The sequence below is a fragment of the Zea mays genome, chromosome 2 (assembly GCF_902167145.1).
Source record: "Zea mays cultivar B73 chromosome 2, Zm-B73-REFERENCE-NAM-5.0, whole genome shotgun sequence".
Taxonomy (NCBI): Eukaryota; Viridiplantae; Streptophyta; class Magnoliopsida; order Poales; family Poaceae; genus Zea; species Zea mays.
In genome coordinates this window covers 59014965-59085949 of record NC_050097.1, presented here as the reverse complement: position 1 = coordinate 59085949, position 70985 = coordinate 59014965, and the positions used below count along the sequence as shown (strand labels likewise).

The 70985-nt window shown below is 47.2% G+C and overlaps 2 protein-coding genes and 2 long non-coding RNA genes across 10 annotated transcripts; 2 read left to right on the top strand and 2 right to left on the bottom strand.

Annotated features, from left to right (window-relative positions):
• Nucleotides 1-3639: 3639 nt before the first annotated feature.
• Nucleotides 3640-8244, top strand: LOC100384311 (uncharacterized). 4 transcript variants are annotated; one of them, NM_001353416.1, is made up of 4 exons: nucleotides 4799-5163; nucleotides 6482-7524; nucleotides 7621-7770; nucleotides 7918-8229. In NM_001353416.1, exons 1-3 carry the CDS (start codon nucleotides 5085-5087, stop codon nucleotides 7684-7686), a joined length of 1188 nt encoding a protein of 395 aa, NP_001340345.1. In that variant the 5' UTR covers nucleotides 4799-5084; the 3' UTR covers nucleotides 7687-7770; nucleotides 7918-8229. The 4 variants fall into 4 exon arrangements, with proteins under 4 accessions (XP_023157315.1, NP_001340345.1, XP_035820858.1 ...); XM_035964965.1 differs by lacking the exon at nucleotides 4799-5163 and adding an exon at nucleotides 5170-6272 and having other exon boundaries at nucleotides 7918-8244; XM_023301547.2 differs by having other exon boundaries at nucleotides 3640-5163; nucleotides 6482-7770; nucleotides 7918-8244.
• Nucleotides 8245-25980: 17736 nt separating this feature from the next.
• LOC109939204 (uncharacterized) lies at nucleotides 25981-28626 on the bottom strand. Of its 2 annotated transcripts, XR_562225.3 has the most exons (4): nucleotides 27494-28626; nucleotides 27100-27193; nucleotides 26447-26557; nucleotides 25981-26168 (listed from the first exon to the last, which is right to left on the bottom strand). It is a non-coding gene; the product is annotated as an uncharacterized lncRNA (long non-coding RNA). The 2 variants fall into 2 exon arrangements; XR_562224.3 differs by having other exon boundaries at nucleotides 25981-26557; nucleotides 27494-28624.
• A 21065-nt stretch (nucleotides 28627-49691) lies between these two features.
• LOC103646498 (uncharacterized) lies at nucleotides 49692-52473 on the bottom strand. Of its 2 annotated transcripts, none has more exons than XR_002269020.2 (4): nucleotides 51323-52473; nucleotides 50929-51022; nucleotides 50278-50388; nucleotides 49692-49999 (listed from the first exon to the last, which is right to left on the bottom strand). It is a non-coding gene; the product is annotated as an uncharacterized lncRNA (long non-coding RNA). The 2 variants fall into 2 exon arrangements; XR_002269021.3 differs by having other exon boundaries at nucleotides 51791-52447.
• Nucleotides 52474-53427: 954 nt separating this feature from the next.
• On the top strand, nucleotides 53428-55824 carry LOC100274185 (Alpha carbonic anhydrase 1 chloroplastic). Of its 2 annotated transcripts, none has more exons than NM_001148559.2 (7): nucleotides 53428-53677; nucleotides 53790-53845; nucleotides 54044-54168; nucleotides 54285-54493; nucleotides 54641-54856; nucleotides 54989-55171; nucleotides 55286-55824. In NM_001148559.2, exons 1-7 carry the CDS (start codon nucleotides 53519-53521, stop codon nucleotides 55433-55435), a joined length of 1098 nt encoding a protein of 365 aa, NP_001142031.1. In that variant the 5' UTR covers nucleotides 53428-53518; the 3' UTR covers nucleotides 55436-55824. The 2 variants fall into 2 exon arrangements, with proteins under 2 accessions (NP_001142031.1, XP_008667592.1); XM_008669370.3 differs by having other exon boundaries at nucleotides 53536-53687; nucleotides 55286-55799.
• Nucleotides 55825-70985: the final 15161 nt, after the last annotated feature.

Below are 70985 nucleotides of genomic sequence, written 5' to 3'. Positions count from 1 at the left end.
ACAGAAATCTCCTTGCTGTCAGGGAGACAATACAAAAAGTCTTCTTCTCCACTGCCGTTGAATAACGGTAGTCGGGGTAGACAAACCCAATTGCATCAACTACTCGGTTGAGTCTCTTCTTCTTTCGGCCTCCGAAGGCCGCTGATAGTGCAGTGTCTTCGGCCTTCGTCACTTATGGCTTCAATACTTTTTAGCCAGTCATCATCTGGCTCGACGAAGTTATCTGCGTATTTGAATGTGTATTTTAGTCTAACTAGTCCACCTTCGTCAGGCTCCCTGACGGTTTCCTTCGGCATTTCCCACTTTTTTGCAAGTGGCCATACTCTGAAGGCAATGTGTTCTTGGACCAAATCCCTCGTCCCAATAAAAGAGCAAACCACGTCGAAGGATCTCTGGCATTCTTCGGCTGCTTCATCCATTTCCACCTTCGGCCTCCGGAGGCCGAAGCGTTGCCAGATAGGGCGCATAATGATATCTTTAACATCTTCCCGAGTTTTTAAATCATTCTTCACATAAAACCATTCCGTCATCCAGTCGCCGGGCCACCTCTTTCGAAAGGTTGGCACGGGACAGCTTGACCCAGACCGGGCACCGAAGCTGTAGCAGCCAAAATTGTTGTGATACTGCTATTTACCCCAGGGTTTTGTCTCATACAATAACTCATGTATATTGCAGAAACTTTTTGCATTTGGTTTTAAACCTTGGCTCTTCACGGCCCAGACGAAGATGCCCATCCTTATGATGGCTTCGGGAGTAAGTTGATGAAGGCAGATTTCAAATATCTTCAGTACTTCCACGACAAAACTGCTCAAGGGAAATCGCAGTCCAGCCTTTAAGAAGCTTCGGAATATCACGACTTCATTCTCCTCGGGGGTCGGGCAGGTTTTCTCTCCTTCGTCAGCCCTCACAATAGACAAGTCTCGAAAATATCTACCCCTCAAATTGACAAGGTGGCTTTGTTTAATACTTGATTTACCAAAAACCGCATGGCTTGGTCGCCAAGGTCGATCTTCGGAATCTTCACCACCACTATCCACATCATAACTGTCACTATCACCAGTGTCTTCAGATAAACCCTCCAAAATCTCCCTAGTAATCTTCTCTGTATTGGTCTTTGCTATTGATTGAAGAAAGCCGAGATCCATCTCCTCAGAAAGGCTCAGCTTCGATTCAGCAACAACCTTCTTATCTTCAGACATCTTCGCAAATGCTGAAAAAGTGCTCTCGAATCCGAAGCTTAAAAATTTAAAAAGCCAAGCAAGTGTTGCTGCGCACAGGCTAAAAGTCGAGTGAGCAAGAGCAAATGGCAAGAAAGCGTGCCAAATAAACTCGTGGTGAGCTCTTATTTATACACCTAGTGCGTTGAAAACTGGAGGGTCCCGCTTGTCAATGACTGTTGCTATTCTAGCAAAGGGGAGGTGTTTTTTCGGACCTTCGGCTTAAGGCCTTCGTCCATGTCGCAATATGAATTTATCATTCTAGCAAATTAATATTGCGAGGGGCTACTGTTGGGGGCCTTCGGCTTCCGAAGGTCCTCAAAAACATGATTTGACAATGTTTTCCAAGTGAAATATGTGAACAGGTATCTTCGGAATCGGGTCATGAGTATACAAGAGTATGGTCAGGACGAAGCCTGAGTGAGACGAAAGGCGATTATGACGAAGGATAAGGTGATCACGAAGCTGTGCGCAGAAAAGCTTCGGCATGATAACAGAGAAGGGGAGCCGACTTAAAGATGAAAAGGCAAATTAGACCCCGAAGAATTACTATAGAGTTATTGATAAATGTAAAGGGCATGAATGTAGTTCTACACGGGCTGCGTCCCTTGCCTATAAATAGATGAACAGTACTCCCGTACTGTTTACGCTGACTTGGCATTCGCTTTTTGCATCACGCCTGTACCTTTACTTTCCGTCAAACCGAAGGTATATTTATAATTTGTTATTCTGGATACGATAATGAAAATAAAAATAGATTGATGATAATATTCATATTGTTCTTCGTATTTCGTATATGAGTTCTTCCTTATCATCTATTGTGTTTATGAAGGCTTTTTCCTTCATAACCTTCGTCCGCAATTTATTATATCCGAAGGGACATAATGTCTTGAAGGACGAAGGACTTTAATATTTAACATTTTTTATGTTGTCTTGTTCTTAACTCGAAGTATTTGAGAATAAATCCCCAACATTAGATACGTGACCGACCGTCTGAAACTCTGAACGGGGGCACACAAAATGCGATGAAACAGAAGATGATGAACCGGGTGAAAGGCGATTTGTTGTAGCGTAAATGGTGCCAAATACAAGAAAGGGATATGATTCAGGTGCGGTCCGTCCACTTGTAGCGGCTTGCGTGGTCCCACACACTCCCTGAGTCACATAACTCGTAAAATGTACTGATTGCTCGTTTGTATACTTTGGAGTATGAGCACTCCAGCCAGATTTGGGCTAGTTACAATTTGGAGTACTTCCTCGCTCAAACTTTTGTTAACCGCATTACTAGTTCCTAACGAGTCCATATAAATACTCTTTGGACTAGTTCTTCGCTCAAACTTTCCTTGACCGTATTAGACTATCTCCAACAGCTTGTTTATTCTCATCTCTTATTTTAAATTTTACTCTACAGACAGTGTAGCTTGTAGGGTAAAATATTGTTTCACACATAGACATAACTGTTTATGGATTAAAGTTTAAAATAGTGAGTGACATAGAGAGGATGCTAGAGACAACCTTATGAGGTGGTAGAGGCGGATCTAGAGGATATTCTAGGTCGGCGTCCGACTACTCTAAAATTTACTCAAAGACAAACTAATTATCGTTTAGGTCTAAAGAAATAAATATATGCATCTTGCAACCCAATTTAATAAATTAAATACATTAAAATATATTTTTGCCTAATTTCTGCTTATTTATTAAATTAATGGAATATATATATATATACAGTATTATATGTTATTTTTTGCTCGACTATCTTAAATTTAAATACTAGATTCAGCACTGGCGGTGAAAGGTGAAGCAGAGGGACCAGTGTTGTCAAATGTGAGTCTAAGACTGCCTAGAATGGATTCCACGAGTCCCTCTATTACTATACACCGAATAGAGGCTACGATTGCCCTTCAAAGCGCACAACGTCACCCCCTTCCTTCAACCCTATCCAGTGGGAATCTTCTCTCTCACCCGAGATGTGGTGGCCCTCTACAAGGCGCCTGGCGGTCTCTAGTTGTCCACGCGAGAGCTCGTCAACCTGTTCGTTTTGGCTTTAATCTGTATCGTCATCTACTACTTCTACAATGTTTTTTGTCTCTATGGATTACAGCTGCAGCAGTCTAAATAGTCAGCTTTAATCCAAAGCGAACAATCCCGGTAAGGTTCCGTTCAGGATCTAAGTTTTCGAAGGTGAAAGACGACTTTTCGGACTTTGTCGGGACTCAAGAGCGGAGCCCCACGGCCATGACGAGCCATCGAGTTGCGCTCCTAGAAGAGGTAGTCGTTCATGAAGCAACAAGTCGCAGGATCTCCGTCGTCGACTACCGTCACCGGTGGAAGGTCACTCCGCCTTACAGTCGCCTACAAACCATGGCCGCCGCACTCGTCGAGCCCATCTCTTGGCTCCGCTACCATAGCTGGTGGAATGGTGTTCGATGAAACGCGTGTGAAAGTTTGTGTGAAGAGAGGTGATACAGACGAGAGAGATTGCTGACGTTGTACAATAGTGTGGATATAGGGGGTGAAATATACAGAACGCGGAAGACAATCTATAACGCACAAACGCAGCGGTTAGGGGTGGACCCAGTCCACGTGCCGCCTCGTCGGCGCGGCGTCACGAGCGCGTGTCGCTCGCAGCAGCTAGCAGACACCCACCTGACCTGAGTCGCGCCGGTCGCCACCGCCCCATCACCCCGCACCGACCCAGGCGCCTGCTTGTCTGCCCGTTGCCCTGCCTTGACGTGCCGTGGTCCATCCTCCTCGACGGGCGGAGCCCAGATTCCGGCAGCAGGGCGGTGGCACACCCCTCACGGCCGCCGCCAGGACGCTTGGGGAGAAAGACCAAACCATACGGGGACCGACCCGATCGGACGACCATCGCGGTACGCCTCGACTTTGCGTAGACGCCGTAAACGCCTGCGCAGTGTCGTCACGCGTCACTCACTCACTCGTAGGCGGTCCGCCGCCGCCCCTGTTTCGCCGCACCCCTGGAATTAGGGGCAGCAAGTCTCACGCTGCTGCGCTGCGCCCCGCTTTGAGAGACGAAACACCGGTCTCAACAACCACCCATGGATCCTAGTACACGCCGGAAAGGGCACGGGATGACGAGGAGACACGAGCACGAACACACAGCACGCGCGACGGGTGCAGCACCGGACAGGACGCGGATGGCATGGTCGGTGCGGATCCGAGAGCAGACACGCCACGCCACGCGTCGAGCTATCCATCGTTCACGAACGGGAGCGCCGAGGGCCCACCGCCCACGCACATGGACAACGCGCGCACTGGGTAGGAGCCCGGGCCGGCACGATTCTGTTTCATAAGCCACAAGCTTCTCCCCGCCGGGGCGCCCCCTCCTCGCGGTTTCCCTTCTCGTTCCCGCGCGCACGCGGGCGGGACGGCGGGAGAGACGGACGCGAGTACGCGGCAGGCACGGCGCAGCGACACAGCTGTGGGCGGCTTAGCGCAGGCAGGGGCAGGCAGGCACACGGCTTGTCAGTTGTCGCCTGCTCGTGCTCCGCCACTGCCATCCCAGCCACTGCCACTGCTCTTACTTAAATAGAGCCAACCCGAGGCCGCCCGCGCGCTCCAGAGTGCGGTGCGGACACAACACAAGCAAAGCGAGCACAGACAGACACCGTTACGCGAGCACGCAACGCGACGAGGAGAGGAGACGCTTACCGAGCGAAGAGCACTAGGCTCCGCCATCGACGCACGCACGCAAGCGTGAAGCGTCCTCGACTCGCCTTTCGGTTCGGTTCGGTTCCTCGCCGTCGCGGGCGGCCTCGTCGGGCGACCGCTCTCTCGGCATTTCTTTCTATCTGGTTGCTGTGTGTGGATTGGAGGCCTTGTGAGCTCGCGGAGGCGGCGCGGTTCATGGCCGTGGCGGAGCGGTTCGGAACTCGGTGGCCGCCGTCTCGCTTCTTCGTTGCAGTGCTCCTCGTCCTGCTCACAGGTGACCCTTGCAACCTGTTGTTGTGTGTTTCTTTACTTACGATTCCTCCACCACCCCCATCGCCGGTGTGTGTTGTCCCCTACGAAATCTAAGGTCTTAACCGAGGGATCGAAGTATCTTACAATTGGTTCGAGAAGTTTGAATATGCTTCTATAGAATTTGAAGAGGATTAAAGGGGGGGGGGCATTGCCCCCTTTCTTCCTCGAGTGTTTGTTATCTTACTTACTCCATTAGTCCATTGCATTGTCAACCTAGTGCTAGTGTATATTATTATGTCAATAATCTTGAGGTCTTGTTTGGATAATATCGTGTTCACCAAAATTCAGAGTACGGTGAGCGTGGAGCCAGTTTTGACTGCTACAGATCTAATCCATAGAGACAAAATCACTGTAAAAACAATAAAACCAAGCAAACATGCTATAATCAGTTTAAGTTACACTTCAATCCACCTAGTAAACAAACAAGGCCTGAAATGTTTAGTTTAATGATGATATTTTCTCTGATTTATTTTTTTATTCTATTTAAATGTATATGTAAGTAAGTATTTTGGTATTTCACAAGTATCGGTCTGTTCCTATACTTGGCCTCAACCGGGCCGGGGAATAGTTAATGACGCAGGAAGCAAATATACTTCTTTTTGTTAGTGTTGCAGTACTACGGCATTGCGAAAATGGTGGTTAATTAATAGGCGTACTTGCTGAGATTATCTTATCTGAGCTCAACTGACATCTGGTGAGATCACATGGTCCCCAAGTGCTTCTAATCGGAGTTCCTTTGGATTCCTCAAAACAAAAACAAAAAAAAAAGAAAAGAAAATCGGATCTCCTTTTTTCACGTTGTTTATTACCTAAAGAAATGGACCAGTTTGCTGTCTTTTCGGCCCAGTTTGACGTGCGTCTGATCTGGCTCTACGCTGTCATGGCTTTTGGCTTAAAGTTTTTGTCTGGAAGGATGGTTTGCTTCGTACGTGTTCGTCCGTCCCCTAGTGGCCAGCGAAATGTGACGGGCTTTTCGATCACCTGTGGCCATTCGAGACGAGTACGGATATTAAAAATAATTAAGGAGGTGTTTGACGAGACGTTGATGGTATTTTATCGCGCTGATTCTCGGTAGGATGCCCCAATCACATGACGCGCAACCCTCATTGGATCCTCTGCATGCATATATTGTACTATAGTTAATTAATTGTGTCAGGTTTTGTTAGCCTAGATTTATTTGATTGTTTTCTGAGCCACGCACTGAGAGGATCGATCGGAGCTAGCGAGAACGATCGATCGATGGATCGCTAGATTAAGTTTGTACTATGCGTTAATTGCAGATGGCGGAGCGGCGTGGAAGAGAGCAGAAGGCCTGTCGATGGGCATCAACTACGGGCAGATCGCGGACAACCTGCCGTCGCCGGCGAGGGTGTCGTACCTGGTCCGGTCGATGCAGGTGAGCAAGGTGAAGCTGTACGACGCGGACCCGTACGTGCTGAGCGCGTTCGTCGACACGGATGTGGAGTTCGTGGTGGGCATCGGCAACGAGAACGTGTCGGCGATGGTGGAGCCGGCGGCGGCGCGGGCGTGGGTGGAGCGGCACGTGCAGCCGTACCTCCCGGGCACGCGCATCACCTGCATCACCGTCGGCAACGAGGTGCTCAAGGGCAACGACAGCGCGCTCAAGGCGAGCCTCCTGCCGGCCATGCAGTCCGTGTACCAGGCGCTGACCGCGGTGGGCCTGCAGGGCCGGGTGAACGTCACCACGGCGCACTCGCTGGACATCATGGGCAGCACCTACCCGCCCTCCGCCGGCGCGTTCGGCCCCGACGCCGTGCCCTACCTCCAGCCGCTCCTGGCCTTCCTGTCCGCGGCGCGGTCCCCGTTCCTCATCAACTGCTACCCCTACTTCGCGTACAAGGCCGACCCGGGCAACGTGCCGCTGGAGTACGTCCTGTTCCAGCCCGACGCCGCCGGGGTCACCGACGCCAGCACGGGGCTCAGGTACGACAACATGCTGTACGCCCAGGTCGACTCGGTGTACGCCGCCATCCAGAAGCTGGGCCACACCGACGTCGACGTCAAGGTCTCCGAGACCGGGTGGCCGTCCAGGGGGGACCCCGACGAGGCCGGCGCCACGCCGGAGTACGCCAGGACGTACATCGGCAACCTGCTGCAGAGGATCGAGATGGGGCAGGGCACGCCGATGAGGCCGTCGGCGCCCGTCGACGTCTACGTGTTCGCGCTCTTCAACGAGAACCTCAAGCCCGGCCCGGCCTCCGAACGGAACTACGGCTTGCTCTACCCCGACGGCACGCCCGTGTACGATGTCGGCCTGCGGGGATACCTTCCACCCATGGACTATTCACAAGGCACCAGAGAGGTAGATCTAGTTCTTGGTCTTTGCACTTGCACACCTCCCTGCCTGCCCATTCCCATCAGGCTATCACATTGCTCTCGTACTTTTGGTCTTCTGCAGGGGGTCCGTTTCTTCGTCTTCATCAGCCTCGTTGCCATTGTATCGATCACTCTCAGCTTATCCTGAGAGCATGAGCATTGCCGTAAAGTTGATGAAGAAAGCGCGGAGACTGAGGACTTCTTGCTGCTAGGATAGCAGATCGATTACAAGGTAAGACCCTTATCCCTGGACCAAGATCTTGGGTACTTTAGCTTCTATGTTGGACAAAACTGGCGATTCAGTTAAGCTTGAACCACCATTGTTCGCTAGGAGCATAAGCTTGCAGAAATCTTACTGGTTCTTTTCTCCTACATGCAGCCCTCGGAGAAGCAACTAAAGTCGGCATGTTCCATCAGGCAAGCTTTAGAAGCAGAAATTTGTCTCTGACTTACTACACGGCCAGCCAAAACGGTCGAAGTGGTTTTTGATGACATCCAGCAGCCAAAACTGGCTCCGCGCTGACAGTAAAGTAGAACTGACTGAAGATTGCGGGCGACACGCGCCCAATGCACGCATAGTCCATTTAATTTGTTCTGGAGATGTCTTCTTTATCCAACTCAGCAACTGTATATTTGTATATCGGCCAAAAAGAAAGGAAATAAATTCAGGTCAAGGCTGGCCATTTATACTAGTTTTTTTTTTAAATCTGTGAGCTCTGATTGTTTTGTGTTTCTTTTTTTAAAGTAAAGTGCATTTCCGGTCCTTAATTTATGTAGGTGTGTTAACCTGTCCATAAATTTTTAAAGTGTTCTAAACAACCTTATGCATACAAACTATTCGAGAGTGGGCTTTATGCCTTTTCATTCTTCATAAGACATTTTATCGCCCTTGATGGAATTCTGTCTAGAACAAAGCATGCGACTAAGATAGCTTGGCTCCCCACCATGCCTTAGGTAAACCCAAACTATCTAACATGACATTAACCAAGTTTGTCAAAGTTCGCTTTTCCGTTCAGCGACTCTATTTGATTAAGGCTAGTAGGGACATGTTGTGTAACGCCCAAAAAATCATTTTGGGTAATTTCAGAAAAAGTTTACTCCGAGATTTAAATAATTATGTTTTGAAACAAGAGATTAAATAAAAGATCCAAATATGAATGAAGTACCATTAGCGAATTATATAGAATTAGGTAAGTGATCTCTTAATAAAGATTATACAACAAAATGTTTTCTATAAAAACAAATGAATATGAACTTTTGAATATACTTTTAATTTGACTACACATCCAAAACAATATTTTCTTGAAATAAACAATGTGTGTATGTTACATATTGGAGACAATTTTTAAATGAATATAGTAGTTAATATAAAATTATAGTTGCATCTCATACTGAGTTTTCGATATGTGCATTTGAACTTAAGTTTGAAAATCTAAATCATATTTGAAATTGTGATTTGGATTTGGAAATAGAAAACAGAAAAAAAGAAAAGAGAGAGAATCCGCGCTGGGCCGAATTCCACGCCGACCGCCCCACTCTTTCTTCCACACGGCCCAGCACCCTTACTCCGGTCACGGTCACTGCGAACCGGGGCCAACTCACCAGCCTTTTCTAGCCGATCGATGCCCTATTTTGCGTGGACCACCTCATCATCTTCGCCACCAACAGAATCAACCGCGAGCAGAACACCTCGTCCTCAGCCGCGCCGTGTTCCGCTCAGCCCGTCCTATGGTTTTGTGGGCCCGAGGTAAATTGATTGTGATGGACCTCCTAGACAATATAAAAAATTCTATAACATACAACGGAGCAGATTAACACTTTGTATATAAATAATAATATTTATTAAAATTAGTTTTAAAAATACCTAAGACACTAAATAATATACATCGGTACAGATTAGCACTTCACATATTGAGAAATAAGAACGATGGTCGCAGAATAACCTAAATCTTGATTGCTCGACTGTGCGTGTCTAGAGATGGGCACAGTGTCGCCCAGCGCCCTAGAAACCTGGAGAGCTGGATCGGCAAGATGGCGAACGACGATCACATGGAGGGTATGGTCGCACAGACGCACGACAACTAGGGGTGACAATGGGCTCCAAATTTTACACTATAAAATATAAGGATCGGATTGAGTTAGGATCGGAGTCTATTTCTATACATTTTTTAACTAAAATAATTTGGAGCCATAGCAATTGTGAAGAAACATTTGGATGCGTGGGTTATTTGGTTAGATGGGTTTTATAAAATTTAAACTGGTATATTATGGGGTGTTTGAATGCACTATAGCTAATAGTTAGTGGCTAAAGTTAGTTGAGACATCTAGACACCCTAACTAATAATTCAGCTATTAGCAATTTTTGGTAAATTAGTTAATAGTTAGGTAGTTATTTTTTAATTAGCTAATTCCACTAACAATTTTTAGCCAACTAACTATTAGTTCTAGTGCATTTAAACACATTCTATATAGTGTTATACATACTAAATATTAGACCCCTATTAATTTTGGGCCTCTGGCCGTCGCCTCCGGCGCATGGGCTTAGGGCCGGCCCTGGTTCTTCCACTACAACTCTCGCTTAGCCATATAAATATGGACCCCAGACTCATCCAATCGTGGCCATGAATGCATCTAGATTTATCCTTGAAAGGGAAATGTGCCCTTGGGCCATTTCTAAGTATTTTGGTGATTGAGTGTCAACACAAGTGCTTAAATGTGAATCAATGCCCATGGATGAACAAAGTGCAAATCTTCAACAAAGGTATGTTTCTAAGTCTTAGTACATTGGTTTTGTGTACTAATATATTTGTCTAAGTGTTAGAAACAGAAAGAAGAAGAGAAGAGAAGGCTTGGCTGTGTACAGCCAAGGGGCTGTTTCGGTCTGGGGCACCGGACTGTCCGGTGGTGCACCGGACAGTGTCCGGTGCGCCAGGCTCCCTCGGCCGAAGAGGCCGCTCTCGGGAAATTGCTGACGGCGTACGGCTAAAATTCACCGGACTGTCCGGTGTGCACCGGACTGTCCGGTGAGCCAACGGTCGGCCGGGCCAACGGTCGGCCGCGCGATCAGCGCGGGACACGTGGCCGAGTCAACGGTCGGAAGGGGGCACCGGACTGTCCGGTGTGCACCGGACATGTCCGGTGCGCCAACGGCTCTCGCATCTGCAACGGTCGGTTTCGACATTTAAGGAAAGGAATCGGGCACCGGACACTGTCCGGTGTGCACCGGACTGTCCGGTGCGCCCGACGACAGAAGGCAAAGATGGCCTTCCAGATTTGTTCTCAACGGCTCCTAGCTGCCTTGGGGCTATAAAAGGGACCCCTAGGCGCATGGAGGAGAAAACCAAGCAACTCTTGAGCATTCTTGATCATCCACACTAAGTCTTTGCGCATCCGTTTGTGATTCTAAGTGATTCGAGCTCCGTTCTTGTGAGAAACTGTGAGATAGTCTTTGAGCTTGATTCTTGGCCGTGTGTGTGCGCATTTCGCTGTGGATTTGTGTGTGTTGCTTCCCTCCCTTACTCCGTGTTTCTTTGTGAATCTTAAGTGTAAGGGCGAGAGACTCCAATTTATGGAGATTCCTCGCAAGTGGGATAAAGACAAGCAAGGCATAACACCGTGGTATTCAAGTGGGTCTTTGGACCACTTGAGAGGGGTTGATTGCAACCCTCGTCCGTTGGGACGCCACAACGTGGAGTAGGCAAGTTTTGTACTTGGCCGAACCACGGGATAAATCACCGTGTCTCCTCTGTGTTGAATTCTCTGTGATAGTTGTATTGTGCAAGATCTCCTCTTTAGCCACTTGGCAATTATTGTGCTAACCCTTAACAAGTTTTTGTGGCTATAAGTTAAGTTTTTACAGGATCACCTATTCACCCCCCCTCTAGGTGCTCTCAATTGGTATCAGAGCCATTCTCTTCACAAAGGGACTTACCGCCCGAAGAGATGGATCCTAAGGGGAAGGGAATCGTGATCAACGACAAAGAAAAGGAATCCTTCGTCAACGAGCCGAAGGACGACAAGCCTACCGACTCCGACTCAGGACATAGACGGAAGGAAGGAAAGAAGAAGAAGACAAGGCGCATCAAGGAGATCATCTACTACGACGATAGTGATGAGTCTACTTCTTCCCAAAAGGATGATGACAACGACTACAAAAAGACGGTCAATTCGAACTTTTCATTTGATTATTCTCGTATTCAACATAGTTCGAATTCGCATTTGCTTTCCATTCCTCTTGGCAAACCTCCACACTTCGATGGGGAGGACTACGGATTTTGGAGTCACAAAATGCGTAGTCACTTATTCTCTCTCCATCCAAGCATATGAGAGATTGTGGAGAATGGAATGAAATTTGATAGCTCGGATAGTCCTATGCTTATAAATGAACAAATTCATAGAAATGTACAAGCTACTACTGTTCTCTTAGCATCTTTGTGCAGGGAAGAGTACAATAAGGTGAGCGGCTTGGACAATGCCAAGCAGATATGGGATACCCTCAAGATCTCTCACGAGGGGAACGACATCACCATGCTCACCAAGATGGAGTTGGTGGAGGGCGAGCTTGGACGATTCGCCATGATAAGGGGAGAGGAGCCAACTCAAACTTACAACCGGCTCAAGACCTTATCAACAAAATAAGGAGCTACGGAAGCACGCGTTGGACGGACCACGACGTCGTCCGCCTAATGCTCAGGTCCTTTACCGTTCTTGATCCTCATCTCGTGAACAATATTCGTGAGAATCCCAGGTACACGATGATGACGCCCGAGGAAGTACTTGGAAAATTCGTGAGCGGGCGGATGATGATCAAGGAGGCAAGGTACGTCGATGACGCGTTGAACGGTCCACTCCACGAGCCTCAACCCATTGCTCTAAAGGCAACAAGGAGCAAGGAGTCGCTACCTAGCAAGGTGGCGCAAGTTGAGGCGGCCGGGCTCAATGATGAAGAGATGGCTCTCATCATCAAGAGATTCAAGACGGCGCTAAAAGGTCAAAAGGGACAGCCAAGCAAGGCCAAGACCAAGGGAAAGCGATCATGCTTCAAATGCGGTAAGCTTGGTCATTTTATTGCTAACTGGCCCGAAAATGATAGTGACCAGGAGCAAGGGAAAAATGGGAAGAGAGAGAACAAGAAGGTTTACAAGAAGGCCAAAGGCGAAGCACACCTTGGAAAGGAGTGGGATTCGGATTGCTCTTCGTCCGACTCCGACGACGAAGGACTCGCCGCCACTACCTTCAACAAATCGGCTCTCTTCCCCAACGAGCATCACACTTGCCTCATGGCAAGGGAAAAGAAGGTAATCACTCGTAATGCTAATACTTATGATTCTTCTAGTGATGATGAATCTAGTGAGGATGAAATTGATTACTCTAGTTTATTCAAGGGATTGGATAGAACTAAGATAGCTAAGATTAATGAGTTGATTGATGCCTTAAATGAAAAGGATAGAATCTTAGAGAAACAAGAAGACCTTTTATATGAAGAACATGATAAATTTGTTAGTGCACAAAATTCACTTGCTCTAGAAGTTAAAAGAAATGGAATACTTTCTTGTGAACTTTCTACTTGTAATGAAACCATTTCTTCTTTAAAAGGTGAAATTAATGTTTTAACTGCTAAACTAGAAGTAGCAAGTAACTCGTGTGTTGAAAATATTACAATTTGCACTAGGTGTAAGGATTTTGATGTTAATGCTTGTAGTGAACACTTAGTTTCAATTTCAAAGCTAAATGATGAGGTGGCTAGTCTTAATGCTCAACTTAAGACTAGCAAGAGTGAAGTTGATAAAATAAAATTTGCAAGGGATGCCTACACGGTTGGTAGACACCCCTCAATTAAGGATGGTCTTGGCTTCAAGAGAGAGGCCAAGAACTTAACAAGCCATAAGGCTCCCATCTTCGTCAAGGAGAAAGGGAAGGCCCCTATGGCTAGTAGTGCTAAACGGAACCATGCTTTCTTGTACCATGATAGGAGACATGCTAGAAATGCTTATAATGATTTTGATTCACATGTTTATGAGTCTCATGCCATGTTTGCTTCTAGTTCTTCCTATATGCATGGTAGAAGTATGACTAAGAGAAATGCTATTCATCACGTGCCTAGAAAGAATACTATTCATGCTCCTAGGAAAGTAGTAAATGAACCTTCTACAATTTATTGTGCTTTAAATGCTTCCTTTGCTATTTGTAGAAAGGATAGGAAGATAGTTGCTAGGAAGTTAGGGGCAAAATGCAAGGGAGACAAAACTTGCATTTGGGTCCCTAAGGATATTTGCACTAACCTTGTAGGACCCAACAAGAGTTGGGTACCTAAGTCCCAAGCCTAAATTTGCCTTGCAGGTTTATGCATCCGGGGGTTCAAGCTGGATTATCGACAGCGGATGCACAAACCATATGACGGGGGAGAAGAAAATGTTCACTTCCTACGTCAAGAATAAGGATTCCCAGGATTCAATTATATTCGGTGATGGGAATCAAGGCAAGATAAAAGGGTTAGGTAAAATTGCAATTTCTAATGAGCATTCTATCTCTAATGTATTTTTAGTAGAGAGTCTTGGATATAATTTGCTATCTGTTAGTCAATTATGTCATATGGGGTATAACTGTCTATTTACAAATGTAGATGTGTCTGTCTTTAGAAGAAGTGATGGTTCACTAGCTTTTAAGGGTGTATTAGACGACAAACTTTATTTAGTTGATTTTGCAAAAGAGGAGGCCGGTCTAGATGCATGCTTAATAGCTAAGACTAGCATGGGCTGGCTGTGGCATCGCCGCTTAGCACATGTGGGGATGAAGAACCTTCACAAGCTTCTAAAGGGAGAACACGTGATAGGGTTGACTAACGTACAATTCGAAAAAGATAGACCTTGTGCAGCTTGTCAAGCAGGTAAACAAGTGGGAGGAGCACATCACAGCAAGAATGTGATGACCACTTCAAGATGTCTGGAGCTGCTGCATATGGACCTCTTCGGACCTGTCGCCTATCTGAGCATAGGAGGGAGTAAGTATGGTTTAGTTATTGTTGATGACTTTTCCCGCTTCACTTGGGTGTTCTTTTTGCAGGATAAGTCTGAAACCCAAGGGACCCTCAAGCGCTTCCTCAGGAGAGCTCAAAATGAGTTTGAACTCAAGGTGAAGAAGATAAGGAGCGACAACGGGTCAGAATTCAAGAACCTTCAAGTGGAGGAATTTCTTGAGGAGGAAGGGATCAAGCACGAGTTCTCCGCTCCCTACACACCACAGCAAAATGGTGTGGTAGAGAGGAAGAACAGGACGCTAATCGATATGGCGAGGACAATGCTTGGAGAATTCAAGACCCCCGAGTGTTTCTGGTCGGAAGCCGTGAACACGGCTTGCCACGCCATCAACAGGGTCTACCTTCATCGCCTCCTCAAGAAGACTTCATATGAGCTACTAACCGGTAACAAACCCAATGTATCTTACTTTCGTGTATTTGGGAGCAAGTGCTACATTCTAGTAAAGAAAGGTAGAAATTCTAAGTTTGCTCCCAAAGCTGTAGAAGGGTTTTTGTTAGGTTATGACTCAAATACAAAGGCATATAGAGTCTTCAACAAATCATCGGGTTTGGTTGAAGTCTCTAGCGACGTTGTATTTGATGAGACTAATGGCTCTCCAAGAGAGCAAGTTGTTGATTGTGATGATGTAGATGAAGAAGATGTTCCGACGGCCGCTATACGAACCATGGCGATTGGAGAAGTACGGCCACAGGAACAAGATGAACGAGATCAACCTTCTTCCTCGACCATGGTGCATCCCCCAACCGAAGATGACGAACAGGTACCTCAAGTGGAGGCGCTTGATCAAGGGGGAGCACAAGATGATCAAGTGATGGAGGAAGATGCGCAACCGGCACCTCCAACCCAAGTTCGAGCGATGATTCAAAGGGATCATCCTGTCGACCAAATTCTGGGTGACATTAGCAAGGGAGTAACTACTCGTTCTCGATTAGTTAATTTTTGTGAGCATTACTCCTTTGTCTCTTCTATTGAGCCTTTCAGGGTAGAGGAGGCCTTGCTAGATCCGGACTGGGTGCTGGCCATGCAGGAGGAGCTCAACAACTTCAAGAGAAATGAAGTTTGGACGCTGGTGCCTCGTCCGAAGCAAAATGTTGTGGGAACCAAGTGGGTGTTCCGCAACAAACAGGACGAGCACGGGGTGGTGACGAGAAACAAGGCTCGACTTGTGGCAAAAGGTTATGCCCAAGTCGCAGGTTTGGATTTCGAGGAGACTTTTGCTCCTGTGGCTAGGCTAGAGTCAATTCGAATCTTGCTAGCATATGCCGCTCACCATTCTTTCAGGTTGTACCAAATGGATGTGAAGAGCGCTTCCCTCAACGGGCCAATCAAGGAGGAGGTGTACGTGGAGCAACCCCCTGGCTTCGAGGATGAACGGTACCCCAACCACGTGTGTAAGCTCTCTAAGGCGCTCTATGGACTTAAGCAAGCCCCAAGAGCATGGTATGAATGCCTTAGAGACTTTCTAATTGATAATGCTTTCAAGGTTGGGAAAGCCGATCCAACTCTTTTTACAAAGACATGTGATGGTGATTTGTTTGTGTGCCAAATTTATGTCGATGACATAATATTTGGATCTACTAACCAAAAGTCTTGTGAAGAGTTTAGCAGGGTGATGACGCAGAAATTCGAGATGTCGATGATGGGCGAGTTGAACTACTTCCTTGGGTTCCAAGTGAAGCAACTCAAGGACGGCACCTTCATCTCCCAAACGAAGTACACACAAGATCTGCTAAAGCGGTTTGGGATGAAGGACGCCAAGCCCGCAAAGACTCCGATGGGGACCGACGGACACACCGACCTCAACAAAGGAGGTAAGTCCGTTGATCAAAAAGCATACCGGTCAATGATAGGTTCTTTGCTTTACTTATGTGCTAGTAGACCGGATATTATGCTTAGCGTATGCATGTGTGCTAGATTTCAATCCGATCCTAAGGAATGTCACTTAGTGGCGGTGAAGCGAATTCTTAGATATTTAGTTGCTACGCCTTGCTTCGGGCTCTGGTATCCAAAGGGGTCTACCTTTGACTTGGTTGGATACTCAGATTCCGACTATGCTGGATGTAAGGTCGATAGGAAGAGTACATCAGGGACGTGCCAATTCTTAGGAAGGTCCCTGGTGTCGTGGAATTCTAAGAAATAAACCTCCGTTGCCCTATCCACCGCTGAGGCCGAGTACGTTGCCGCAGGTCAGTGTTGCGCGCAACTACTTTGGATGAGGCAAACCCTCCGGGACTTTGGCTACAATCTGAGCAAAGTCCCACTCCTATGTGACAATGAGAGTGCTATCCGCATGGCGGAGAATCCTGTTGAACACAGCCGCACAAAGCACATAGACATCCGGCATCACTTTTTGAGAGACCACCAGCAAAAGGGAGATATCGAAGTGTTTCATGTTAGCACCGAGAACCAGCTAGCCGATATCTTTACCAAGCCTCTAGATGAGAAGACCTTTTGCAGGCTGCGTAGTGAGCTAAATGTCTTAGATTCGCGGAACTTGGATTGAATTGTAGCATACATGTGTTTATGCTTTTGATCAGGTTCATTCTGCATTTTGTTGCTTATTGTGGTGCTCAAGTTGTACAATCACTCCTTGGACCTCACAAGTCCGTTGCAAAGTGATGCACATGTTTAGGGGGAGATGTGTTACAACTTGACCCTTTGAGACTAACCATGTGCTTGAGTTTGATGATTTAGTCTCGAAGGAGGATTGAAAGGGAAAAGGTGGCCTTGGACCATGAAAGACTTCCACTGCACTCCGATGAGAGGGTAACTAATTCCAAGTTCATCTCGTGAAATCTTATTGCCATTTGCTCTTAATTGAAGACTTTGGTGAGGCAATGGGGTTAAAAAGGGCCAAGATTGATTCCGTTTTGGTGCTTGATGCCAAAGGGGGAGAAAATAAAGGCCAAAGCAATAAATGGATCAGCTACCACTTGAGAGATTTTGAAAATAGTAGAATAGAGTTTTTGTTTTGTTAAACTCTTTTATTGTCTCTCTTGTCAAAAGTTGGCTTCGTATGGGGAGAAATGTTGATTATGGGAAATAGGGGGAGTTTTTGAAATCTTTGATCAATCTCTTTCGGAATGACTCTCTTTATGCCTCAATATGTGTGTTTGACATAGAGATAGAGATTTGAGTTTGATTTCCAAAAACAAACCAAGTGGTGGCAAAGGATGATCCATATATGCCAAAATTGAGTCAAAATCAATTTGAATTTTATTTGAAGTGATTTTGCACCTGTTCTATCTGCTTTATGTTGTGTTGGCATAAATCACCAAAAAGGGGGAGATTGAAAGGGAAATGTGCCCTTGGGTCATTTCTAAGTATTTTGGTGATTGAGTGTCAACACAAGTGCTTAAATGTGAATCAATGCCCATGGATGAACAAAGTGCAAATCTTCAACAAAGGTATGTTTCTAAGTCTTAGTACATTGGTTTTGTGTACTAATATATTTGTCTAAGTGTTAGAAACAGAAAGAAGAAGAGAAGAGAAGGCTTGGCTGTGTACAGCCAAGGGGCTGTTTCGGTCTGGGGCACCGGACTGTCCGGTGGTGCACCGGACAGTGTCCGGTGCGCCAGGCTCCCTCGGCCGAAGAGGCCGCTCTCAGGAAATTGCTGACGGCGTACGGCTAAAATTCACCGGACTGTCCGGTGTGCACCGGACTGTCCGGTGAGCCAACGGTCGGCCGGGCCAACGGTCGGCCGCGCGATCAGCGCGGGACACGTGGCCGAGTCAACGGTCGGAAGGGGGCACCGGACTGTCCGGTGTGCACCGGACATGTCCGGTGCGCCAACGGCTCTCGCATCTGCAACGGTCGGTTTCGACATTTAAGGAAAGGAATCGGGCACCGGACACTGTCCGGTGTGCACCGGACTGTCCGGTGCGCCCGACGACAGAAGGCAAAGATGGCCTTCCAGATTTGTTCTCAACGGCTCCTAGCTGCCTTGGGGCTATAAAAGGGACCCCTAGGCGCATGGAGGAGAAAACCAAGCAACTCTTGAGCATTCTTGATCATCCACACTAAGTCTTTGCGCATCCGTTTGTGATTCTAAGTGATTCGAGCTCCGTTCTTGTGAGAAACTGTGAGATAGTCTTTGAGCTTGATTCTTGGCCGTGTGTGTGCGCATTTCGCTGTGGATTTGTGTGTGTTGCTTCCCTCCCTTACTCCGTGTTTCTTTGTGAATCTTAAGTGTAAGGGCGAGAGACTCCAATTTGTGGAGATTCCTCGCAAGTGGGATAAAGACAAGCAAGGCATAACACCGTGGTATTCAAGTGGGTCTTTGGACCACTTGAGAGGGGTTGATTGCAACCCTCGTCCGTTGGGACGCCACAACGTGGAGTAGGCAAGTTTTGTACTTGGCCGAACCACGGGATAAATCACCGTGTCTCCTCTGTGTTGAATTCTCTGTGATAGTTGTATTGTGCAAGATCTCCTCTTTAGCCACTTGGCAATTATTGTGCTAACCCTTAACAAGTTTTTGTGGCTATAAGTTAAGTTTTTACAGGATCACCTATTCACCCCCCCTCTAGGTGCTCTCAATCCTTAAATCCGTGTGTAACATGTTATCTCATGTATGATTCCATGTTGCGCACAATATTCACCAAAATCGTTAGAAGGGTACTCTCCTCCATCAGACCTATCTCGTTTAATTTTCTTTTCTAATTGACTTTTTACCTCTAGAAAAAAACTCGTCCGCTAGAAGAAAGACCACCACTACTGTATTACATTAAGAAGAAGCTCAATCGAAGTCTCAACCGAGAAAGGTCACGATTAAAGCAATCAAGTGTCTCATCTTTCGTTTTAACAAGATAGTTATGGCATTATCTAGTAGCATCATCAATAAATGTGATGGTATATTTTTTTGCCGCTCTAGTCAAAATTGCATTCATTTAACACTGATCCAAGCGAATGAGGATCTAGAGGTGCCAGCCTCTTCTTTTCACGCTCTTAAAAAAGTTTACACGGTTGTTTAACTTGCGCATAAGCATGCCACTTTGGTTTCCTAATAATAGGAACTTTGGGAATCAAACTAAGCTTGGACAAACGAATAATACGATCAAAATTAATAAGGCAAAGTTGAGAGTGCCAAGCTGTACTCTTTCCTCTATTTAATTCAGAATATATTCCTCTATTTAATTCAGAATATAAAATCGAGTTTACCGTACTATTGTGACCATCAATCACTTAAAAGATGAAACAAACCACCATATTATAACAGTTACCAATAAACAAACCGGATTTCGAAATAATAAACGTATTCAAACACTAACTTAAAACTGTTCTGGACTGAGCTACACCTTGCATTACATGATTTGTCTCCTCGTAACCTTTGCAGTGGACAAAGCCATTACAAAGTAGAGACGGCCGCGAGAACCACCTCCCTGAAGTAATTTTTTTTTTCAGACGTATCTATTATATAAAAAGAAAAAAGAATGTAGCATTGAATCCCCATCACCACGTTCGACAGAGTATACTCCACCAGTTTTGCTAACTTGTTGCTGGAGACCGTGGACGGCATGTGCTCGATCGGGCTCTGCAGGTACTACCACATTGCCGATCATCGTGGAGCAGCCAGCATAGCCTGAAATTTCCTTTGTTAACAATCGAAGTGGGCATGCCACAGATCTCGCCTGCCATGGGTGACATTCTCAAGGCTGAAGAGACAATTAGCCTTGACACTGTTGTGCGTCAGCTTTTTCACTTGCCGTTGGCCTCTTGAAGTGGCAGGATCGGCGACGGAGAGAAAACAAGTGGACGGAGATGAAGGCCGGCGAGCCTGCCAATCTCAACTTCTCAAGACCAATAACATTGTAGTATTTTTTTTTTGCGTCCACGATTCCTTTCACTTCTAGAGTGTGCTATGGACACTGCAGTTCTTGCAGGGGGGGGGGGGGGGGGGGGGGGGGGGGGGGCGCATGCCACAGTGTGGTCCTGCACCGGGTCACCCCCACAGTGCGTCGCTGCCATAGTGGAACTTTTATTCCATCGTTCCTCCGGCAGAGTGGTGCGCGTGTGCCTGCCTCGCCATTTCCAGGCCATTCGTTTGTAGGGCATTCGGGATGGTGGATCCGCTGCAGGCTGCCAAAAGCAACGGCGATGCGTTTGGCTGTATTTTTCCAACAAGTTTGGCTAAAAATAAGGCTAGGGGTATGCCAGATTGACTATTTTGCCGTTCTAATCGTATGTCTGCTAAAATCAGTTTAGGAAGGTAAATATTAAAGTTATAGCTCTCGACAGAATCTATACTTTAATAACTGCAACATTTTTTTTTTAAATTATCAATCAATCTCAGATCACTAGCGGAGAAAGAGGTTTTCGGACCCTTAGCATTAGTACCCACTTGAGCATCCACACTGGTTCTAACTACATAGGTATAAGAAGAGTATTAGTATCGGTTGGTGCCACTCTTTAGTATCGGTTGGAGCTACCAACTGGTACTAATTTCTTGAGCATAGATTAGTAACAATCGGTGACTTCAACGGGTACTAAAGAGACCATTTTAGTAACAGTTGGTAATACCAGTTGGTACTAAAGTTGGATGCGCATTTAGGGCCTGTGTTGGATCCATACTGTTAAAGTTTAGCACTTATAGATCCAAACATAAGTGCTAAAAGGTGTTAAAAATAAAGTGTTAAATTTTAGTATCTAATAATGGTAGTTTAGCTTCTTAAGATGTGCTAAACCATGCTAAAATTTATCATGTGACCTGTGGCTGGTGACATGCATGTGTGTTTGTATAATAACGAGACTCTAGAATGAGATTCTAAGAATGAGGCATGAACGAAACACCGCCAAAAGCTGAGAAAGATTCGCTATGCAAGCCTGGCTAACAGATCTATACGTTTCTGCTAAGTCTAGCTTGTCGAGATAGCCTGGGCAAGCCAACTAAACCTGGCTCCCCCGGTGCATTAAGCATATATATATATATATATATATATATATATATATATATATATATATATATATATATATATATATATATATATATATATATATATATATATACACAATCGGTAATGGAAGCCCTGGGCTTCCATTAGTACCAGGAAGCCCCAGTCAGGTATAGCCACGTCCCGTACCAGCGTGCGTTCCATCGGGCACAGGTTCTTACTCTGACATATTTTAGCGTAAAATGTGAACAAAAATAGCGTAAATGGTTATGAATTGTAGCGTAAATCGTAGATCTGTTTTTGAAACGGCGAATGCGGCCCGAAATTTACGGCGTAAAAATCTCGTGCGTCCCATTGTGGTCGGGTTCTGACTCGGACAGATTTTAGCGTAAAACATGAACTAAAACAGCGTAAATGAGTACGAAACTTAGCGTAAATCGTATATCTGTTTCGTAACAGTAAATGGGTCCCGAAATTACGGCGTAATAATCGCATGCGTCCGATCGTGCGTGGGTTCTGGCTCGAATAGATTTTAGCGTAAAACGTGAGCTAAAACAACGTAAATGAGTACACAATTTAGCGTAAATCGTAAAAGGTGAACCGAAACATTGTAAATTAGTATAGATTTTACCATAAATTGTATATTTGTTTTGTAATGGCGAATGGAGCCCAAATTTACGGCACGAAAATCACGCGCCACCGATCGTGCACGGGTTTTGGCTCGGACGGATTTAAGCGTAAATCGTGAACCAAAACAACGTAAATGATTACAAATTTTAGCGTAAATCGTCCATCTGTTTCATAATAACGAATGTAGACCGAATGTATCTCTCAGCGCACGAGGTTGTCATAAAACGCATCAAGAAATTTCGTAAATTGGTGTAAGATACAAGAAGAAGTGATCTGAAGTAATTGTAAAATGCAAACTAACCATGTACATGAGAATTGTTTCAGATTTTATAATAAGATATAAGAGATAATTATTCATGTACTCAACTATGATAATGTCGTGTTTACATTTTAGCTGTTGGTACATACACACAAAACTCTGTTTCACCATAACACCACTGGTAGCAAAAAAAACTGAGTTCAAAAGGCTCTTCCAGCTTTCCTAATGTGGAGAAAACCACCGAGGTCCATATCTGCAAACGTAACATGAACTGCTAATATGATCTTTCTTTGTTAATATGTCTTTTCAAGCTTGTTATGACTAACATAACCTAAAGTCTAAACTGAATGCAAACTTAAGTTAGCTGGTAGACATAACAGTCAAGGTAGACAAAAAAGTTGGCACATTGTCAAGTAAAAAATAGATATCAGTTTTGCTTAGAAGAGAGTACATAGGCAACTGTCAATAATATAATATTAGAGCCTATATCCATACCAATATCAATGCAAACATTTTTTTCAATGTTAGTAGGGATAATGATTTAGTAGCTCCATACAATAATAAAGGCATATATAACAGACAGGGAGGATAAAAGACTAATCCATCAATGCATCAGAACATGCAGTTAGCATCTCCATTACTTTTCCTCGCATGCCTAAAAATATGCAGGATTAGTTGAACATCTAGGCACAATTGAATACTAGGAAATATATTCTAAACTCTCCCTATAATTCCCAAAAAATTCTGTTATGCCTCCACATATATACTGCATAGGTGCCAACCTGATCGTGCAGATAAAGGTGATATAAACATTTTCATGACCAGTTGTTTCAGGCAATTTATATTTTCATTAGGACAAGCACAAGACTATTTTTTGATAAAATATAAATGTTCATACATAAGAAACAAAAAGTCTGAAATGCTACCTGAAAAAACCGACGACATCAGCAACCTGATCTACAAGGTCAATAACAGCTGGCACATGCACATCAGCTAAAATCGGAGCTGCTCCAAATTGCAATACTTAACATATACACAATGATCTATGGAAAAGAATAAAATCTACATGCTGTAGGAGCAAGATGAGAATAAGGTATGCAATCATTTGTTTACCCTTGGATCTAATAAGCATTTCATCCAACAATAGAGCTGCAAGCAAAAAGAGAGGCCTGCACCTATCTAGATGTCAAATAACCATGCACTTGCAAGGCGGGACCAGTATGATGACTATGTCGCTGGTTAACTAGATCCAAGAGTTGCAGGACATATTCATCTCCACAACAATTTTATTGGACTCAAACACCTATAGGTCTGTAAAAACAGAGAAAATTACAAAGGAAATAAGAAAAAAAGCATATATAGAGCGCCCCGTTGCCGCATCCTCATATAATGAATTCATCAAATATTCATTGAATTTCGATCTACATAATTTGTATTGAAATACTACATAAATGACTACCAAATTATATTAGATTGATACAAATTTGTGAATTGAAGCATAGGAGCCAGATTTGGATAGAGGTATTGGTATTTTAATAGAATACATGGTCGACAATTCCATTTAGTGGTTCATAAATGTATCAATCACTTATTTGTACAATGATTTAATAATATATTAGTGGTTTATTTGTAGATATGTTATTTTCGGATGACAAATATTAGCTAGACCGAAACCATAAATAATGGTGCATTTAAAAAATGTTGCCAGTCAAAATAAACGTCCGTCCTCCAAGTAGCATATTCCCTGTTTATCTTCTCTAGATCCCACTGCTACTTGTCCATGCGCTACAAGCAGAGATATATGATCTCACGCCACTAGAACATGGATGCGGCAAATTTTAAGATAATTTGGCAACAAATTCACCCATCCATTTGGGTACACATAAACTTGTTTTGCGTCTAAGTGCATCAAAAATTGCATAAAAATGCAGATCCGATGGAAACAAAAGACGGGGAGAGCAATATACATACACTCTCAATCCATCAGCTTGGGGGAGTGCAGGGCCCTCACCATCGGCTTGAGGGAGCACCTAGCCAGGATGTAGGTCGCCGCCGTCAGATGCTGGGTCCAGTGGAATCCGGCTGGGCGGTGTTCCTCGTGGGGGAAGCAGCGCCCTTGGCCTAGCATTGATGGTATGAAAGCCATGGCGAGCATAATACCCATTTTTTAACCTACCTTCGATCTTGGAAACCTGTAAAATGGAACCGCGGCCGAGGACAGCCCATGGGAAGAGACCGCATGGCCAAATCCCGGTGGAGGAGGTAACCCCGCCACACGACCAGATCCACCGGATCTACAAGACTGAGAGGATCCACAGGATGGAGATGGAGATGGAGATGGAATCGAATGTACCTTGACGACAGAGGCGGAGCACCTGCCGAGCATGGGGATGGCACACGCGACGTTGGTGGGCGTGTCGCCAGGGGCCTTGACGAAGGCGCCCGACTCGGCCAGCGATAGCCCGGCCACGTCGGGAGAGGAGGGATCCGAGGGGGCGGGGAGGGGGACGGTAGAGACAGCGGCGCAGTTGGTTGTGCGAGAGGCAGATCCAGGTGAGGCGACGGCGGCGGGTATGTCTAGGGTTCCACCGCCGCGTGCGTTGCGAGTGAGGTGAACTGGATAAATGCGAGCGAGTGGGTGGCATCGTGCGTCCGATGCACGTAATATGCATAAACTGATACACACATCATCATAACTCGTATTATAATTTGGCGTAAGCACTTAGGTACAATAAGCCAAAAAGGGGTCTGGTGCGGTCTGCGCACCTGATCGGTAGGTGGTCGGGGCTTCCTTTACTTAAAAAGAGCCCAGGGCTCTAAATACATACATACATATATATATATGTATAGGGCGATGGTAATGGAAGCCCTGGGCTTCCATTAGTACCAGGAAGCCCCAGCCAGGTATACCCACGTTCCGTACCAGCGTGCGTTCCATCGGGCACGGGTTCTGACTTGGACAGATTTTAGCGTAAAACGTGAACAAGAACAGCGTAAATGATTACGAATTTTAGCGTAAATCGTAGATCGGTTTTGAAACGGCGAATGCGGCCCGAAAATTATGGCGTAAAAATCTCGCGCGTCCCATCGTGATCGGTTCTGACTCGGACAGATTTTAGCGTAAAACATGAACCAAAATAGCGTAAATGAGTACGAAATTTAGCGTAAATCGTATATCTGTTTCGTAACCGTAAATGGGCCCCGAAATTACGGCGTAATAATCGCGTGCGTCTGATCGTGCGCGGGTTTTGGCTCAAATAGATTTTAGCATAAAACGTGAGCTAAAACAGCGTAAATGAGTACATAATTTAGCGTAAATCGTATACATGTTTCGTAACAGCAAATGAGGCCTGAATTACAGCGTGAAAATCGCGTGCGATCGATTGAGCGCGGGTTCTGGCTCGAATGGATTTCAGCGTAAATTGTGAACCAAAACAACGTAAATGAGTATAAATTTTAACGTAAATCGTCCAACTGTTTCATAATAACGAATGTAAACCGAATGTATCTCTCAGCGCATGAGGTTGTCATAAAACGCATCAAAAAAATTTGTAAATTGGTGTAAGATACAACAAGTGATCTGAGGTAATTGTAGCGTAAAATGCAAGCTAACCATCTACAGTCAGATTTTGCAATAAGATATAAGAGATAATTATTCCTATACTCAACTATGATAATGTCGTGTTTACATTTTAGCTGTTGGTACATACACACAAAACTCTGTTTCACCATAACACCACTGTTAGCAAAAAAACTGAGTTGAAAAGGCTCTTCCAGCTTTCCTAATGTGGAGAAAACCACCGAGGTCCATATCTGCAAATGTAACATGAACTGTTAAGATGATCTTTCCTTGTTAATATGTCTTTTCAAGTTTGTTATGACTAACATAACCTAAAGTCTAAACTGAATGCAAACTTGAGTTAGAAGATCAGATTGGTGGTCTACGTGTTTACAAAGCGGAGCATACGCGCGATCTAGTAATTGGGCGTAATAGCGTATTCAAATTAGCATAAAAACACATATTTAGGAAATAAAAATTACAGAGGTGGATCATGCATGCTGGTTACAGTAAGTAGGGCTAGATGGCTGACTTATTGATGCATGTTCATGTAAGGAAGCAGAAGCATCAGATGTCGCGCTATGGCTGGCTCGCCAGCATCGACTCATGATGGGTCGCGCCCACACTGGTGGCACCTGGATTGCTGTAAAACACATTAAAAAGTGTCATAAATTTAGCGTAAAACGCAGTAAGACTGTTTTTAATGTCAGATCACAGATGAAAAAATCTGTTCACCCTTTGTTCCACGCATATGGATGCTTATTCATGTTTTATCTCAAAGTGGTGACAACTAGTATGAAGTGATAGTTTTGTCCTCATTTTTAATAGCATCGTCTCTACACCTAGTAAGAAGTATCGAGGCTGCATTATTGTTTACTTAAACCTTGAGAAGTAGACTCAACAATTTAGTACGTAAGATAACCTTGCTTAAATACTACTTTTAAAAATATGTCACCTGTAAGGGTAATTTGCCGTGAAGTGCATAAAAAATAACCTTTGTTAAAGACCACTTTTAAAGACTACAGCTAAGTGCATATGGCTCCTATTGCAAATTCTTGGTGAGGTTCCAATGAAGCATACAATCCGTAAAGGGATTACAACATTGAATCTCTGTTACTACGATTGACCGTTTTCCAATTGAACATTAGATTGGAGTGTAAAATTAAGAAAAAAAAATGCTCAAACCTGAAGCCCTGAACACGTAAAGCAACACAGGCAGCGTTGTCAAGGATGAATGGAGGGGCGACGCGGTTCTGGATAACTGCAATATAGGAGATAACTGCAACAGGAATATGGGATGTAAGTCAACCAACATGTTTCACAATGTAAATAAAAAATTTAGTAATTTGTTACATTCAGATTCAGATACAAGTTGTTCATAATTAAATAATATAGATACAATCATAAAAACAGTGAAGAACTGAAACTAGCACAAGCATTTTTTTCATGAAGTTTAATTATATGCATTTTTTCTTAATATAGAAATAGGATGTGTTAGTATGTAGTCTACCAAAATTGAGTCATGACAATATTTGACATTATCTCAGAACAGTTTGGAAAGTACAAGTTAGATCCACACCTTTAGATTATCATAGCCACATCTCAGAACATGTTTACAACACCCTTTCGAGCACTCCGTACGTCTTTAGGTTCATCAACACAATGTGTTAACGCCACCTGACGGGCAAGATATTACCAATGCCCATGATTGACATGATAATTCACAAAGAGTAGGCCATGAAAAAAAGTACAATGCACTTAAAAAATGTCTGAAGCCCTTAATTCCAATTTCCCTGACACAGTCAAAAGGGGAAAAGAAAATGAACAAATCCTTGGTTGCAACTATACTGATACGTCCAATGGAACATGCATCATCTGAAGATGAAAAACAAGAACATTCACCTATTGCAGACCCTATTCATCCACCAAGGGTCGCAATGCTGACAAGCTTGGCTATGTAGCAGCAGCATTCAGAGCCTATTGGCAACATTCAGAGCCTGCCTGCAAGTAACAGCAGCACAAGCAGCCAGGAGTCGTCGATGCCTACCTCCCGGAGCAGTTGAGACAGGTGCGATGAGGACGACCCCGCCTTGTACCCATCAGTTTCGGCGGTGGCAACATCCGCTTCCTTGTCGCCGGCCTTGTGATGGGGTTGGGGCTGGTCACCGGCGACGGCGGGGTCGCTGGGTGGGGGTGCTGGCGCTGGCTGGGAAGGCGGCGAGGGGTTCCAATATGATGAATCACGAAGCCACAAACCATGGGAGTCCGCGTCGTCGGGGAGGGGGGAAGATGAGACATAACTCGGGCCGCGAGGCTGCGCCCCGCGTGAACGCGACCACCTCTTCGCTGACCCCCGCTGCCTCCTCCACAGTCGTTGTCGCCTTCAGGGAAGAGGAGTGAGGAAGCGATCTTGGCAAGATCCGTATGGCCAGCTGGTAGCCTAGGAGCCGCGTGGAACCATCCCGCGATCTCCGGCGCAGGGCGCCTTCGCCTCCGTGGGGAGGGTGACGCACAGAGCAGGGCGGTGTGGATCGACATGCAGGCCGATGAGGCGTTCCCCGGAGGCCTGGTACTCGGCGATGGCGGCGATGGCTAGGGTTTGGATTGGCGTGAGGAGAGAGGGGATGAGGGCGGTTGACGATCTGGTGTGATCCCGTAGGGTGAATGAGGCTAGCGTTTGGGCTCTTTCAGTTGGGCCTCGGACCTCTGCATGTTATGTTCAGTTGAAAAGGCGGTGCAGCCTAACCTCTAGACTAGAATGACTAGGGCTTCCTCCATTATAGAGAGCCTAGGGCTCTTAATACATAAACTATATATAGGGCTGTGGTAATGGAAGCCCTGGGCTTCCATTAGTACCAGGAAGCCCCAGTCAGGTATAGCCACGTCCCGTACCAGCGTGCGTTCCATCGGGCACAGGTTCTTACTCTGACATATTTTAGCGTAAAACGTGAACAAAAACAGCGTAAATGGTTATGAATTGTAGCGTAAATCGTAGATCTGTTTTTGAAACGGCGAATGCGGCCCGAAATTTACGGCGTAAAAATCTCGTGCGTCCCATTGTGGTCGGGTTCTGACTCGGACAGATTTTAGCGTAAAACATGAACTAAAACAGCGTAAATGAGTACGAAACTTAGCGTAAATCGTATATCTGTTTCGTAACAGTAAATGGGTCCCGAAATTATGGCGTAATAATCGCATGCGTCCGATCGTGCGTGGGTTCTGGCTCGAATAGATTTTAGTGTAAAAGGTGAGCTAAAACAACGTAAATGAGTACACAATTTAGCGTAAATCGTAAAAGGTGAACCGAAACATTGTAAATTAGTATAGATTTTACCATAAATTGTATATTTGTTTTGTAATGGCGAATGGAGCCCAAATTTACGGCACGAAAATCACGCGCCACCGATCGTGCATGGGTTTTGGCTCGGACGGATTTAAGCGTAAATCGTGAACCAAAACAACGTAAATGATTACAAATTTTAGCGTAAATCGTCCATCTGTTTCATAATAACGAATGTAGACCGAATGTATCTCTCAGCGCACGAGGTTGTCATAAAACGCATCAAGAAATTTCGTAAATTGGTGTAAGATACAAGAAGAAGTGATCTGAAGTAATTGTAAAATGCAAACTAACCATGTACATGAGAATTGTTTCAGATTTTATAATAAGATATAAGAGATAATTATTCATGTACTCAACTATGATAATGTCGTGTTTACATTTTAGCTGTTGGTACATACACACAAAACTCTGTTTCACCATAACACCACTGGTAGCAAAAAAAACTGAGTTCAAAAGGCTCTTCCAGCTTTCCTAATGTGGAGAAAACCACCGAGGTCCATATCTGCAAACGTAACATGAACTGCTAATATGATCTTTCTTTGTTAATATGTCTTTTCAAGCTTGTTATGACTAACATAACCTAAAGTCTAAACTGAATGCAAACTTAAGTTAGCTGGTAGACATAACAGTCAAGGTAGACAAAAAAGTTGGCACATTGTCAAGTAAAAAAATAGATATCAGTTTTGCTTAGAAGAGAGTACATAGGCAACTGTCAATAATATAATATTAGAGCCTATATCCATACCAATATCAATGCAAACATTTTTTTCAATGTTAGTAGGGATAATGATTTAGTAGCTCCATACAATAATAAAGGCATATATAACAGACAGGGAGGATAAAAGACTAATCCATCAATGCATCAGAACATGCAGTTAGCATCTCCATTACTTTTCCTCGCATGCCTAAAAATATGCAGGATTAGTTGAACATCTAGGCACAATTGAATACTAGGAAATATATTCTAAACTCTCCCTATAATTCCCAAAAAATTCTGTTATGCCTCCACATATATACTGCATAGGTGCCAACCTGATCGTGCAGATAAAGGTGATATAAACATTTTCATGACCAGTTGTTTCAGGCAATTTATATTTTCATTAGGACAAGCACAAGACTATTTTTTGATAAAATATAAATGTTCATACATAAGAAACAAAAAGTCTGAAATGCTACCTGAAAAAACCGACGACATCAGCAACCTGATCTACAAGGTCAATAACAGCTGGCACATGCACATCAGCTAAAATCGGAGCTGCTCCAAATTGCAATACTTAACATATACACAATGATCTATGGAAAAGAATAAAATCTACATGCTGTAGGAGCAAGATGAGAATAAGGTATGCAATCATTTGTTTACCCTTGGATCTAATAAGCATTTCATCCAACAATAGAGCTGCAAGCAAAAAGAGAGGCCTGCACCTATCTAGATGTCAAATAACCATGCACTTGCAAGGCGGGACCAGTATGATGACTATGTCGCTGGTTAACTAGATCCAAGAGCTGCAGGACATATTCATCTCCACAACAATTTTATTGGACTCAAACACCTATAGGTCTGTAAAAACAGAGAAAATTACAAAGGAAATAAGAAAAAAAGCATATATAGAGCGCCCCGTTGCCGCATCCTCATATAATGAATTCATCAAATATTCATTGAATTTCGATCTACATAATTTGTATTGAAATACTACATAAATGACTACCAAATTATATTAGATTGATACAAATTTGTGAATTGAAGCATAGGAGCCAGATTTGGATAGAGGTATTGGTATTTTAATAGAATACATGGTCGACAATTCCATTTAGTGGTTCATAAATGTATCAATCACTTATTTGTACAATGATTTAATAATATATTAGTGGTTTATTTGTAGATATGTTATTTTCGGATGACAAATATTAGCTAGACCGAAACCATAAATAATGGTGCATTTAAAAAATGTTGCCAGTCAAAATAAACGTCCGTCCTCCAAGTAGCATATTCCCTGTTTATCTTCTCTAGATCCCACTGCTACTTGTCCATGCGCTACAAGCAGAGATATATGATCTCACGCCACTAGAACATGGATGCGGCAAATTTTAAGATAATTTGGCAACAAATTCACCCATCCATTTGGGTACACATAAACTTGTTTTGCGTCTAAGTGCATCAAAAATTGCATAAAAATGCAGATCCGATGGAAACAAAAGACGGGGAGAGCAATATACATACACTCTCAATCCATCATCTTGGGGGAGTGCAGGGCCCTCACCATCGGCTTGAGGGAGCACCTAGCCAGGATGTAGGTCGCCGCCGTCAGATGCTGGGTCCAGTGGAATCCGGCTGGGCGGTGTTCCTCGTGGGGGAAGCAGCGCCCTTGGCCTAGCATTGATGGTATGAAAGCCATGGCGAGCATAATACCCATTTTTTAACCTACCTTCGATCTTGGAAACCTGTAAAATGGAACCGCGGCCGAGGACAGCCCATGGGAAGAGACCGCATGGCCAAATCCCGGTGGAGGAGGTAACCCCGCCACACGACCAGATCCACCGGATCTACAAGACTGAGAGGATCCACAGGATGGAGATGGAGATGGAGATGGAATCGAATGTACCTTGACGACAGAGGCGGAGCACCTGCCGAGCATGGGGATGGCACACACGACGTTGGTGGGCGTGTCGCCAGGGGCCTTGACGAAGGCGCCCGACTCGGCCAGCGATAGCCCGGCCACGTCGGGAGAGGAGGGATCCGAGGGGGCGGGGAGGGGGACGGTAGAGACAGCGGCACAGTTGGTTGTGCGAGAGGCAGATCCAGGTGAGGCGACGGCGGCGGGTATGTCTAGGGTTCCACCGCCGCGTGCGTTGCGAGTGAGGTGAACTGGATAAATGCGAGCGAGTGGGTGGCATCGTGGGTCCGATGCACGTAATATGCATAAACTGATACACACATCATCATAACTCGTATTATAATTTGGCGTAAGCAGTTAGGTACAATAAGCCAAAAAGGGGTCTGGTGCGGTCTGCGCACCTGATCGGTAGGTGGTCGGGGCTTCCTTTACTTAAAAAGAGCCCAGGGCTCTAAATACATATACTATATATATATATATATATATATATATATATATATATATATATAGGGCGATGGTAATGGAAGCCCTGGGCTTCCATTAGTACCAGGAAGCCCCAGCCAGGTATACCCACGTTCCGTACCAGCGTGCGTTCCATCGGGCACGGGTTCTGACTTGGACAGATTTTAGCGTAAAACGTGAACAAAAACAGCGTAAATGATTACGAATTTTAGCGTAAATCGTAGATCGGTTTTGAAACGGCGAATGCGGCCCGAAAATTATGGCGTAAAAATCTCGCGCGTCCCATCGTGATCGGTTCTGACTCGGACAGATTTTAGCGTAAAACATGAACCAAAATAGCGTAAATGAGTACGAAATTTAGCGTAAATCGTATATCTATTTCGTAACCGTAAATGGGCCCCGAAATTACGGCGTAATAATCGCGTGCGTCTGATCGTGCGCGGGTGTAGGAAACGGGTGACGCCTAAGAGGGGGGGGGTGAATTAGGACTTCTAAAACTTTTACTAAACTAGGCCACAATTAAATCCCTAGAGCAAAACCTATGAAAATAATCAAACTAGAATGTGCAAGCTAGGTTTTGTCTAAGTGTTGCTGTCTCTACCGCAAAGGCTAAGTTTCAATCTACACTAAATAAGTAAGACTACAAGATTGAAACTTAAATGCTTAATATAAATGCGGAATGTAAAGAGCTAAGTAGAGAAGCAAACTCTCGTGGATGACGCCGGTATTTTTACCGAGGTATCCGGAACCACGCAAGGTCCCGACTAATCCTCGTTGGTGCCCCTACGCAAAGGGAAGCCCACGCGAGGGCCAAGCACCTCGGTCGAGTAACTCCGTAGAGAGCCGCGGGCCTTCTCCACGCGCAAGTGGTGCTCCGCTTCCGGCTCCTCTCGGACGCTCCCCGCCGTCTCCACTATCGAGCTTCCGACCGAAACGCCGCGGGCCTCGTTCCCTCCGGTACACGGTGGCGGCCGTGACACAAACGCGGTTGTCACGGTCTCGCAAGACTCTCGCCCCACTCGGTACAATTACAACGACTCACGCGAGAGCCGAGGGGTTGTGAGGTTTATCTAAACTCACTCAACAATCTAGGGTTCACCTAGAGCAAGCGCTAAAGCGGTCTAACTAACCTAAGCACTTCACAAAGCACCTACGCTAATCACCGAGTGATTCTATTAAGCACTTGGGTGTTTGAGCTCTTGGAAATATGCACTATGTGTCTTGGTATGTTGCTTGGGCTCTCACACCAGAGAATGGCCGGTTGGGGTGGTATTTATAGCCTCCACACCCCCAACTAGCCGTTGGACAGAAAGCAACAGCTTTCTGTCGTCAGGTGCACCGGACAGTCCGGTGCACCACCGGACACTGAACAGTAGATGTCCGGTGCACGCCACGTCAGCCGACCGTTGGCGCCTGTAGCAGACGACCGTTGGATCCGACCGTTGCCTTCTGCCCGTTGGCACACCGGACAGTCCGGTGCACACCGGACAGTCCGGTGCTACAGCCAGAGAGCGCCTTTCTGCGGCCTCTCTGCGCAGACTGTCCGGTGCCTCACCGGACAGTCCGGTGCACACCGGACACCAATGTCCGGTGCGCCACCAGGCGCTGGCTGACAGCCCTCATCTTGGATTTCTTCGCTGATTTCTTCGGGCTTCTTTGTTCTTGAGTATTGGACTCCTATGCATCTTTTTATGTCTTCTTTTGAGGTGTTGCATCCTCATTGCCTTGGTCCAATTCTCTTCGCATCTTGTGAACTACAAACACAAACACTAGAAAACTTATTAGTTCACGGATTGTGTTGTTCATCAAACACCAAAACTCAAATAGCCAAAAGGCCCGGGGTCCATTTTCCTTACAATCTACCCTTTTTGGTGATTGATGACAACACAACCAAAGCAAGCAAATATTACAAACATTTGAATATAAATATACAATCTACTTGCTAGGATGCATGTTTGTCCCCGTAATGTGAGATTATGGACTTAAGCCTCCCCCTAACTCCATAATTCACTTAATTACTATTTTTGGACCAAATAACCAAAACCACTTGAAAAGCCACTTGGAGATTTTAAATTCTCGGGATTCTTGAGAGGTTTCATCCCATCACGAGTGACTCTCCAAACACCTAGATCAACGGCCTCTAGGTAACAAGCCATTCTAGCACTATAATATGGGAAGTTAGTGCCGTCGAAGTGTGGTGGCCTATGGGTATCCATCCCTTCCTCTAAAAAGCGTCGGCTCTTTTTAGCGGTGAAGCTAAAGCGTTTCAAATGAGCCAAACCGGCTTTGATAAGCTAGGTGATGCGGACATTGTGAGGAAGATTATCTCCCTGCTACCACAACAAAGATATGGGAGCATCATCACCATCCTTCACAACATGGAGGATTTGAGCAACATGACCCCGACCATTGTGATTGGGAAAATTGCAGCCTTTGAGATGTCGCGAAAAATGAGTCGGGGAGAGGAGCCAACTTCCTCAAGGCCATATGCTTTTGCATGTGATGAAAGGAAGGGCAAAAAGAAGGCTCCCACTCCAAGTTCCTCAAGTGAAGAAGAGGAAGAAGAAGAAAGTGATGATGATGAAGATAATCAACCATGCACATCATCCTCCGAGGACGAAGAAACAATCCGACGCGTCGGAAAGGTAATGAGGATGATCCGCAAGATTAATCTAATGGGTGTGCCCCTGCAGGTCGAGGATCTTCTCTTTAACATTGACAGGAAAAAGCAAAGGAAGAGAGGATTGTCACACCCGGTTTTAGAAGGCAAACCGAATGCGAACCATGTACGTGCCAGGATCAGTTATTCACGTACACAGCAGTTACATAACATGGACATCATCACACAGTGCTCAAAATAGTATTAATAAGGGAAATAGTCGATTACATCATACGTCTGAGACGTCCATATAGTTCTTACAATAAATCAAAGTGCGGAAAAGAAACGTAGATAACGCGGCCTTCACAGGCAGCCGACTGGGGGTTGCCGCTAACCCACACCTAGAACTCGTCGTAGTCTTGGAACTCCTGGAAGTCTCCTTCCACAGCTTCATCTTCGCCTGAGCAGTGGTTGCAATGCTGACAACCTGGGGGGGGGTTTGGTGTGTAGAGCAAGGGTGAGTACACATCAACATACTCAGCAAGTATCCTGTTTGGCTGTAGTGGACTAGCTTTATGTGGGGATAAGTCAAGCAGTTGCTTTTAGTTGGTCAGATTATTATTTACTAGTAGAAAGCCAAGTTTTAGCATTAACCCAAGTTATTAACCCGATGTACCCTTTCCAAACGGAAAGAATACCACTTACCAATACCATAATCATAACCAGAACCATCAATCTCATAACCACCTGTACCACAATGTCTCTGATCAAGTACCACTAATCACTGGAGCTCCCTTGGCCGCTCATAACCGTGAGCACGGCTGATATATCAGTTTCATAACACTCTGCAGAGGTTGTGCACTTTACCCACAAGCCGTGATTCCCTCTTGCCTCGGGCCGATCAAACCCTTAAACACTACCAAGGTGAATAGGCAGGGTTTCACTACGTAGCCTTTACAAAGATTCCCCGGGACTGTAGCCACCCGTTAGGTTTCCTAAATGCACCGCACTCCTCCCCAAGGGGCGAACCCAAACTTGGCAGAGCGAGCCGCATACACCGAGCCCCATTGACGGCACGACGGCTAAGTGAACTACATCCCGGATCCTCTAATTATTCAGCTAAGGGCACCCCATTCCACCCTCATGGTTGCACTGTTTTCCCGGGCGGTCATCCATAGAACAGGTCCTTACGGAGAGGCACTCGAGAAACCGCTCGAGTCCCCTTGAAAACCACAAGTATGATCATAAAGAAGAACGGGAAAACAGCGTATCATAGATAACCACATCATGTTCATTGATTAGAGTTGAGCAATAGCATAAAGCTAAACAGTAATAATCCAACCCAGATAGGTAAACAAGGACATGGATAACAAAAGCTAGTCAATCCTTAGGCATAAATGTGTAAGCGGGAGGTGAATTAAATAATGAATAGGACAGAGATAGGTCAAAGGACACTTGCCTCCACCAACCGACTGCTGCTCAGGGGCTTCTCCTGCGAATTCCTCGGGCTCTTCGACCGAATCGTTCTCTATGCGAGCGCAAACATACATACATCCATCCACATATTTAATACAAAAGAACAGTACACCATACAAGATAACAAATAAAGCGAATATGCATCAAGTATGACATTCGATATCGCATTTGTTATGGTTAGAAAGAAACAGGAAAGGGTCTCGCAGGGGGTTAAATCTTATGCACTAATGACACAATTGGTTTTTAACAAAATAATTCTGTTATATATATTTATATATACTAATGGAAACCTAATCACTTTTAGTTGATCAACATTGCACAGGGTAAACAATTAACTACGTGAATCAATAGCATAACGGAATTTTAAATTAAACTTCCTATTTTCCCATAGCATGAACAGTGATTAGCCTACTTAAAATACAGTAATTATAATCACAGAAAGTAAATAAAATAAAATAAAAAATAAATAAAAAAAAACAGAGGGGGGGGGGGCGGTTGAACCGGCCCGGGGGCAGGCGGCCGAGCTGGGGCGGCCGAGCGCGGGGGGGGCGGCCGAGCTGGGGCCGGGGGCGGCTGAGCCGGGGCCGAGGCCGGCTGAACCGGCCCGGGACAGGGGGGCGCGGCCAGGGGGCCAGGCGGCCGGGGCGCGGGCTAGGGGCGGCTGGCGGCCGGGCGGGGCGCGGCTGGGGGCGGCCAGCGGCCGGGCCAGGGCGGCCAGGGGAGCGGCCGGGGCGGGCCAGCGGCGGCCGGGGCCGGCTGGGCACGGCCGAGGGCCGGCCAGCGGCGGCCAGGGGCCACGGCGGGGCTGGGGCGGCTGCCGGCGCGGCCAGGGGGCGCGCGGGGGTGGGGAGAGAAGAGGGGAGGGAGGAGAGGGAGGAGGGGGAGGGGGCTCACCGGCGGGGATCGACGGCGAGGGGCGGCCGGCGGCAGGGGGCGGCGCGGCGGCCTAGGGTAGGGGGCAGGGGCGGCGGCGGCTTAGGGCAGGGGTAGGGGCGGCGCTAGGGAGAGAATGAGAGAAAATGAGAGGGAGAGGGAGAGGGTTTGGGGAAAAAGGGGAGGTGGGGGGGGCGGCTTGGGCCAATTGGGCCCAAGGGGGGGGGGCGCCAGGGGGCGGCTGGGCCGGCCGGGGTCGGCCCAGGGCGCGGGAGAGAGAGAGAAAGGGGAGAGAGAAAGAGAGAGAAAGAAAGATAAAAGATTTTCCGCTTGTTCTCGAAATCCGATCTTTCTATATGAATGCATTTGCACTTTTAAAGCAATCAAAAGAAATGCAAGGTTCGGCATGGTGCATCAAACAACATAAAGTATTTAGGGTTTTTCTTACACGGGAAATCCAAACCGAATCCCGCTAGAACTTTGGAAAAGGTCAAGGTTTAGCGAGGGGAAAAAGAAAAAGAAAAGGTAACGCCCGAATTTTGGCGAGTAAAGAAAGAAAAAATTCAACTGCAAAAATTCGGGGCGTTACAAACCTATCCCCCTTAAAAGAATCTCGCCCTCGAGATTCAGGGCTGGCTAGCAAAGAGCTCTGGGTACTTAGCCACTAGATCATCTTCACGCTCCCAGGTTGCTTCTTCCTCAGAGTGGTGATTCCATCTGACTTTGCACATTCTGATGGTCTTCCTTCGGGTGACTCTATCTGCAACCTCAAGGATCTGAGCTGGCTTCTCAATATAGGTCAAGTCCTCCTGGACTTCAAGACCTTCCACTGGCAACTGCTCTTCTGGCACACGCAAACACTTCTTCAACTGAGACACATGAAAGACATCATGCACAGCAGACAAATTCTCTGGCAGGCTGAGCTGATAAGCCACTTCTCCACGCTTGAGAGAATTTGATACGGACCAATGTAGCGGGGTGCTAGCTTGCCTTTGACTCCGAATCTTCTGACTCCTCTGATCGGTGACACTTTCAGATAGACAAAGTCTCCGACTTCAAAACTCAGCTCTCTTCTTCTTGTGTCTGCATAGCTTCGCTGCCTCGATTGCGCTATCTTCAGATTCTCTCGAACCATCTTGATGTTCTCTTCGGCTTCAAGCAAAATATCTGGCCCAAACACCTGCTTCTCTCCAGGCTGATCCCATTGCAACGGAGTTCTGCAACTCCTTCCATACAGCGCTTGAAACGGTGACATCTTCAAACTGGCCTGGTAACTGTTGTTATAGGAAAACTCTGCATAAGGCAATCGCTTGTCCCATCCGGACTGATCTTGCAACGCACAGGCTCTCATCATATCTTCAAGAATTTGATTGGTTCTTTCAGTCTGACCATCTGTCTGCGGGTGATAAGCTGAACTGAAATTCAGATGCGTGCCCAAGGCTTCATGCAACTGCTGCCAGAAATGAGAGGTGAACTGCGTTCCTCTGTCTGACACTATCTTCTTTGGCACACCATGAAGACAAACGATCCGAGACATATACAATTCTGCCAATACTGCACTGTTGTAGTTGGTCTTGACAGGTATGAAGTGGGCTGACTTGGTCAAACGGTCCACTACTACCCAAATGGAATCGTAGCCGGCTTGAGTGCGAGGCAATCCGACTATGAAATCCATGCCAATTTCATCCCATTTCCACTGAGGGATCTGCAACGGTTGCAACAATCCAGCTGGTCTCTGGTGTTCTGCCTTAATTCTTCGACAACTATCGCACATAGCCACATGCTCTGCGATTTCTCTTTTCATTCCGTACCACCAGAATTTCTTCTTCAGATCCTGATACATCTTCTCACTGCCAGGGTGAATCGAATAAGCTGTCTCATGAGCTTCCTTGAGAATCAACTCCCGAATAGACTGGACATTGGGAACACACAAGCGGTCTTTGAACCATACCACACCTTCTGCATCTTCTCGAAAGCCTTTGCCTCTGCCATCTAGAATCAATCGCCGAATCTCACTGATCTTCTCATCATTTTTCTGCGCTTCTTTGATTTCGCGCTCCAAGGTAGGTTCCAATTCAACTGTGACTCCTCGCGAATTGTTCAGAAATCCGAGACTCAACCTGTCAAACTCCTTGGCCAACTCATAAGGCATCGGACGAGCGACCATCAGATTGACTTGACTCTTTCTGCTCAAAGCATCTGCCACTACGTTCGCTTTTCCTGGATGGTAATGGATCTCCAACTCATAATCTTTGATCAACTCTAACCATCTTCGTTGCCTCATGTTCAACTCCGACTGAGTGAATATGTACTTCAGACTCTTGTGGTCTGTGTAAACATCGCATTTCTGTCCATACAGATAGTGCCTCCATGTCTTCAGTGCGTGAACCACTGCTGCCAACTCTAGATCATGGATTGGGTAGTTCTTCTCATGAACCTTCAGCTGTCGGGACGAGTAAGCCACAACTCTTCCCTCTTGCATCAACACGCATCCCAAACCTGTGTAACAAGCATCACAATACACAGAGAAGGGCTTGTGCACATCAGGCAAGACTAGGACAGGCGCTGTTGTCAACTTCTCTTTCAGCGCTTCAAAGGCCTCTTGGCATTTCTGGGTCCACTTGAACTCAACCTTGTTGCCTAGCAACGCTGTCATTGGTTTCGCAATCTTCGAAAACCCTTCAATGAATCGCCGATAATATCCGGCCATTCCAATGAAGCTCTTGATTCCTCTAGCATCTGTTGGCGCTTTCCAGTTTAGAATGTCTGCCACTTTCTTCGGATCCACAGCCAATCCTTCTTTGTTGATTATGTGACCCAAGAACAGGACTTCACTGATCCAGAACTCACACTTGCTCAACTTTGCATACAACTGGTGCTCTCGCAATCTCTGCAATACCATCCTCAAATGATCTGCATGCTCTTCTTCACTTTGAGAATAAACCAGAATGTCATCAATGAATACCACCACGAACTTATCAAGATAATCCATGAATACACTGTTCATCAAGTTCATAAAGAACGCTGGTGCATTGGTCAAACCAAAAGACATCACTGTGAACTCATATAAACCATACTTGGTAATGAATGCCGTCTTCGGAATGTCCGAAGGTCGGATCCTGAGCTGATGATAACCTGACCTCAGATCGATCTTGGAGAACACACTGGCTCCTCTCAACTGGTCGAACAGATCTTCTATTCTGGGCAAAGGATACTTGTTCTTGATCGTGACTTCATTCAAAGCTCGATAATCGATACACATCCTCTTGGTGCCATCTTTCTTCTCCACAAACAAGACAGGGGCGGCCCAAGGCGAGGTGCTTGGCCGGATGTAACCTTTCTCTGACAGCTCATCAATCTGCTTCTTAAGCTCAACCAACTCTGGTCCAGATATTCTGTAAGCTCTCTTAGAGATAGGGGCGGTTCCAGGAAGAAGCTCTATAGCAAATTCAACTTTCCGCTCTGGTGGCATACCCGGTAAATCCTTTGGAAACACATCTGGGAATTCAGACACAACCTTGATACTCTCAATTGGGTCTGCTTCACTGCTATCAACAGCTATCTGATAACAACTTCCTTTCTTTGGCTCAGGCGGGACTAACTCGGTCACCACTTCCTCTCCTAGTGGGGACACCAACTTGATTGTCCTTTTATCACAACTGATAACTGCCTGATACTTATCTAACCAATTCATCCCTAGGATGACATCTATTCCCTGAGTACCCATCACTATAAGGTTGGCGGGAAACGCTATCCCCCTTATTTCCACACTTACATTTAAACAAATGCTATCAGCTCGAATTCTACCACCAGCTGAGTCAATTTGAATAGGGGTTGACATGGTAGTAATTGGAAGATTATGTGCTTCTACCCATGATGCAGTAATGAAAGAATGTGTTGCTCCAGTATCAAATAACACTTCTGCAATATGGGAATCGACTGGGAACATACCTACTGTCATGTCGGGGGTCTCCTGAACTGCTTCAGCCTCCAAGTGGTTCAGTCTTCCATGATTATAGCGCTGCTGAGAGCGGTTGCCTGCTCCAGGCTGAGACACATTTTGCTTTGCTGGGGCATTGGGGCCTGACTGCTGCTGGGCTGCCTTCTTCGGACATTGCATCACCCAATGGCCTTGCTCTCCACAGTGGAAACATGCCCTGTTTCCAACCTGAGCTGGTGCTGCCTGACTGTTCTGCTGATTTGCTGGGGCAGGAAGACGAGGTGTCTGTTGATTCTGCCTCTGAAACTGACCTCCTCCTGACTGATTGCTCTGACGATTCTGGTACTGATGCTGAGGATACTGCCTTTGGAACTGCTGATACTGCTGACGCTGCTGATGCTGCTGAGGTGGACGCTGGTTCTGCCTGAACTGCTGAGGTTGATTGCCTGAGAAACGGGGACGGCTGCTGCTTCCAGGCTGGGGTCCACTGATCTTGCGCTTACGATCTTCCATCTCCTTGCGCTTTCTCTCTGTCATGATTGCTCTGTCAATCAGGTGCTGGAATGTTGGGAAGGTGTGATTCATCAGCTGATACTGCAGAGGGTCAACCAAGCCTCTCAGAAAACGGTATTGTCGCTTGGCATCGGTGTTGACATCTTCGGGAGCGTAGCGAGACAATTGCAGAAACTTGTCCCGGTACTCACTGACAGACGATGACCCTTGCTTAAGGGCCAGGAACTCCTCCTTCTTCACTGTCATCAGACCTGCAGGCACATGGTACTGACGAAAGCTACCTCTGAATTCTTCCCAGGTGATGGTGTCGGGGTTGGCATGGGTGGCGAGGTAAGACTCCCACCATGATTGGGCTGCTCCTCTCAACAGACGGGGACCATACAGAACTTTCTCCCTGTCATCGCACTGAGCGGTATGCAACTCTCGCTCCACAGTGCGCAGCCAATCTTCAGCATCCATAGGGTCAGAAGAATGAGCAAACGTTGGGGGATGACCTCTCATGAATTCAGCACGCTTGTCTCTGGGCATCTGAGGCATCTGAGGCTGAGGTGGAGCCTGCTGCTGCTGCTGCTGAATGGCGGCCAGAGTCTGACCGATGGCTTGAACTGCCTGAGTCTGCATCAGAAACATCTGCTCAATCGACATCGGGGGCGGGGGCGGCAGCTGCTGCTGCTGGGGCGCCTCATCTTGCTGACCGGCTCGCTCCTGCTGAGCACGCCTTCCTCCTCTGCGCCTGTTCTCTGACATCTGCAGAACGCAACCACACATCAGAACTGATCTGGCAAATCTTGCAGCATAAGAAAAGAGAATAGAATTCCTCAACAGCACTGAACAGATGAGCATCTTCACTGATCTCCAACACAGGCCACACAGCTTCTCAGAAAAAGAGGAAAGTAGAATAAAGGTTTTCCCAACTATATAACTAACTTTATTAACATAATAGGTAAACCAAAATGCAGGGGATACCCACACTCTGGTGACAATCATTACAAAGATCCAAACCAATCATAGTTCATCATGACAAACATAAATGCACAGGATATAGCAAACTACCCTGCCTAACTAAGACTAACTAAGACCGAGACTAACGCTAAGACTGAAGCTTCTACGTATATATTTCGTATTAATTACAAGATCCAACTCTAACGATCTATGGCTCTAGAGTTATCTTGGTCTTGCAGGCGGGATTGCCATAAGACTGGTGTCCACGCTGAGGTGAGCGGTACGGGTGCTGAGTCCCGACGGGAGCGGGGGAACCACCATCCAGATAACGACGTTCCGCGCGCTCAGCCCGCAGCTGGGCGATCTCAGCACGAGCCCTACTCAGCTCATCTAATGCATGGTCCAGCTCCGTGTTTAGCACGGCGGCTAGGTTGACTGTGCTGCTCAACCTAGGATTGCCCTCACCGACAGGTGAGACAATCACGCCTCCTGTGCTGCCAGATGAACGGCGGGGGTAATACTTCAGGTCAAGACCGTTAGCTGCCCCACCGAAAACCGAGCAGTAGTGCGAAAGCGCACGCCGTGCAGCATCTTGCATGGCTGCCTCAGCTGAGTCCCGCTCAGAGATAGAATAGTGCTCTGAACAGGCCTCCGCTCCCTGGAGACTGTTCTCCGGGCAGCGCACCAAGCAAGTTGCCTCCCAGCGATCCGGGTAGACCCCGCGACTATGCTGGTAGACCACACAGCGATACTCGACGGACCAAGTATGCCGGTCAAATGCCCGACGTAGCAGGGTGTCGAGCGCATCGTGGAAGTGACACCCGCGAGCAGCGTCGCGAGTGATGGGTCGAGCAACCCATCCTTCCGGCTCAAGGTTAGCAGAGAAGTCGGTGTCGTGGCTCGAGCTGTCGTCGCCATCTCCGTCGTCTGGGTCTCCTCCAGCAGCTACTCCAGAAGCTGGGGCGCCCAGTGGTGGTGCAGGGGGCGCCTCCAGGGGAAGCACAGGGGAGCAGCTCCTCACAGACTCTATCTCCTGGTGGAGCGAGAAGGAAGAGCTCTGCTGCTCCTGTCGTCGACGCTCCTGCTCCTCACGCAGGCGGTGGTGTAGTCTCTCCAAGTGGCTGGACTGTCCGGCCACGGGACGGCGAAGCGGACGCTCAGCAAGGCGGGAGGGTAAGAAGGGGATGACTGACTTTCGTGCAGTGTGTCTAAGTCGAGCCATCTACAAAAGACATCGCAAGCAAAAGGGGTGAGAATAGAATTAATATGACCAGCAAGTAATGAATCATAAATAAATGAAGGATCAGAATAAAACATAATTTTCAGCAAGGTATAATATGTAGTAGAACATAGGTTTGGTCAGTAGGACCAACTTTTGAAGGGATATCAAAGTCAAGGAAGAGACAGAGGTCTATAGTCCTTAGAACGACCATTCTACTCTAGGTTAGCGGTCCTACAGTCAGCACGGCTTTGATACCACTTATGTCACACCCGGTTTTAGAAGGCAAACCGAATGCGAACCATGTACGTGCCAGGATCAGTTATTCACGTACACAGCAGTTACATAACATGGACATCATCACACAGTGCTCAAAATAGTATTAATAAGGGAAATAGTCGATTACATCATACGTCTGAGACGTCCATATAGTTCTTACAATAAATCAAAGTGCGGAAAAGAAACGTAGATAACGCGGCCTTCACAGGCAGCCGACTGGGGGTTGCCGCTAACCCACACCTAGAACTCGTCGTAGTCTTGGAACTCCTGGAAGTCTCCTTCCACAGCTTCATCTTCGCCTGAGCAGTGGTTGCAATGCTGACAACCTGGGGGGGGGTTTGGTGTGTAGAGCAAGGGTGAGTACACATCAACATACTCAGCAAGTATCCTGTTTGGCTGTAGTGGACTAGCTTTATGTGGGGATAAGTCAAGCAGTTGCTTTTAGTTGGTCAGATTATTATTTACTAGTAGAAAGCCAAGTTTTAGCATTAACCCAAGTTATTAACCCGATGTACCCTTTCCAAACGGAAAGAATACCACTTACCAATACCATAATCATAACCAGAACCATCAATCTCATAACCACCTGTACCACAATGTCTCTGATCAAGTACCACTAATCACTGGAGCTCCCTTGGCCGCTCATAACCGTGAGCACGGCTGATATATCAGTTTCATAACACTCTGCAGAGGTTGTGCACTTTACCCACAAGCCGTGATTCCCTCTTGCCTCGGGCCGATCAAACCCTTAAACACTACCAAGGTGAATAGGCAGGGTTTCACTACGTAGCCTTTACAAAGATTCCCCGGGACTGTAGCCACCCGTTAGGTTTCCTAAATGCACCGCACTCCTCCCCAAGGGGCGAACCCAAACTTGGCAGAGCGAGCCGCATACACCGAGCCCCATTGACGGCACGACGGCTAAGTGAACTACATCCCGGATCCTCTAATTATTCAGCTAAGGGCACCCCATTCCACCCTCATGGTTGCACTGTTTTCCCGGGCGGTCATCCATAGAACAGGTCCTTACGGAGAGGCACTCGAGAAACCGCTCGAGTCCCCTTGAAAACCACAAGTATGATCATAAAGAAGAACGGGAAAACAGCGTATCATAGATAACCACATCATGTTCATTGATTAGAGTTGAGCAATAGCATAAAGCTAAACAGTAATAATCCAACCCAGATAGGTAAACAAGGACATGGATAACAAAAGCTAGTCAATCCTTAGGCATAAATGTGTAAGCGGGAGGTGAATTAAATAATGAATAGGACAGAGATAGGTCAAAGGACACTTGCCTCCACCAACCGACTGCTGCTCAGGGGCTTCTCCTGCGAATTCCTCGGGCTCTTCGACCGAATCGTTCTCTATGCGAGCGCAAACATACATACATCCATCCACATATTTAATACAAAAGAACAGTACACCATACAAGATAACAAATAAAGCGAATATGCATCAAGTATGACATTCGATATCGCATTTGTTATGGTTAGAAAGAAACAGGAAAGGGTCTCGCAGGGGGTTAAATCTTATGCACTAATGACACAATTGGTTTTTAACAAAATAATTCTGTTATATATATTTATATATACTAATGGAAACCTAATCACTTTTAGTTGATCAACATTGCACAGGGTAAACAATTAACTACGTGAATCAATAGCATAACGGAATTTTAAATTAAACTTCCTATTTTCCCATAGCATGAACAGTGATTAGCCTACTTAAAATACAGTAATTATAATCACAGAAAGTAAATAAAATAAAATAAAAAATAAATAAAAAAAACAGAGGGGGGGGCGGTTGAACCGGCCCTAGGGGCGGTTGAACCGGCCCGGGGGCAGGCGGCCGAGCTGGGGCGGCCGAGCGCGGGGGGGGCGGCCGAGCTGGGGCCGGGGGCGGCTGAGCCGGGGCCGAGGCCGGCTGAACCGGCCCGGGACAGGGGGGCGCGGCCAGGGGGCCAGGCGGCCGGGGCGCGGGCTAGGGGCGGCTGGCGGCCGGGCGGGGCGCGGCTGGGGGCGGCCAGCGGCCGGGCCAGGGCGGCCAGGGGAGCGGCCGGGGCGGGCCAGCGGCGGCCGGGGCCGGCTGGGCGCGGCCGAGGGCCGGCCAGCGGCGGCCAGGGGCCACGGCGGGGCTGGGGCGGCTGCCGGCGCGGCCAGGGGGCGCGCGGGGGTGGGGAGAGAAGAGGGGAGGGAGGAGAGGGAGGAGGGGGAGGGGGCTCACCGGCGGGGATCGACGGCGAGGGGCGGCCGGCGGCAGGGGGCGGCGCGGCGGCCTAGGGTAGGGGGCAGGGGCGGCGGCGGCTTAGGGCAGGGGTAGGGGCGGCGCTAGGGAGAGAATGAGAGAAAATGAGAGGGAGAGGGAGAGGGTTTGGGGAAAAAGGGGAGGTGGGGGGGGGGGCGGCTTGGGCCAATTGGGCCCAAGGGGGGGGGCGCCAGGGGGCGGCTGGGCCGGCCGGGGTCGGCCCAGGGCGCGGGAGAGAGAGAGAAAGGGGAGAGAGAAAGAGAGAGAAAGAAAGATAAAAGATTTTCCGCTTGTTCTCGAAATCCGATCTTTCTATATGAATGCATTTGCACTTTCAAAGCAATCAAAAGAAATGCAAGGTTCGGCATGGTGCATCAAACAACATAAAGTATTTAGGGTTTTTCTTACACGGGAAATCCAAACCGAATCCCGCTAGAACTTTGGAAAAGGTCAAGGTTTAGCGAGGGGAAAAAGAAAAAGAAAAGGTAACGCCCGAATTTTGGCGAGTAAAGAAAGAAAAAATTCAACTGCAAAAATTCGGGGCGTTACAAGGATGCTTCGCATGTGGGGAGAAGGGCCACTTCAGGGACAACTGTCCAAATATGGCCAAGCCCAAAAAGGAGAGGAGCAAAGGCAAGGCGCTAACAAGTGTTAGAACTTGGGATGATTCTTCAAGTGAAGATGAACCTCCAAGAACGCGCAGCCATCGGTCCTCGTCACGATCATCACGGTCATCACACAAATGCCTTATGGCAAGAGGTAACAAAAGCATTCCATCCTCTAGTGATGAAAGTAGTAGTGATGATGAAGGTGAGGGAAAGCCCTCTCTAGATGAGCTTGCGGAAGCCGTAGAATTTTTCCAGGATGTTTGCACTAAGCAAAAAGCTCAACTTAAAACTTTGAAAAATAAGTTGGTTAGTTCTCAAAATGATTACAAAGGTTTGCTAGAAAAATTTGAAACTTTTGCAAACTTAAATAATGAGCTATCAACTAAAATTGAGCTATTAGAATCTAGTGCTCCATCCACTGCTACCGATGATAGCCTTATTAAAAAGAATGAAAAACTTAAGGCTAAGTTAGCTAGCTCCCAAGAAGCTATTGAAAATTTGCTAGAGAAAATGGAAATTCTTAGCATACACAACAATGAGCTAACTACTAAGCTAGAAAACATTGGTAGCACCCCAGCAGCATCTTTAGTTGAAATACCTGAAATAATTAAGAAAGATGCTTCTACTTCCTGCTTTGATTTAATTGATGATTCTAACCCCTGCAACCAAGTCGTTGTTGAGAATATTGTTGTAGAGACATGTACGGATGAGGTTGCAAAGGAAAATGAACAATTAAAGCAAGAAGTGGCTCGCCTTGGCAAGGCTTTGTATGACAAGAAAGGCAAAGCCAAACAAATCCAACCTCCACAGGATAACACCACTGCAGGAGTGAACAAGCCTATGGAGGGAGAAACTGTGATTTGTAGGCTATGCCACAAGGAAGGCCACAAGTCTTTCCAATGCAAGGCGATGACCGGGGATAAACAAAGACAAAAGCTCAAACAAAAGCCATCAAGCAAAATCTCAAACACCTACATCAAAAAGGTGAACAAAAAGGATGCTACACCATATTTGATCAAGAAGAAAAATAATGGAAAGGTGATAGCAATCAAGGCCAACAAGCAAGCCAACAAAGGAAAGGGGGCCAAACGCATATGGGTGCCAAAGGAGATAATTTCAACCATGAAAAGCATCAAGAAGGTTTGGATCCCGAAAGGGAAGTGAGTGGACCGAAGGTCCACGGGAAATTTGGAGACTTGGCAAGTTTGGGATGTATATCATGGGATACATCATATAGGATCAAGTTTATTGCCAAGTGGGTTAGTGAAAATTTTGGACCCAAATTTCCCACCCATGACTAAGGTAACTAGTTTTATTGTATTCTTCGTTTTTTTAGATATGCGTATCTATTTACCTTTTATCTAGTTTACCTTTCTTGCCTAGTATTACTTTTGTTATGTACTTTTGTTTAAAATCATGCATACTAGGTAAATCATATGGTAGGATTGCTTGTTTTTAATTCATATACTTAAGCAAACCTATATGGCTTAAAATGTTTAGTTAAAGCACGACACATAGCTTTTATATCACTCCATAGTAAATGATGCATCAATTGAAAATTTTGATTTCTACAAGTTGTATCATTTAACTTATATGTACCAAAGTTGGGATTATAGATAATTTGCCCCTCTTGATATCAAATCAAAGTGCATGTCTCCTACAAGTATTCAAAACTTGTATGCACACCTTTATGGGGAGGTTACTCTATAATCTAACACTTTGAGACTAACACCTTTTCAAGTCTATTTCATGTGATAGTCTCATTGTAAGGAAAATAAAGTCCCCAGATAAAGACAACAATCTTCCACTGCAAAATCTCCAAGAACTCTCATGTCTCTCAAGCTCGCCATTGATCTTCAATTGGTATCTTTTGAGACTACATTCAGTATCGTTTACATGTCTTCTCCAATATTTGATTAGACTATATTTCATATCATATGCTTCCATGTTGCAAAAATGCATAAGTAGTTAACTCATATTCTGTTACCTATGCATAAGGGAAGCTAGTCTTTTCAAATCATGTCTTGCACCTCTAATTTTTCACATGCTTTTTCCTAAGTAGAGGATCTCTGTCAGGGGGAGTATTTCTTCATCTCTAAAGGGGGAGAAAAACTCTTTCTAAAGGAGAATACTCATTTAGGGGGAGTAATCTTTTGAGGAACTCCTACCAGTGGTATCATTCATGGCTTAATTTAATATCCTTCTAGTGATATCATTTGATACAATTCTTGTTGAGGGCAAGCTTTTATTTACTTCCTACATGCTTTTAATGTCTTCCTTTTCGGTGGTTGATGCCAAAGGGGGAGAAGTTTAGGGACCAAAGCAATGAAAACTATATCAAACACCAAACACCACCAATTTAAATAGCCAAAAGGCCCGGGGTCCATTTTCCTTACAGCGGGTTTTGGCTCAAATAGATTTTAGCATAAAACGTGAGCTAAAACAGCGTAAATGAGTACATAATTTAGCGTAAATCGTATACATGTTTCGTAACAGCAAATGAGGCCTGAATTACAGCGTGAAAATCGCGTGCGACCGATTGAGCGCGGGTTCTGGCTCGAATGGATTTCAGCGTAAATTGTGAACCAAAACAACGTAAATGAGTATAAATTTTAACGTAAATCGTTCAACTGTTTCATAATAACGAATGTAAACCGAATGTATCTCTCAGCGCATGAGGTTGTCATAAAATGCATCAAAAAAATTTGTAAATTGGTGTAAGATACAACAAGTGATCTGAGGTAATTGTAGCGTAAAATGCAAGCTAACCATCTACAGTCAGATTTTGCAATAAGATATAAGAGATAATTATTCCTATACTCAACTATGATAATGTCGTGTTTACATTTTAGCTGTTGGTACATACACACAAAACTCTGTTTCACCATAACACCACTGTTAGCAAAAAAACTGAGTTCAAAAGGCTCTTCCAGCTTTCCTAATGTGGAGAAAACCACCGAGGTCCATATCTGCAAATGTAACATGAACTGTTAAGATGATCTTTCCTTGTTAATATGTCTTTTCAAGTTTGTTATGACTAACATAACCTAAAGTCTAAACTGAATGCAAACTTGAGTTAGAAGATCAGATTGGTGGTCTACGTGTTTACAAAGCGGAGCATACGCGCGATCTAGTAATTGGGCGTAATAGCGTATTCAAATTAGCATAAAAACACATATTTAGGAAATAAAAATTACAGAGGTGGATCATGCATGCTGGTTACAGTAAGTAGGGCTAGATGGCTGACTTATTGATGCATGTTCATGTAAGGAAGCAGAAGCATCAGATGTCGCGCTATGGCTGGCTCGCTAGCATCGACTCATGATGGGTCGCGCCCACACTGGTGGCACCTGGATTGCTGTAAAACACATTAAAAAGTGTCATAAATTTAGCGTAAAACGCAGTAAGACTGTTTTTAATGTCAGATCACAGATGAAAAAATCTGTTCACCCTTTGTTCCACGCACATGGATGCTTATTCATGTTTTATCTCAAAGTGGTGACAACTAGTATGAAGTGATAGTTTTGTCCTCATTTTTAAAAGCATCGTCTCTACACCTAGTAAGAAGTATCGAGGCTGCATTATTGTTTACTTAAACCTTGAGAAGTAGACTCAACAATTTAGTACGTAAGATAACCTTGCTTAAATACTACTTTTAAAAATATGTCACCTGTAAGGGTAATTTGCCGTGAAGTGCATAAAAAATAACCTTTGTTAAAGACCACTTTTAAAGACTACAGCTAAGTGCATATGGCTCCTATTGCAAATTCTTGGTGAGGTTCCAATGAAGCATACAATCCGTAAAGGGATTACAACATTGAATCTCTGTTACTACGATTGACCGTTTTCCAATTGAACATTATATTGGAGTGTAAAATTAAGAAAAAAATGCTCAAACCTGAAGCCCTGAACACGTAAAGCAACACAGGCAGCGTTGTCAAGGATGAATGGAGGGGCGACGCGGTTCTGGATAACTGCAATATAGGAGATAACTGCAACAGGAATATGGGATGTAAGTCAACCAACATGTTTCACAATGTAAATAAAAAATTTAGTAATTTGTTACATTCAGATTCAGATACAAGTTGTTCATAATTAAATAATATAGATATAATCATAAAAACAGTGAAGAACTGAAACTAGCACAAGCATTTTTTTCATGAAGTCTAATTATATGCATTTTTTCTTAATATAGAAATAGGATGTGTTAATATGTAGTCTACCAAAATCGAGTCATGACAATATTTGACATTATCTCAGAACAGTTTGGAAAGTACAAGTTAGATCCACACCTTTAGATTATCATAGCCACATCTCAGAACATGTTTACAACACCCTTTCGAGCACTCCGTACGTCTTTAGGTTCATCAACACAATGTGTTAACGCCACCTAACGGGCAAGATATTACCAATGCCCATGATTGACATGATAATTCACAAAGAGTAGGCCATGAAAAAAAGTACAATGCACTTAAAAAATGTCTGAAGCCCTTAATTCCAATTTCCCTGACGCGGTCAAAAGGGGAAAAGAAAATGAACAAATCCTTGGTTGCAACTATACTGATACGTCCAATGGAACATGCATCATCTGAAGATGAAAAACAAGAACATTCACCTATTGCAGACCCTATTCATCCACCAAGGGTCGCAATGCTGACAAGCTTGGCTATGTAGCAGCAGCATTCAGAGCCTATTGGCAACATTCAGAGCCTGCCTGCAAGTAACAGCAGCACAAGCAGCCAGGAGTCGTCGATGCCTACCTCCCGGAGCAGTCGAGACAGGTGCGATGAGGACGACCCCGCCTTGTACCCATCAGTTTCGGCGGTGGCAACATCCGCTTCCTTGTCGCCGGCCTTGTGATGGGGTTGGGGCTGGTCACCGGCGACGGCGGGGTCGCTGGGTGGGGGTGCTGGCGCTGGCTGGGAAGGCGGCGAGGGGTTCCAATATGATGAATCACGAAGCCACAAACCATGGGAGTCCGCGTCGTCGGGGAGGGGGGAAGATGAGACATAACTCGGGCCGCGAGGCTGCGCCCCGCGTGAACGCGACCACCTCTTCGCTGACCCCCGCTGCCTCCTCCACAGTCGTTGTCGCCTTCAGGGAAGAGGAGTGAGGAAGCGATCTTGGCAAGATCCGTATGGCCAGCTGGTAGCCTAGGAGCCGCGTGGAACCATCCCGCGATCTCCGGCGCAGGGCGCCTTCGCCTCCGTGGGGAGGGTGACGCACGGAGCAGGGCGGTGTGGATCGACATGCAGGCCGATGAGGCGTTCCCCGGAGGCCTGGTACTCGGCGATGGCGGCGATGGCTAGGGTTTGGATTGGCGTGAGGAGAGAGGGGATGAGGGCGGTTGACGATCTGGTGTGATCCCGTAGGGTGAATGAGGCTAGCGTTTGGGCTCTTTCAGTTGGGCCTCGGACCTCTGCATGTTATGTTCAGTTGAAAAGGCGGTGCAGCCTAACCTCTAGACTAGAATGACTAGGGCTTCCTCCATTATAGAGAGCCTAGGGCTCTTAATACATAAACTATATATATATATATATATATATATATATATATATATATATATATATATATATATATATATATATATATATATATATATATATATATATAGTCGAGGTATAAAGGGCCTATGCAACCTAGAGTCTCTTGATCGGTTTTTTATGTGCAAGAGACATTTAACAAATTACTGTATTATATAATAAGGTGTCTTTTAAAACAATTATATTTGTTAAGGGACATTGTATATATGGAGAGTCGTGTAGAGACGAACTCTTGGCGAAGAACCTAGACTCTTGTATTTGTTACATTTAACCCTTAGATCGACACCCCCTCAAGAGACAGGGTGTTATCTCCGATGAGTGGTCGAACGACGTACGTACGTGTACATGCATGACAGGAGGCCTCTCTGATTAGAAACTAGATCGTGCGGCCTGTGGTGTAGTGCACGTGGTGGGTCTTTGGCAAAGAAAATGGCAGAGATTTTCACCTGGTGGAAAGGAATCATTGATCAGACTCTTGAAATGCACTGCGGTCGTGGTCAACGAACAACTCTCTCAGTCTCAGCACAAAGTCGTGCCAAGTGTGTGCATGCGCAGGACGACGTGGTTTTGATTGGCTGCTCCTAATCCTAACTAACCGCCCACGCGTGAGGACGTGAGGTTATAATAACGTGTGCTGCTCTCCTATAGCTAATCGCAACGCACTCGCCGACGCGAGACGTGCTGCTCTTCCGTGTGCCGTGCAAACGTGGCTAAAGAGACGGACGTGTGCTAGAGTAGATGCATGCTGCTGCTGCCTGTCTCCACGAGGAGCACTACGTCCCTCGCGAATTCCGCGCGCGCGACGACCGTGACGCGAGAACCACCATGGCCCAGGAGAGCATCACTGCCTCTCAGTCTCAGAAGATGAAACAAAGGAGCGGTTGCAGGAAGACGGGCGGTGGCGTCGATCGAGTGGGCGCGCGGTGACCGACATGCTTCCTATATATGCATGCGTGCTCGTTGGTGGAGTCCAAGCGCAAGTTAACACCACACCACCATCCCCGCTTGGATCACCTGGAGCTTCCGGGCCACTCACCCACCCATCCTGCACAGGCTGACCCATCTATCTTTCCGAAAGGGTGGTGTAGCGGCGAGCTCGGAGAGGTCTGGTCAGGTCGCTACGAGCGCTTTGCATGATTGCCTCCTTTACGATCCATCTTCTGACGGATACGTGGAATCAACCGGCTTGCGTGTGCCCTCCTTTTTTTTTTTGCAGGGATCGAGTGCGAGCGAGGCCGATCTGTCTGCAGTGCACGCAGCAGCAAACCAAAGGTGAGCAGTAAGATGATGAGACGTACGTGGCCGTCACTAGTTCCCGGTCGATCATGGGCATTATCTTATCTATCATCTATCTATCTACCTCTTGTGTTGTGTCTGGTCCCTATTTAATCGTGCGTGCATTCGGGGCTTCACTAGCTTTCAGGCAATGTTTCTGCATTGCGTGCGCGTGACTGCATCTTCCGTTTTCAGAGCTCAGAGTTTTCGTTGTTTGTTTCGGATGACGACCTGTCGCACCGCGAACGCAGCCGCCGTCGTCCGTCTCCTGCTGCTGTGCTCTTTCTGCGCCGCCGCCGCCATTGCCTGCGACCCTCCTAGTACGTGATTGCATCCACGCGTCCTACACTTACACGTACTGTGTTCTTCGTCTGCGGCAGAGCCCGAGACTTGCATTAGTTCTCCTGTAATCTCTCTCTGCTACTGCTGTTTCCAGATGGCGCCAAGTTCGGGTACACCGGCTCCGTCGGTCCCGACCACTGGGGCGCACTGAGCCCCAGCTTCAGGCAGTGCGCGACAGGGACGAAGCAGTCCCCGATCGACATCTCCACGGCCCAGGCGGTCTCCAACCCGGCGCTGCAGCCGCTCCACAGGGACTACACCGTGGCCAACGCCACCCTCGTCGACAACGTCGTCAACGTCGCGGTCTGTCGTTGCCTGTTTTTGTTTGTTTGTTTTTTTTTTTTCAAACACAATGCTGCGCCGCGGATCGAATTGTATTATTGTACGACTGCCGGGCCCGTCGATCGATGTGTCTCCAATAATTTCTCCGCCGGTGCATGATGCACGCAGCTGCGCTTCGACGGCGACGGCGGCGCCGGGAGCGTGAGCGTCGGCGGGAAGCTGTACACGCTGAAGCAGGTGCACTGGCACTCGCCTTCCGAGCACACCGTCGACGGCCGCCGGTTCCCCGTCGAGCTCCACATGGTCCACGCCAGCGACGACGGCAACGTCACCGTGGTGGCCATGCTCTACCGGTTTGGCAGGCCGGATCCTTTGCTCTGGCAGGTACTGAATCTACCATATGCATTAATGCATCCTCGTCGTCGTCGTCGTTGGCGGCATAGCATCTTCGACGATAGTAACCGCCGACTCTGCGTTTAAACTTGGTCTGTTCGCGGACGACGCGCGGCGGCACAGATCCAGGACAAGCTGGCCGCGCTGCACGCGGAGGGCTGCAGAGCGGACAAGGGCGCTCCGGTCGCCGCCGGAGACGTCAGCCTGTGGTCGCTCAGGCTCTACTCCCACACGTACTACCGCTACGTCGGGTCGTTCACCACGCCGCCCTGCACCGAGAACGTCATCTGGAGCGTCCTGGCCCAGGTAAGAGAAGAAGGCCCCCCCCCCCCCCCCCCCCCCCCCCCCCCCCCCTTGCGTGCTACAGATCGGTCACGCGCACTGCACTGCGTTTACGGTCTCTCTCTGGAACACCAACAGGTGAGGGAGATGACGGTGGACCAGGCCGCCGCCCTGATGGCGCCCCTGGAGCAAGCTTACAGGCGCAACAACAGGCCGACGCAGCCGAGGAACGGCCGCGTCGTCCAGGTCTACCGCAACGGGTTCATCAACAAGAAGACGGCGCCGTAGCCGTGCCATGCGCTGCCCCGTATGCGTGGCCTGGTCCTTGGTGGCGACGCCAAGTCCTCTGGGTTACTTGTCAGTTGTTTCTCGTCGAAGTCTTTGTGTTCTTCTGCACTTGTTCTGCCGCCGGTTTTGGTGCTCTCGGGACTGAATGTTCGTCAGTGGGTCTGTGGGTTTAGCTAGGTTAGGAGATTTAAGCTGTTTAGTTTCTGCAAAATCTATCCTCCTTATCTGTTAGTAATGATTAGCATGTTGTTGGTCGACGCATGATCTTCATTGCAGCGAATAACGTAACAGATAGACGCAATCATCTAAGAGCATCCTCTAAATTATTATTTACAGAGTCATTTGCATAAAATCATTTTATATATTTTTTCAATCTCCAACATCTTTTCAATATTTTCTTTGTAGTCTAGAGAGACATTCATATTTTCTACGTTTTGCTAGCTAGAAACCTGTAATAGAAGATGACTATATTAGATATAACAATTTAGATAGGCTGTTGGAAGACATTTTTTTTACAAAAAATCTCTTTATATCAATTACAAAAAATATAAATAGTCTTTTAGAGCTGCTCTAAAGCCTGACACAACGAAATGGAGAGAGAAAAGATAAAATGGATAAAAGATGTATTTTTTATTGATTAGACATTAGATACCTTAACGGGTCATGATTCTCTTATCTTGTAAACAGTTGAGTGGGTGGACTTAGGTCAACTCCAGCAACGTTGTGCATAAGAGTGTTTATAACACTGTTTTGCGCTGTAGATATACTGTTTATAGAGAGAGGTTTGAAATAGGGAGTTGAATAAGAAGTGAGATAGGAAGTATGCCGGAGATAGTCTTATGCCATTAGGAACAACTCCAAAAATGCATCTGACAAGATTAATTTTTAAAAACGAAATTTGAAACAAATTGTCGGCGTTTTGGACCTGCGAGGACCCTCAACCGACCAGTGAATTTGACGCTGCGTGTCCCTACCCAGATGGGTTGATGCAAGATGAAACACGAGAGGGAGGATAAGGCTTATATTATCTTGCACCGGGGTGCTCGTAGTAGGGGTTACAAGCTTCGCGAGAGAGAGAGAGAGTGCACCCTTGAGGTGAGCCGTCTGAGTTAGCCTTCTCTGCATTTTCTCTCCTTCTCTGCCCCTGCCTCTGGGAAGGCCCTGAACATCCCTTTTATAGATACAAGGAGATGGTCCAGCTGTACATGGGGGGTGTAGCTATGTGCTAACGTGGCCGGCGGAGAAGTACTTGAGTCCTATAGAAGCGCAGCTGGCGCTGCGGCCCGGGGTCTTGCTGACGTTTCTTTGCCTTCATAGAGAGTTGAGAACAACCGACGTCATGGACGCATGCAGGGAACCATCATTACCTGTTACCGGAGTAATCTAGATGGGACACCAGTCTTGTTCCTTCGTAGCCTGAGGCAGCTAGCTAGGGTAGGGTAATGATGTATCCCCTGTGGCGTAGTCGGTCCGAGGCGGAGACTTCTCCTGAGGCCGAGGCTGAGGTCGGGCGAGGTTGTGACTCCTTCCGAGGCCGAGGCTGAGGCTGAGGCCGAGGCCTGAGGTCGGGCGAGGCGGAGACCTTCTCCCGAGGCCGAGGCTGAGGCCGAGGCCTGGGGTCGGGCGAGGCGGAGACCTTCTCCCGAGGCCGAGGCTGAGGCTTGAGGTCCGGCGAGGCGGAGCTCCCTGTTGTGCCCGAGGCTGAACTCGGGGGAGGTCGTGACTTACTGTCGTTAGTTTTACCCTGGTGGTTGGCACAGTAGTCGGAACGGGGTGAATAGTGTTGTTTTCCTGTCAGAACGATCAGTAAAGGAGCGAAGTGACTGCGGTCATTTCGACCTTGCCGACTGAGGCGCGCGTGTCAGGATAAGGTGTCAGGCGATCCCCGCATTAAATGCGCATGCGATACGGTCGGTTGGTAAGGCGATTTGGCCGAGGTTGCTGCACAACAAAGTTTGGCCGAGCTTGGCTTCGGGCGAGCCGAGGGTGCGCCCACTGCGTGAGGGGGCCCTCGACCGAGGCGTGAACCCATCCGGGACTGCAGTTCTTGCCCGAAGCTGGGCTCGGGCGAGACGAGATCGCGTCCCTTGGTAGATGAGGCCTTGACTTGAACCGTGCCTATCAGTCTTTACGGTTTGTTCTGAAGATGTTTTCCAGCCGTGTTTAGGAGTATTGGGGGTACCCCTAATTATGGTACCCAATAGTAGCCCCGAGCCTCAAAGGGACTGTAGGCACTCGCTTGGAGGTTCTACCGGATCTTTTGCAAGGGGACTAGTCTTTCTTGGTTATATTTTGTTCCGATGGGTGCGCGAGAGCGCACCCGTCGGGTGTAGCCCCCGAGGCCTCGGAGGAGTGGTTTGACTCCTCTGAGGTCTCAATTCTTCTTGTGATTCCTCGGTCGGCCTTGTTGTTCCCTCATACGGCCTAGCCGTAGCCCGGGTGCATGGTCAGGCTCCGAGCTTTTAAGCTGGTTTGTCGACGTGGTCAACAATTTGGCCGTAGCATGGTGCGAGAGCAGCCTCCGAGCCTCTGCACGGAGCGAGATGACGATCGAGGACTGTCTCGGCTTTTTATTGTACGCCCCCTCGTCGCCTTTGTAAGGAAAATGGACCCCGGGCCTTTTGGCTAATTGAGTTTTGGTGTTTGATGAACAACACAATCCGTGAACTAATAAGTTTTCTAGTATTTGTGTTTGTAGTTCACAGGATGCGAAGAGAATTGGACCAAGGCAATGAGGATGCAACACCTCAAAAGAAGACATAAAAAGATGCATAGGAGTCCAATACTCAAGAACAAAGAAGCCCGAAGAAATCAGCGAAGAAATCCAAGACGAGGGCTGTCAGCCAGCGCCTGGTGGCGCACCGGACATCGGTGTCCGGTGTGCACCGGACTGTCCGGTGAGGCACCGGACAGTCTGCGCAGAGAGGCCGCAGACAGGCGCTCTCTGGCTGTAGCACCGGACTGTCCGGTGTGCACCGGACTGTCCGGTGTGCCAACGGGCAGACGACAACGGTCGGATCCAACGGTCGACTGCTACAGGCGCCAACGGTCGACTGACGTGGCGTGCACCGGACATCCACTGTGCAGTGTCCGGTGGTGCACCGGACTGTCCGGTGCACCCGACGACAGAAAGCTGCTGCTTTCTGTCCAACGGCTAGTTTGGGGTGTGGAGGCTATAAATACCACCCCAACCGGCCATTCTCATGTGTGGGAGCCCAAGCAACATACCAAGGCATATAGTGCATATTTCCAAGAGCTCAAACACCCAAGTGCTTAATAGAATCACTCGGTGATTAGCGTAGGTGCTTTGCGAAGTGCTTAGGTTAGTTAGACCGCTTTAGCGCTTGCTCTAGGTGAAACCTAGTTAGTTGAGTGAGTTTTGTAAAACCACACAACCCCTCGGCTCTTGCGTGAGTCGTTGTAATTGTACCGAGTGGGGCGAGAGTCTTGCGAGACCGTGACAACCGCGTTTGTGTCACGGCCGCCACCGTGTACCGGAGGGAACGAGGCCCGCGGCGTTTCGGCCGGAAGCTCGATAGTGGAGACGGCGGGGAGCGTCCGAGAGGAGCCGGAAGCGGAGCACCACTTGCGCGTGGAGAAGGCCCGTGGCTCTCTACGGAGTTACTCGACCGTTGTGCTTGGCCCTCGCGTGGGCTTCCCTTTGCGTAGGGGCACCAACGAGGATTAGTCGGGACCTTGCGTGGTTCCGGATACCTCGGTAAAAATACCGGCGTCATCCACGAGAGTTTGCTTCTCTACTTAGCTCTTTACATTCCGCATTTATATTAAGCATTTAAGTTTCAATCTTGTAGTCATACTTATTTAGTGTAGATTGAAACTTAGCCTTTGCGGTAGAGATAGCAACACTTAGACAAAATCTAGTTTGCACATTCTAGTTTTAATTCTTTGCATAGGTTTTGCTCTAGGAATTTAATTGTGGCCTAGTTTAGTAAAAGTTTTAGAAGTCCTAATTCACCCCCCCCTCTTAGGCGTCACCCGTTTCCTACAAGTGGTATCAGAGGCGGTTTGGCTCATTTGAAACGCTTTAGCTTCACCGCTAAAAGAGCCGACGCTTTTTAGAGGAAGGGATGGATACCCATAGGCCACCACACTTCGACGGCACTAACTTCCCATATTATAGTGCTAGAATGGCTTGTTACCTAGAGGCTGTTGATCTAGGTGTTTGGAGAGTCACTCGTGACGGGATGAAACCTCTCAAGAATCCCGAGAAACCCACCACGAGTGAGGAAAAAGAAATTCATTTAAATGCTAGAGCCAAAAATTGCTTGTATGAATCTCTTAGCATGGATATTTTTAATCAAGTATTTACCTTGAGAACTGCTAATGAGATTTGGCTAAAATTGCATGAGCTCCATGATGGCAGATCCAATGTCCGTGAGCAAAAACATTGCCTAGTCTTGAATGAGTATAATTCTTTTGCTATGAAAGATGATGAGCTTGTTAGAGACATGTATTCTCGTTTGAATCTAATTATCAATGAGCTCAATTCTATTGGCATTAATAAGCTAGGTGATGCGGACATTGTGAGGAAGATTATCTCCCTGCTACCACAACAAAGATATGGGAGCATCATCACCATCCTTCACAACATGGAGGATTTGAGCAACATGACCCCGACCATTGTGATTGGGAAAATCGCGGCCTTTGAGATGTCGCGAAAAATGAGTCGGGGAGAGGAGCCAACTTCCTCAAGGCCATATGCATTTGCATGTGATGAAAGGAAGGGCAAAAAGAAGGCTCCCACTCCAAGTTCCTCAAGTGAAGAAGAGGAAGAAGAAGAAAGTGATGATGATGAAGATAATCAACCATGCACATCATCCTCCGAGGACGAAGAAACAATCCGACGCGTCGGAAAGGTAATGAGGATGATCCGCAAGATTAATCTAATGGGTGTGCCCCTGCAGGTCGAGGATCTTCTCTTTAACATTGACAGGAAAAAGCAAAGGAAGAGAGGATGCTTCACATGTGGGGAGAAGGGCCACTTCAGGGACAACTGTCCAAATATGGCCAAGCCCAAAAAGGAGAGGAGCAAAGGCAAGGCGCTAACAAGTGTTAGAACTTGGGATGATTCTTCAAGTGAAGATGAACCTCCAAGGACGCGCAGCCACCGGTCCTCGTCACGATCATCACGGTCATCACACAAATGCCTTATGGCAAGAGGTAACAAAAGCATTCCATCCTCTAGTGATGAAAGTAGTAGTGATGATGGAGGTGAGGGAAAGCCCTCTCTAGATGAGCTTGCGGAAGCCGTAGAATTTTTCCAGGATGTTTGCACTAAGCAAAAATCTCAACTTAAAACTTTGAAAAATAAGTTGGTTAGCTCTCAAAATGATTACAAAGGTTTGCTAGAAAAATTTGAAACTTTTGCAAACTTAAATAGTGAGCTATCAACTAAAATTGAGCTATTAGAATCTAGTGCTCCATCCACTGCTACCGATGATAGCCTTATTAAAAAGAATGAAAAACTTAAGGCTAAGTTAGCTAGCTCCCAAGAAGCTATTGAAAATTTGCTAGAGAAAATGGAAATTCTTAGCATACACAACAATGAGCTAACTACTAAGCTAGAAAACATTGGTAGCACCCCAGCAGCATCTTTAGTTGAAATACCTGAAATAATTAAGAAAGATGTTTCTACTTCCTTTTTTGATTTAATTGATGATTCTAACCCCTGCAACCAAGTCGTTGTTGAGAATATTATTGTAGAGACATGTTCGGATGAGGTTGCAAAGGAAAATGAACAATTAAAGCAAGAAGTGGCTCGCCTTGGCAAGGCTTTGTATGACAAGAAAGGCAAAGCCAAACAAATCCAACCTCCACAGGATAACACCACTGCGGGAGTGAACAAGCCTATGGAGGGAGAAACTGTGATTTGTAGGCTATGCCACAAGGAAGGCCACAAGTCTTTCCAATGCAAGGCGATGACCGGGGATAAACAAAGGCAAAAGCTCAAGCAAAAGCCATCAAGCAAAATCTCCAACACCTACATCAAAAAGGTGAACAAAAAGGATGCTACACCATACTTGATCAAGAAGAAAAAGAATGGAAAGGTGATAGCAATCAAGGCCAACAAGCAAGCCAACAAAGGAAAGGGGGCCAAACGCATTTGGGTGCCAAAGGAAATAATTTCAACCATGAAAAGCACCAAAAAGGTTTGGATCCCGAAAGGGAAGTGATTGGACCAAAGGTCCTCGGGAAATTTGGAGACTTGGCTAAATTGGGATGTATATCATGGGATACATCATATTGGATCAAGTTTATTGCCAAGTGGGTTAGTGAAAATTTTGGACCCAAATTTCCCACCCATGACTAAGGTAACTAGTTTTATTGTATTTCTCGTTTTTAGATATGCGTATCTATTTATCTTTTATCTAGTTTACCTTTCTTGCCTAGTATTACATTTGTTATGTACCTTTGTTCAAAATCATGCATACTAGGTAAATCATATGGTAGGATTGCTAGTTTTTAAATTCATATACTTAAGCAAACCTACATGGCTTAAAATGTTTAGTTAAAGCACGACACATAGCTTTTATATCACTCCATAGTAAATGATGCATCAATTGAAAATTTTGATTTCTACAAAGTGTATCATTTAACTTATATGTGCCAAAGTTTGGATTATGGATAATTTGCCCCTCTTGATATCAAATCAAAGTGCATGTCTCCTACAAGTATTCAAAACGTGTATGCTCACCTTTAGGGGGAGGTTACTCTATAATCTAACACTTTGAGACTAACACCTTTTCAAGTCTATTTCATGTGATAGTCTCATTGTAAGGAAAATGAAGTCCCCGGAGAAAGACAACAATCTTCCACTGCGAAATCTCCAAGAACTCTCATGTCTCTCAAGCTCGTCATTCATCTACAATTGGTATCTTTTGAGACTACATTCAGTATCATTTACATGTCTTCTCCAATATTTGATTAGACTATATTTCATATCATATGCTTCCATGTTGCTAAAAATGCATAAGTAGTTAACTCATATTCTGTTACCTATGCATAAGGGAAGTTAATCTTTTCAAATCATGTCTTGCACCTCTAAGTTTCACATGCTTTTTCCTAAGTAGAGGATCTCTGTCAGGGGGAGTATTTCTTCATCTCTAAAGGGGGAGAAAAACTCTTTCTAAAGGAGACAACTCATTTAGGGGGAGTAATCTTTTGAGGACTCCTTCAAGTGGTATCATTCATGGCTTAATTTAATATCCTTCTAGTGATATCATTTGATACAATTCTTGTTGAGGGCAAGCTTTTATTTACTTCCTACATGCTTTTAATGTCTTCCTTTTCGGTGGTTGATGCCAAAGGGGGAGAAGTTTAGGGACCAAAGCAATGAAAACTATATCAAACACCAAACACCAGTTTAGGGACCAAAGCAATGAAAACTATATCAAACACCAAACACCACCAATTTAAAATTTTATATCTCCAAATGACTTTTTCAAGTGGTTTTGGTTATTTGGTCCAAAAATAGGAAGTAAGTGAATTATGGAGTTAGGGGGAGGCTTAAGTCCATAATATCACAAAGTGGGGACAATCATGCATCTTAGCAAGTAGATTGCATAGTTTCACTCAAATACTTGTATTATTTGCTTGCTTTGGTTGTGTTGTCATCAATCACCAAAAAGGGGGAGATTGTAAGGAAAATGGACCCCGGGCCTTTTGGCTAATTGAGTTTTGGTGTTTGATGAACAACACAATCCGTGAACTAATAAGTTTTCTAGTATTTGTGTTTGTAGTTCACAGGATGCGAAGATAATTGGACCAAGGCAATGAGGATGCAACACCTCAAAAGAAGACATAAAAAGATGCATAGGAGTCCAATACTCAAGAACAAAGAAGCCCGAAGAAATCAGCGAAGAAATCCAAGACGAGGGCTGTCAGCCAGCGCCTGGTGGCGCACCGGACATCGGTGTCCGGTGTGCACCGGACTGTCCGGTGAGGCACCGGACAGTCTGCGCAGAGAGGCCGCAGACAGGCGCTCTCTGGCTGTAGCACCGGACTGTCCGGTGTGCACCGGACTGTCCGGTGTGCCAACGGGCAGACGGCAACGGTCGGATCCAACGGTCGACTGCTACAGGCGCCAACGGTCGACTGACGTGGCGTGCACCGGACATCCACTGTGCAGTGTCCGGTGGTGCACCGGACTGTCCGGTGCACCCGACGACAGAAAGCTGCTGCTTTCTGTCCAACGGCTAGTTTGGGGTGTGGAGGCTATAAATACCACCCCAACCGGCCATTCTCATGTGTGGGAGCCCAAGCAACATACCAAGGCATATAGTGCATATTTCCAAGAGCTCAAACACCCAAGTGCTTAATAGAATCACTCGGTGATTAGCGTAGGTGCTTTGCGAAGTGCTTAGGTTAGTTAGACCGCTTTAGCGCTTGCTCTAGGTGAAACCTAGTTAGTTGAGTGAGTTTTGTAAAACCACACAACCCCTCGGCTCTTGCGTGAGTCGTTGTAATTATACCGAGTGGGGCGAGAGTCTTGCGAGACCGTGACAACCGCGTTTGTGTCACGGCCGCCACCGTGTACCGGAGGGAACGAGGCCCGCGGCGTTTCGGCCGGAAGCTCGATAGTGGAGACGGCGGGGAGCGTCCGAGAGGAGCCGGAAGCGGAGCACCACTTGCGCGTGGAGAAGGCCCGTGGCTCTCTACGGAGTTACTCGACCGTGGTGCTTGGCCCTCGCGTGGGCTTCCCTTTGCGTAGGGGCACCAACGAGGATTAGTCGGGACCTTGCGTGGTTCCGGATACCTCGGTAAAAATACCGGCGTCATCCACGAGAGTTTGCTTCTCTACTTAGCTCTTTACATTCCGCATTTATATTAAGCATTTAAGTTTCAATCTTGTAGTCATACTTATTTAGTGTAGATTGAAACTTAGCCTTTGCGGTAGAGATAGCAACACTTAGACAAAATCTAGTTTGCACATTCTAGTTTTAATTCTTTGCATAGGTTTTGCTCTAGGAATTTAATTGTGGCCTAGTTTAGTAAAAGTTTTAGAAGTCCTAATTCACCCCCCCTCTTAGGCGTCACCCGTTTCCTACAGCCTTTCCGCAAGGAGGAGGGGGGGAACGCGCCATGTTACCCTCGATGGGCGCCGAACATGGTGTTTCCAGTGAGTTGCTATTGGGTGATCCGAGCGGACGCCCGAGCCCCGTTCGATAAGGGTCGGCTAGTGGCCCAGAGGCGCGCTCCAAAAGTACCTGCAGGTGATTTGCTGGACCCGGACCAATTTGATAGGGTCCGAGGGCTCGGTGCCTCCCTCTGGTGGGATTCCATTACAAATCGTTCCCGCTGGTCTTAGAAATGTCCTATGGTACCTCAGGAGCGTAGCCCAAGCCTTGGCCATGTAACGGACGTACCTAGGGTCATCCCTGACTCTGCGTGCTCTGGGGCGGCTATCGAACCCTTCCGAGGGGCCAGCCTTCGAACCCCTGATCAGTAAAGGGCTCAGAGCCCGAGTGCTCTGGGGCGGTCGCCTAACCCTGCAGGGCGCAACCTTCGAACCCTTGATCAGTAGGAGGGCTCGGGGCCCGTTTCCTTCGCTGAGAAGGATCCTTTCGAAATATCCCCTTTCTCGATCCCCTGTGACAAGAGAGAGAGAGGAAAAGGAAAAAGGATATAAATTTAAACAATGTGGCGCACCTTTTTTGAGGCGGTCATCATGACAGAGACGAAATGGCGCCCGCTTCGTCTGCTAGAGGTGTCGCGTGCCCTGCCAGGGAGTTAATGCGACAGTACAGGCGATTCACGGGGCATCTGTTGCGCGTGCGCGAGTCGTTCGAGGAACGGAACACGGGTGCGTCGTCTTTATGCTGTGGGAGAGGGCTCTCCTGCCGCTTCAAGGGAGGATGCGAGCCTGGAGGTGGGACCAGGGTCTGGTTGGTGGTTGGACCGCTGCCTCCGTCCGTCCGTTGCTGCAATTACTGCCGGTCCGCCTATGGTCATACCAACTGTCACGTCTATCCCTGCGGCTGACCGACCCGTGATCGTCGCACTTAATTGGCACTGTTGGGTCATGCGCGGGGCTGCCTCGAGTCGTCGCACTGGTTCTGTAGTCCCAAGAAGACGCAGCATTGGCGCAAGTGGCGGTGCGGTTTCTTTGCACATGGTAATCGGTGCGCCAGTTACATGACATGTGGGCCCGGGCCTCCATGCTGGACCGCCGGTTGCAACGAAGCTGAAAGGGTGCACAATCGTGGTGCGGTTGCATGCTTCTTGCGTGGCGGTCCGCCTTTTCGACCGCTGGTTTCGGCGAGGATGAGAGAGCGCTTACCCGCGGGGTAGTTGCATGCTTCGTGCGCGGCGGTTCGCCCTCCTCGCGTTTCGGGTCAGTTTGTATGACATGTGGGACCTAGCTCCCGTGTCGTAGGGTGGAAACCTTAGAGCGCGTCGGGGGAGACTTTGCCCGTGATGCTTTGGGGTGCGAGTGGGGAGATCCGCCTTTAAAAAGGGATCGATCTCCCGGGCAGTAGCCATGCCTTCGCACTCCTCGCATTCATCGCGTCTTTCCACCTTCCGAGCCCCCAGATGGGGTGCACCCGTGTTGCCTTCTTCTTGCTGCTGTTGGAGGAGCGCGACCTCGTGGGGGTTGGCGCTCTTCAGTCATCGCTCGGCTTCAAGGATTTTCATCATGCAGCCCGGCTGCAGTCCCCGGCCGGCGGTCACCCAGGCGTCAGCCTTGTGGTGGGGAAGAGCGAGCCGGGTCGTGGCCTCTCCCTTGCCCTCAGCTTCAAGTAGGGATGAATCTGGATATTTATTCAGATGTCAAATTTTTGGTCTTCTTTCTTCGATTATGAACAAATAACATATAGGATTTGCTATGTAAATTTATATTCTTGTTTTTAGCATTGAGGCTATTAATCTTCACAAAAAATAAACATTAAATTCATTCTATATATTTTTAAATAATTGATATAAACTTTGGATGTCTATTCGAATACGGATTCGGATGTTTTTTTCACCTTTTTTGTTGTAGGGAGAAAATAATATACATAAAAAATTATATAAAAATTTATTTAAATACTTCATAATATTCTTAATAACATTGCCAAAAATTAGCTTTAAATTCTATGTATATCTATGCTAAAATATTAGATTTATGATACAATTCGGATGTTTTAGGAACATCCCTAGCTTCAAGGATGTTCATCATCCGTGCTGGGGAGGAGGGCAAGCTGAGTTGCGGTCGGGCCCTCCGCATTTGGGGGAGAAGGGTGTTCACCAGCCTTGCGGAGGAGGCAAACTGCCACCTGCTGCCTGGTCGGGGGGTGGCTGTCCGTCCAACGCACGGGCGACGGTCGCGCCGTGCGTAGGTCGGCCACGTCCACGGCCCTTCCCGCGCCGCCGGCCGCACCGGGGGATTGTACAACACGTCGTACGCCGCAGGGCGGTGTCCGTGTCCCCGGATGGTCTTGTCCTCACTCCCGTAGCGAGGACGGGAGTGAGGACCTCCTTGTGCGCGCTGGGGCGACCGCCATTCGCCGGTGCGGCGTCGGCGCGCAGGTGGCCGCTGTCGTCGGTGCTGAGGTGGTGGTCGCCGTAGGTGAGGCTTCCCACTGCAGGAGTGGTTGCCTTCACCGACGAGACCGTCAGTGCCACCTGTGGCCAGACCTCCGGCTCTTTGGCTTTAATGGCTTATCCTCGCCCCTTGTGTGGGGGACGAGGGCGAGGGCCTTTTCACAGTAGTGTTTGCCCTGAGGCAATCGCTGCTGCTGTCTAGCCGCCCGAGGCGGAGGTCGTTGTCGCTGCTGGTGCAGTGGTCGCCGGCGAGCCGCTTGGAGTTTGTTATCTCGCAGCCCCTCTGGTGTGAAGGTAGTTCATTCCTGCGGGAATGGAGCTGGAGTCCTGTTTGTAAGGGAATGTAATGGTATTTGCCTGAGAGCAAAATGTAACTGCTTCAAGTACTAAGACATCTGCCGTAGGTCGGGAAAACCGCCGAGGGTGCTGCCGACGTCTAAGTCTAGGTACCAGAGTTACCTAAGTATGTGTGTTTGTTCTTTGTGGCTGCTGAGGCTTGAACATTTGGGTATTTGAGTATGAAGCCGTGCTTCTTTCCTCTTATTTCGAGCATTAGAACTTGTTCGTCGGTAGCAGAATCACTTATCCGAGCATGAGCTACCTTTCGCGGAAGGTGATGAGTAAGGTATCCGTATCCCGGAGGCGTAGGAGTCCCTTGGCTTGGTCGGCCTTGCCGTTCAAGGTCTCTCTCGCTCGTTTTTAGGATTCCGTTACCGACATAGTCGAAAGGCACAAAAGTCGTCTTGGTAGAGAACTTTTCCGAGGAAAATTTTGACGCAGAGGGGGTTCGCCCCTTTCTAGACCCGAGGCGACCGCTCGGGCCGGGACCCTTGCGGGGGGCCTGGCTGTGGCCGTCGGGTCCGCCCGGTCCGCCCAAGCCATGGCCTCACAGCAGCGTGCCCGGGCCGAAGGTATGTTTTGCCCACTTTGTGATTTTGTTTTTGTCTTCATTCTTCTTCTCGCGTCTGAAGAACATTGTCCGACTTTCTTCAGGGCTCGAGACGGCTCTTAACGAGTCCGTCGAGAACTGCAAGGCGCTTGCCCAGGCGGCTGAGCAGAAGGAAGCTGACCACATGGCCATGTCCGAGGCTATCTCGGTCTTTTGTCGGACCTTTGGCCTCGACGACGTCCCCTCGGGTATCTCCCCCCAGAGTCACCTGCGGGCCTTGGGCGACCACGTGCGCAGCAGACTCCGCGGGGTGCTGCACCACGGCGTTAGGCGCGCCTTCGCCGTTCTCGCTTCCCACTACGACGTGGATTTGGAGCGGGTCAGCGAGGGCTACTGCTTACCCGACGAAGAGGAGGCTGCCTTAGCTGAGGTCCAAAGGCTTGATGCGGCCGTCGAGGGCCCAAGCGTGGCGTTGGCTTCTTCTTTTGAGGTGGAGATCCTTCCGCCTGTGTCGCCGTCTGAAGCCGGTCCAGATTCCACCGAGGGTGGAAACGACGCCGAGGGTGCTGCTCCTCGCCCTGCCGACACCTGAGCCTGTGGGGAACAGTTTATTTTAAGTATGCGTATGTTTCTTGCGGCCGCTAAGGCCTAAACATTTTTAGTGTCAGAGTATAAAGCTGCATTTTCTTTCCTCTTGTTTCGTGCGTTAGGACTTGTTCGTCGGTAGCAGAATCACTTATCCGAGCGCGAGTTACTTTTCGCGGAAGGTGATGAGTGAGGTATCCGTATCCCGGAGGCGTAGAAGTCCCTTGGCTCGGTCGGCCTTGCCGTTTAAGGTTTCTCTCGCTTGTTTTTAGGATTTTGTTATCGATATAGTCGAAAGGCACGAAAGTCGTTTTGGCAGAAAACTTTTCCGAGGAAAATTTTGATGCAGAGGGGGTTCCCCTCTTCTAGCCCCCGAGGGAGGGTCTGGCTTTGCCGAGGCAAGGCTGATCCTTCCTTGATGGTTAGACTTTATTTATACATGTAAAGAAAGCGAGATACATGAACGACTTGAAACATTTTAAGGATAGAAGCGACGTAGCTGTTCGATGTTCCAAGCGTTGCTGTAGACTTCGCCTCGATCGTTGGCCAGCTTGTATGTCCCGGGCTTCAGAATTTTGGCGATGATGAACGGCCCTTCCCAGGGAGGAGTAAGCTTGTGGCGCCCTCGGGTGTATTGTCGTAGCCGAAGCACCAAATCTCCCACTTGGAAGCCTCGGGGCTGAATCCTTTGGGCGTGGTAGCGTCGCAGAGACCGCTGATACCACGTCGAGTGTAGTAAGGCTACGTCCCGAGCCTCTTCCAGCTGGTTCAATGAATCCTCTCGGCTGGTCTGGTTGTTTTGGTCGTTGTATGCCTTTGTCCTCGGGGAACCGTATTCCAAGTCCGTGGGTAAGATGGCATCGGCCCCATAGACTAGGAAAAACGGTGAGAAGCCTGTGGCCCGGCTCGGCGTCGTCCTCAGACTCCAAACCACCGAGGGTAGTTCTTTTATCCACCGCTTGCCAAACTTGTTGAGTTCGTTGTAGATCCTTGGTTTTAGTCCCTGCAAAATCATGCCATTGGCGCGCTCCACCTGCCCATATGTCATTGGGTGAGCAACGGCGGCCCAGTCCACACGGATGTGGTGGCCTTCGCAGAAGTCTAGGAACTTTTTCCCAGTGAATTGCGTGCCATTGTCAGTGATGATGGAGTTTGGGACCCCAAAGCGATGGATGATATTTGTAAAGAACTCCACCGCCTGCTCGGACCCGATGCTGGTTAAGGGTCGGACTTCGATCCACTTGGAGAATTTGTCGATGGCGGCCAGCAGGTGCGTGAAGCCCCCGGGTGCCTTCTGCAAGGGACCGACGAGGTCCAGACCCCATACGACAAATGGCCAAGTGATAGGTATTGTCTGTAGGGTCTGAGCGGGCAGGTGCGTCCGTCTCGCGTGGAATTGACACCCTCGGCAGGAGCGTACAATCCTAGTGGCGTCGGCCACCGCGGTCGGCCAGTAGAACCCTTGTCGGAAAGCGTTACCTACGAGGGCTCGAGGTGCTGCATGGTGACCGCAAGCCCCCGAGTGTATTTCCTGTAACAGCTCTTGTTCTTGGGCGACAGATATGCATCGTTGGAGAATGCCTGAGGGGCTGCGGTGGTACAACTCTTTTTCATCACCCACTAAAACGAATGACTTGGCGCGCCGAGCCAGTCGCCGAGCTACGGCCTTGTCGAGGGGCAGCTCTCCTCGGAGGAGATATTCCAGGTACGGGGTCTGCCAGTTTAGGTTTGGCGTAACCCCATGCTGCTCTCTCTCGACGCGCAGGTGTAACACCATAAAAGCCATCAATTAAAATACTAAATTTAGATATTATATTAATTAGGGTAATAATTTTTTTAAGTGTTTAATTATTTATTTGCATTTTGATCGTTTTCTTTGCATGCGCTTGATTCCTTATCGGATGTTTAATATCAATTTATTTTTAAAAAGAAATCCTAGTAATTAAACAATAATTAAGAAATATAGTAATTATTAGTCTAAAATCAAGTATTCTATTTATAAATATTTTTGGTGAATTTTTAGGAATTTTTTAGCTCTTTAAATAATCATTTTGGAATTTTAAAAAAAAGAAAAAAAACACAAAACCTACACTAACCGGCCCACTTGGGGCCCAAGACCCCAAACCCTAGCTCCCTATGCACTGCGCGCGCGCCCCTGGGATTTTCCCAGCCGCCGCCGCCCACTGTGGCTCCTCTGTCTTCTCTCTCTCTCTCCTCTCATCTCCCTCATTCTCTCTTCTCTCCCTGCTCTCACGCGCGCGCACAGGGAGCCATGGCCAGCCCGACCGCGCCACCCAGCAGTAGCCGGCCAAGCCACGACTGCGTTGAGCCCCGCCCCGCGCGCACTGGAGCCGCGCTCCCTGCCGCGCCCGACGCCGCCCGGTGCCGAGCTCCCTGCACAGCCTGCGACGACCTCGCGCGAAGCCGAGCCGACGCCGCGAGCCCGACTGCCGCGCGTCCGTTCACCCACGGCATTAATGGAGCTTCAATCGCGGCCATGATTTTCCCTGCGTTATGAAATTCAAGGCACCC

Bases quoted from the DNA above. Each gene is read 5' to 3' on its own strand.
- LOC100384311 (XM_023301547.2), top strand. From the start codon at position 5,085: ATGGCCGTGGCGGAGCGGTTCGGAACTCGGTGGCCGCCGTCTCGCTTC. The intron at 5,164-6,481 runs GTGACCCTTGCA...CGTTAATTGCAG, and splicing joins GCTCCTCGTCCTGCTCACAG to ATGGCGGAGCGGCGTGGAAG.
- LOC100274185 (NM_001148559.2), top strand. From the start codon at position 53,519: ATGCATGCGTGCTCGTTGGTGGAGTCCAAGCGCAAGTTAACACCACAC. The intron at 53,846-54,043 runs GTGAGCAGTAAG...TTCCGTTTTCAG, and splicing joins CACGCAGCAGCAAACCAAAG to AGCTCAGAGTTTTCGTTGTT. The intron at 54,494-54,640 runs GTCTGTCGTTGC...TGATGCACGCAG, and splicing joins ACAACGTCGTCAACGTCGCG to CTGCGCTTCGACGGCGACGG.